Source organism: Tachyglossus aculeatus, chromosome 11, assembly GCF_015852505.1.
Source record: "Tachyglossus aculeatus isolate mTacAcu1 chromosome 11, mTacAcu1.pri, whole genome shotgun sequence".
NCBI lineage: Eukaryota > Metazoa > Chordata > Mammalia > Monotremata > Tachyglossidae > Tachyglossus > Tachyglossus aculeatus.
In genome coordinates, this window is record NC_052076.1 from 74,824,532 (window position 1) to 74,896,620 (window position 72,089).

The window sequence follows — 72,089 nt, forward strand, 5'->3', positions numbered from 1 at the left end:
TGATGTGTATATAGATATAATTCGATTTATTCTAATGGTTTTGACACCTATCTACTTCTTTTTTTGTCATCTGTCTCCCCTCTTCTAGACTGTGAGCCTGTTGTTGGGTAGGGATCGTCACTATATGTTGCCGAATTGTACTTCCCAAGCACTTAGTACAGTGCTCTGCACACATCTTTCTGTGCATGTGTAAGAGGGATGAGGGGCAGTGTAGTGCTCAGAGTCTTGTAGTGGTTGTAAATATTTTAAAGTTTTACTTTCCAATAAAGTGGTAACTGCTTGTGGTCCAGAATCGTATCATTTCATTATAATGCATTTTCATTCATTCATTCAATCGTATTTATTTTGCGCTTACTGTGTGCAGAGCACTGTACTAAGCGCTTGGGAAGTACAAGTTGGCAACATCTAGAGACGGTCCCTACCCAACAGCGGGCTCACTTCTCAATCAATTAACAGTAATAATAACTGTGGTATTCATTCATAGCTTACTATAAACCAAGTACTGTAGCACTCACTGGGATAGATAGAAGATAATCAGGCGGGATACACCCCCAATCCCACATAGAAACTCACAGCCAAAGCGTTAGGGAGAATAGATAATTAATCTTCAATCAATCAGTGTTATTTATTGACCACTTAATTTGGGCAAAGCACTGTCCTAAACATTTGAGAGTACAGTCCAGATGGTAGGCATGGTGCATGATACACAATCCTGCTTTTCAGATGAGGAACTTGAAGAATAAAAAAGTTAAGTGATTTGTCCAAGATCTCTATACAAGGAATGGGCAGAGCCGGGATTAGAATCCAGCTCCCCTGACTGCCAGGCCACACTTCTTTCCAAAGGCCACACTGCTTCTCTATAAGAGATCTGGCAGCAGTCATCAATGAGCTTTACTGTCTGAGAAATGAGGAAGGACGGGAAATCAGAGCCTGGCTGGGCTCAGAAAGAATGTTAGCAGCTCTGGTTGGCCACCCCCTCAGAGTTCTCCCCTTAGCACCAATTTAGGAAGATCCAAATCCCTGGTGCAGTTGGGAGGAGGAACCACAGATGATATGATACATCCTGCCCTGCCTGCTTCCAGACATTTTGCACATGGGTCTGTGGTCCAGGACCCATGACCCAGAGCTCATTTAACAGCCTGGTTTGCTCTGTCAGTGCAGGTGGGTTCCACCTCAGCCCACAGTGGGACTATGCTCTGAGCATCTGCCTAGGATCCTCCTCTTACTGGCACAGGGAGATCTCTCTGCCTGGGGATAGGGGAAGACTCTGTGGGTCAAGAGAGGTTGGAACCTGGTTGGCCAGGGCAAGAGAAGGCTTGGCTGGCCAGACTGAGGGGCAGAACTGACTCAGGGATGAATCCAGTCCTGCAGGCCACAGTTGGGCATCAGGAACCAGCTCTACCTGAGAACAGTTCTGGCTGGGACCTTGGGATGTGTCTTAGAAGCAAATCTGGTCCAGGCCACAGTTTTCCTGACAGTGGACCAGTCTCACCTGTCCCCAGCAGTCATTAAGGAATTGCTAGGTTCATGTTTGTATCCGGGGCAGCTCAGACCTGAGAGGTGCAGTTTGGGAAAGCAGTTTAGGGGAGGGAAGAATATGCTCATTCCCCCACTGGACTCTGTTGTTAGAGAAAATGCAAGAAAAATGGAGCTCTTTTCCCAGGTAGTGACACTAGGGCAATGTCTGTGTTGACACCAGATACACTCAATTTGGAAAGCAGGGTAACCTCAAAGCTTAAGTCAGTATATGGGGAGTGATCTCCTCCCAGAGGACTGTCCTGGCTAGCTACAGTGGCCTCTGCTGTGGGGTCCAGGGAAGTGGAGTCTGCAAGGCTCAGTTTTGCTCCCTAACACTTTATAACCCTATCACCTCTTCCAGCCTCCTGCCTGATGCCACCCTGGTGACCTTGCCTTGACAGCCATAATAGACACCGGTGACGAGGGAGGGGTTCCTCCCACCTCTAACTAGTCCCCTGAGCTTCGAGTAGAACTAACCCAAGTTTTGGTGCTTGCTGAGGAAGGGCCCAGCTCCCCCATCCCCTTCCTGTATCTCCGGGACCTAACTGAGCCACCTGGCCTCATCTGGGGATCGGGAGCTCTGGAAATTGTTTCTAGAGCTCCACACCTGTGACCCTGCAACCTCAACCAAAACAAAAGCTGTAAATAACTTGTCATCTTCCCCTCAGTCTTCTCCTCCGACTCTGGATCCTCAGGAGGCCAGTTGGCTGGGCTGGGAAGGAGCTGTTTTCCTTGTCAAAACTTTCTGTCCCATACGTGACAATGGGTTTGACAGGGCTTGCATCAGGCAGGAGATTGAGAGAGGTGACAAGGTGGAGAAAGTGTTGGTGAGAAATGCTGAGCTGTGAACCTCCCGACTCCCACCCCCAGCCCCACAGCAGAGCACACTGTGGCCAGTCGAGGCAACCCCTGCAACACACAGAGGTTAGGTGGAGAAGGGGAATTCCAGGCCTGGCCTGTGCTTTAAGGTCACCCTGATTCCATCACCCCACCTACCTTCAACACTAACACAGACATCATGCTGTGGTTCTTGCAGTCTAACCCTCTGGATTGTACGTGACTTGTGAGCAGGGAACATGCTGGTGAACTCTGTAGGTTGTACCAATTGCTTAATACAGTGTTCTGCACACAGTAAGCATTTAATAAATGCAATTGAATGATTCACTGATTGATTCAATCATTTATACCTGCTCATGTCTTTCCTATCCTAAACACGCAATCCCTTGACCCCATGATTCCCTCCAGTTACCGCCCTTTCATTTTCTTACCATATCTCTCCAAATTCTTTGAGCAAGTTGTCTGCACCAGCTGTCTCCACTTCCTCTCCTCCAATTCTCTCCTTGACACTTCCAATATGGCTTCTGCCCCATGCGCTTCATGGAAACTGCCCTCAAATGGGTCACCAGTGATCTCTTTCTTGACAAATCAAAGGACCTCTACTCCATCCCAATCCTCTTTGACCTTTCAGCTTCCTTCAGTACTATCAACCACCCCCTTCACTTGGAAGCATTATCCAACCTCGGCTTCATTGACACTGTCCTCTCCTGTTTCCTCTCCTATCTCCCTGGTTGATCCTTCTCAGTCTCTTTCATGGGCTCCTCTTCTGTCTCCTACCCACTACGTTTGGGAGTCCCTCAAGATTCAGTTCTGCATCGCCTTCCATTCTCCACCTACACATACTCTGCTGCAGAACTCATTCACTGCCATGGCTTCAGCTGCCATCATTATGAAGATGATTCCCTAATCTGAATCTCCAGACCCTGTTCTCCGTACTTCTCTGCAAACTCACAGTTTCTTCTCCCTTCAGGACATCTTCACCTTGATGTCCAGCCAACACCTGAAATTTAACAAGTCTGTCCCAAGGTGAACCTGGGGTACCCACCATCTTAGGATCACATGCTATCTCATAACCGCCTAAACCATCAAGGCAGAACTCAGAAGTGTGGGTGGGCTACTGCCCCCACAACTAAAACCGCTAGATTGATAGCCCATGCCGGGAATAGAAAAGGTGTCCATCGCCCCCATGCCATTCAAATTAGGTATTGAGGATGCAGGGAGGGCAGGGATTAGATAAACTGAGGCCAGAAGCTGGAATGGCCTAGGGGAATAGGAGCATAGGATCGAGACTTGCAGCAGCCAGCTGTGCCCATTCTGCCCAGAATGTGGGATGCCCGTTCTGTCTGTACCAAGTGAGGAGCTGTGGGATAGGTGAGTGTCCCGCAGAATGCTCACGGGCCTGAAAGCTAGGGCGCTTGGCCAAGGGTGCCTCCCAAGTGGGAGGCATTCGTAGGTGGGAGTTAGTTGCCTCACCACGTTCGAACAAAGCATAAGTGAATTCCTCCCGGGTGGGACCCAAGTGTTTTGCCATGCACGAGTAACGCACATACATATTCCTCCTGACAGAAAGCTCCAATATCATTAAATATTCATATTCTTCCTCCTAAAAGGGAGGTTCAGTTTGCCATATCCAAAATAGTCAAATAATTCAGCTCACGGTATAACTTTTGTATAAAACTCAGACTTTCTGCCCACGGTCTCTCTCTTTTGCCAAGCTGATTGCTGAATGAATCCATCCCCGGGCAATGTGTGACAGATGCACAGGTCGAGAGGGTGGCATTTGAGAGGAGGTGAGTGACCTCCTCTAGAGATAGTGCTAGGAAAGTGAGAGAGTTGAAGATGGGGCCGGAAGTGGGAGAGACTGAGGAGGGGCAGGGTCCATTTTAGGGCACTCACACCTGATGGAGTTAATTGTTTTAATAAAGTTGGTGGCCAGGTCACTGGGAGCAAGGGATGGAGGATGCAAGGCGACAGGGGGCCTGAGGAGGGAGGTAAATGTCTGGAAAATCCGACGAGGGCGACGGGCATGGGTATCAATAAAGGTGGAGAAACAGTTCTGCCAGGCAGAGGGGCGGGCAGAGTTAAAGCCTGCAAGGTTAAACCTGCAGTGGACAAAGTCACCCTGATGTTTAAATTTCTTCCAGCAGTTCTATGCAGCCCGAGCACAGGAGCAAAGGAGGTGGACTGTGCAGGTGATCCAGGGCTGTGGGTTAGTGGCATGAGATTGACAAAGAGTAAAGAGGTTAGTGTTGAGAGCCTCTATTTGGTCCTTCTGGGAGGGTAGTTTGGATATGGAGGCTAAGTGCTATGAAAAGCAGTACAACTTAATGGAAAGAGCATGGGCTTGGGAGTGAGAGGTCATGGGTTCTAATCCCAGATCTGCCATTTGTCAGCTGTGTGACTTTAGACAAGTCACTTAACTTCTCTGTCCCTCAGTTACTTCATCTGAAAAATGGGGATTAATACTGTGAGCCCCACGTGGGACAACCTGATTAGCTTGTATCTTCCCCAGTGCTTGGCACATAGTAAGCACTTAATAAATACCATCATTATTATTATTATTATTTTGTAGTGGAGTTGAAAAAATTGGATGGGGTCCAGAGATCAGAGGTCTCGGTGATGGAACAGTACAGATTTAAGGGGAAGAATGATGTGGGCGAGGAGGTAAGAGAGGAGGCTGTGGTCAGATAGTGGGGTTTCAGAGTTGGTGAGGGTAGAGATTGTGCAGTGGTTAGAGATAACGAGATCAAGTGTGTGTCTCAGTTGGTGAACTGGGGAGGAGAAGGAGGTCAATGGAGTTGAGGCATGATAGAAGGTGGGTAGCAAAAGGGTCATCAGGATCACCTATGTGGATATTGAAGTCCCCAAAGATCAGTGACACTAATGTTAAGACACTAAACCTAGGAAAGGTCCAGGGAAAACGTGCAAGAGGGTAGATGGATAAAGACCATAACAATGATAGCAGAAAAACCATTAGAAAGGTTGCAGGTTATGGCAGAGGACAGGATGTTCTGGAGGAAGTATATCCATGGAGTCACTGTGAATCGGAAATGACAACAGCACTTAATAATAATAAGAAGAAAGGTCAATGTGGGCATGGAGAAAGAGGGAAGGAATATGAGTGATATTTGCTTGCATAGGTTCCTTCAATCTCTAGACACCAGAGGTTTCCTTTCTTTCCCAAGGAGGCTCTGAAGAAAATTAAGAAATTTAAAAAGATTCCCTGCTATGAATCAGATTATATCAAGAATTTTTGAGAGAAGGGAGACAGATTAGAAATTTCAAACCAAGGGAATAATGCCCAACCTCTGAAGCCACACCAGCAGTTCTAAGCTTCTTTCCATAAAAGACACATGCCCTGAATATGAACCATTCTATACACATGGGTACACAGAAGGTGTACACAATCCACGCACATTCATCCATGGCATGACTATCAGATTACACATCAGAGACTCCTTGCCTGCGACCAAAGCTGACCTCTCATCAGAGGCTACAAGTGCTGAGAAACACGCACTTACTATTTATTGTAATTATTTTATAGTACTTACTTGAAAGAGTGGGAAGTCAAAATATAAACCTGATTACACCTCTTGATTGGAATGTGGATTTTGGATGTTTGTGAATTTTAGATGTACTGATTTTCAATATGCTGGTTCAAAATCTAAACCTATACAAGTAAGAGTATCATAACTGACAGAAAAATCAGTAATGAAAACAAACTTAAACTAAGGTCAAATCAAATTATTGAAAGTTCAGGTAACCAAGAAAAATTGGATTTTGACCTTTTGGGCTAAATGGACAGTTTTGCTTGGTCAGCCAGGCCAATTTATAACCTTATTATTCTCAAAAATCAAATTCAGGTTTGGATAATCAGTTGTTTCTGATAACATATGCTTGGATAATTGGTTTTTTTATTACATTTTGGTCTCCCTTCCCAATACGTTTTGAGAGAGTTGTAGAAAAAAGTTCTGAGCCATCAGACAGTTTATACCTTATGTATAGTTCACAGCAGTGCTACCATCGGTTTGTGTTTCCCCTTTCTTGAGATGACTAGTCTAATCGAAAGTCTACATTTGGATTTATGAACTGGCATAGAAGCAGAGATTTACTTTGAACAGGGGTCAATTAAATATTCTAGTAAAAGGGTAGAGAAAACCTTCCTAGCAAAATATGCTTGTGTTGATCTGGGCAATTTTATACTTCACTTTTTGGGGGAACATATGGTAGTCAGTTTCTCTTACCTCTGTCTGTCTCAACGCAAACACCAAAAAATCAGGTTCAGGGTTTGCTTTTGTTAACACCTGAAAAATGTAATACCCCTTTCTCATTATTACCAATATTCGGATTTTTAAATTAGTTGCTTGATTCAAATCTACTGTATATGCTGTAGAGTTTTCAAGCTTTAGTTATGACTCACGCTTCAGTGGAAATTGAAATAGCATACATGATTCACTGTCCAGTCACCACATGATTAAATTATTCTTTTAGTACACTTTTCAATGGGCTATTGCTTTTTAGTGCTGGTATTTCTTACAGCAAGCTGTCACTGAAATAACTGCTACAGAGTCTTCATCTTTAATGCCTCCCTTCCTCTTCTCCTAACCTTTTGAAGTGTTTTGACTGAATTAAAATGGAGTGATTACAATCCATTTCAAGTAAACAGTAGATAGGGAAGATTTCATGACAGAGCTCTAGCATGGTAACACAAGGTGTCTTTTTGCTGAATAGGAATATCATTCTGAAAAGTAGGTGTAAATGTACATATTAAAAACATAATTGAAAATCTTTTATTACTGGTACATATATACAGTGCTACCTTGTCAGGATGTGCTTCTATCTCTGAGTTTTAATACTTATATCAGTATGGTTTAATTTTTGGCTCTTGGGACCACATTAAAACATTTTTACAAGAAGATTCCCTTTGGAAAACTATATTTATGTAGCAGTCTTTAGCTTAACACTATTTTCATGGAAACGATTTTGAGAGCTAACCAGGTTATAGCAGGACTACTATGATCCAGAAAATCAATCTATTTTTAAAATTGCTCGTTTCATTGGATTGTTAAATTAAACTTCTCACATTTAGACTTGATTTTAAAGGAAGCTGGAAAATTATGCAACAATATGAGTGATTATTTGGAAAATTATAATGAAAACTCATTAATTAATTAATTTATTCAATCGTATTTATTGAGTGCTTACTGTGTGTACAGCACTGTAGTAAATGCTTGGAAAGTACAATGCAACAATAAAGAGAGATAATCCCTACCCACACAAGGTTTACAGTATAGAGGTGGGGAGACAGATATCGAAACAAGTAAATGGGCATTAAAATAAATCAAAAGAATTGTAGATATATACATATATACATAAGTGCTGTGGGATGTAAAGGGGGAAGAGCAGAGGGAGAGAGGTGAGGTGATGGAGGGAGCTGAGGAAAAAGAGGGGGCTTAGTCTGGGAAGGCCTCCTGGAGAAGGTGAGCCTTCAGTAGGGCTTTGAAGGGGGGAAGTGTGATTGTTTGGCAGATTTTAAGAGGGAGGACATTCCAGGCCAGAGGTAGGACGTGGGCCAGAGGTCGATGGCGGTACAGGTGAGAACAAGGCACATTGAGAAGGTTAGCACAAGAGGAGTAGAGTGTATGGGCTGGGGTGTAGAAGGAGCAAAGGGAAGTGAGGTAAGAAGGGGCAAGGTGATGGAGACCTTTAAAGTCAATAGTGAGTAGTTTTTGTTTGATACAGAGGTTGAAAGGCAACCACTGGATATTTTTGAAGGGGCGGTGGGGGTGGGGGTGGCATGCCCAGAATTTTTCTGTAGAAAGATAACCCGGGCAGTAGAGTGACGTATGGACTGAGGTGGAGAGAGGCCGGAAGTTGGGAGGTCAGAAAGGATGCTGATGCAGTAATCCAGTCGGGATGGGATGAGTGACTGTACTAACGTGGCAGCAGTTTGGATGAAGAGGAAAGGGAGGATCTTGTCGATGTTGTGAAGGTAGGACTTGGTGATCGATTGGATATGTGGGATGAATAAGAGAGCAGATTCAAGGATGACACCAGGTTTATGGTTTTATGGGACAGGAAGGATGGTTGTGCAGTCCACAGTGTTGGAAAAGTTTGGGAGAGGACAGGGTCTGGAAGGGAAGTTATGGAGCTTTGACTTGGACATGTTGAGTTTGAGGTGGTAGGATGACATTCAAGTAGAGATATCCTAAAAGCAGGAGGAGATGCTATCCTGGAGGAAGGAAGAGAGAACAAGGGAGGGTTTATAGATTTGGATGTCATTCGTGTAGAGTTTATAGTTGAAGCCGTGGAATTGAGTTCTACTAGAGAGTGAGTGTAGCTGGAGAATACAAGGGGACCAAAACCTGAACCTTGAGGGACCCTTACAGTTAGGAGATGTGAAGGGGAGGAGGAGCCCGCGAAGGGGAATGAGAATTAATGGCCAGAGAGACAAGAGGAGAACCAGGAGCGGATGGAGTCAGTGAAGCCAAGGTTGGATAACGTGTTGAGGACAAGGCAACAGTCCACAGTGTCAAAGACAGCTGAGAGGTCGAGGGGGATTAGGATGGAGTAAGAGCTGTTGGATTTGGCAAGGAGGACATTGGTGACCTTTGAGAGGGCGGTTTCAGTGGAGTGGATCGGGCAGAAGCCAGATTGGAGGGGGTCCAGGAGAGAGTAGGAAGAGATGAATTCTAGGCAGCGAGTGTAGATGACTCGCTCAAGGAGTTTGGAAAAGAAGCGTAGGAGGAAGATGGGGTGATAACTGGAGGGGATTTTGGAGTCAAGGGAGGGTTTTTTTAGGATAGGGGGGACGTGGGCATGTTTGAAGACAGTGGGAAAGAAGCCACTGGACAGTGAGCGGTTGAAGATGGTAGTTAAGGAGGGAATGAGTGCAGGGGCAAGAGTTTTTATAAGGGGCCAAGGAATGGGGTCCGATGCGCATGTGGAGGGTGTGTCACTTGAGAGGAGGCAGGACCTATACTCTACCGATACTGCTGGGAAGGATGGGAAAGTTGAGAACGGGGTCAAGAGGAGGGAGATGGAGGAGGCGGTGGTCTGATTTTAGGGAGCTCAGACCTGATGATGTTAATTTTCTTAATGAAGTAGATGGTCAGATCGTTGAGGATATGTGATGAGGAGGGACACGATGAGCCTGATGTTTAAATTTCCACCAACAGCGTTCAACGGCTTGAGCATAAAAGCAAAGGAGGCAAACTTTGCAGGTGATCCAGGACTGTGGGTTAGTGGTGCTAGTGTGAAGAAAGAATAGAGCGCATGGCTTGCGTTGAGTAGAAAGGGTGGTGCTGAGAGCATCTATTTGATCATCATGAGTGGGTAGAATGGGTATGGAGGCTAGGTGGGTATTATCCACTGTGAGAGATAGCAGGGGATGAGAGAACAGAGGTCTCTGTGGGGAGTAATACAGATTAATGGGAAGGAGGAGTGTGGAAGAAGAGGCAAGTGAGAAGGTTGAGGTCAGAGAGAGGGATTTCAGAGTTAGTGAGGGTAGAGGTTGTGCATCGGTTAGAGATGATGAGTTCGAATGTGTGTCCAAGTTGGTGGAGAAGGAGGTTGGTGGATTTGAGGATTGATAGAAGGCAGACGGCAGAGGAATCACTAGGTACATTTATCTGGATGTTGAAGTCTCCAATGATCAAAGTGGTCATGGAAAAAGAGAGAAGGTGAGAAAGGGGTCAAATTGGAGGTGGGACCTGGGGGGCTGTAGATGATGGCTACAAAAATCTGGAGGCGGTGGTAAAAGCGGATGATATGGGCTTCAAAGGAGGGGAAAGAAAGGGTAGGGGGAGGATGTATAGTGTGAAAGCCTCATTGGGGCGCGAGAAGGAAGCCGATACCTTCTCCTTTCCCAGTGTTGCTGCCTAACTTTCAACCAAACCCATTTCACATCCTCCACATCTGTTCTTGAGGTTTTAGCTTTCCAAGATGCAAAAGATGGTGTAATAATCAGGAAGACTGTCAATTCCACTCTGCAGATTTTGAGTGAAAGTAGAGACTACGTAGATATGCAGTTCTCCACTATTCAACTCAGCAACAGTGCATTTATAGCAGATCTTTTCATAGTTGCACCACAGTCCATGGTTGTGCAAACATCAGATGCTCCCACAATCATGTATACTCCCCACACCTACGCAACCACAGGCAGACACATATCCCTTGCGCTTCACTTTGCTCGGTTCCACAGTCACTCCACACCCACGCATGCAGTCAAGTTATGGGCATCCGTCCCTTTCTCAGCAGCATACCTACACTTTCGCACCTATGACTAAAGCTTTATAAGTCAGAAACACAGCACAAATTCACCCAGCACATTCACACCCACTCCAAACCTAACCAATAAAATTATCTCACATCTCTTGAGACCTAACTACCACATATTCCCTCTCTCATATGTGAACACATGCCATGTATGTTGAAAACCTATACCCTTTGACCCTTTGATTTTCTTTTTTGAATTAAAGAAAAAGATCCAGGTCAAAAACCAAAACAGGAACTGCTCAGCTTTCTGTTCCGTATGTAATTTAAAGCATGAAAAAGGGAAGGTGGCACAGCAGAATGGGAGGTCAGGAAGAGTCAGGTAAATGTAGCATTTAAATGTAGAAAAAAGTGTCTCAATCATTTATTATAATACAGATCCTCAGTAAATTTGGGGCCTGGATTACCTAAATAACAAAAGCTCTCACACCTGGTTTTACAGTGTAAGTGCATCACAATCAAATATCTTTCTAATTTAACTTGGGTGGCTGTGAATTTTCTGCATTAAGGAAATAGATTTTCTTCAACAATTACGTCCCCGTACTCTTTTCCTCTAAGTATTATTATTACCTTTAAGTAATCATCCGTGGTATTTATTGAGTGCTTGTGCAGAGTACAGAGCACTGTACTAAGAACGTGAGAGGGGAGAAGTGGGGGAGAAAGGGCAGAAGGGAGATCCCCAGCCGAGAGGTGCTGATGTGGCGGGGAGGGGGGGGGGAGTTTGACACATGTGGCACTTGGCTCCGCCCAGCGACGTGTTTGCGCTGCAGATGCTGCTGCAGACAACCATTGCGGCCCTTGCCGCCATCGTCGCCTCCACCTTCTCCCCACTCCTCCTACCCAAACGTTAATGAGTGCTTATGGTGTGTGCAGCAGTATATCAATCAATCAATCAATCGTATTTATTGAGCGCTTACTATGTGCAGAGCACTGTACTAAGCACTTGGGAAGTACAAATTGGCAACAATTTACTAAGCGTTTGAGAGAACACTGCACAAAAGTAGGTATAGATGATCCCTGACCACAAGAAGATTGTAAACTGGAGGGGGAGACAGGCAGTAAAATAAATTGCAGATGGATATGTGCCTAGATGGTAAATTGGCCTCTTAGACAAGGGCTGCTACTAGGGGAAGAGGATTGCCTTCACTAGCACTGTCAGCATCTTCACCCTCATTGTGTGGATTGAAGAACCAATGGTGACAATGAAGGCAACAGCATCTGAAAGGGAAGCACTTATACTCTCCTCGCCATCCCTGTTCACTCTCATTCCATTGCTGAAGTCAGTTGTTTCAGACGTATCACTCTCTCCTCAAACTCCCTGTCCTCCCACACCCACTATCTCTTGCCCCTAGCAACCTGGACACTTTTTTCATTGATAAAATGGAAATGATCAGGTGTGATCTCCCTAAAATCTCTCCTGCTGCTCTCCAGTCCCTCTCTCCTCCTGCTCCCTTTTCAACTCTCCCATCGTTCCCAGCCTTATCTCGAGAGATCCCCTGCATCATCTAAATATTTGCCCCTTCCACTTGCACCCCTACCCCAACCCTTCACACCTTATCAAAACACTTGCCCCTCTTCTCCCCTCACTGACCATCATCTCCAACCATTCATTTTCCAATGGCTTCTTCCCCACTCCTTTCAAACATGCTCATGTGTCCCCTAGCCTAAAATAACACTCTCCCTTGACCTCATGGCTACCTTCAGTTACTACCCCATCTCTCTCCTACCTTTAATGAAGCACCTCTTGGCTCTCTGGTTGCTAGTGTAAGTGAATTCTGATTTTAAATTGAGACACCCTAGGCTAGGGGTTCATAGCAACAGCTCTTCTTCAGACTTGCTTTGGACGCTTGGCCTGGCTAGCTCCAACTTGATAATTGGGTCTTAGCCTAGATGACTCTATTTTGCTCAAGGACCTAACCTAAGTAACGCCATTTTGACCAAGGACTGTATCTTATCAGTATTAAGCAAGAAGTTCCGAGTAGACAAGACATCTTATCAGACGTTCCTGCTCTTCAAACCGAGTAAACAGGATGTTGTTAAATTGCTACACTTCCCCTGGAGTCTGATTGGTTGAAGCTGTAATAAAGTCTGAAATTGGAGATGGGATCGGGGCTGTTCATCATTCGTACCCCACTGGGGTGAATGGGTGGACAGCCACTTTCATGCCTTTCTGCTCTGGTGACTTGTCCCTTTCGAGTCCTTCTTCCTTTGACCCTACCAGGGTCTTGGGACACCCGTGCTTACAACTCTGTCCTCTATCTTCTGACTGGTCATTTGTACGCCACTGGGGTGAACGGACTAGTCGTGACCTCACATTTCCAACACTAGTGAAAAAAATACAGCAGACAGCAAGGACTGGGGTAGGGGTTGGGCAGTGCAGCCACTCCCCTCCTGAGCCTTTTGTTAACAGAAGCACTGCCCCTTCATTGCTGACACCCTCACATTGCATCTCCACTATCCGATAATGCCCGTTCTTGGGCTTATGCTTATATGGGATTCAAATTCAACTGATTCCAACTTACTCCCAGCACTGAAAGAGCACGTCACACTGATTTGTGAAGCAAAGGTCATCAGATTCTGTTATGCAACAACCATGATGAAATAAAGAACCTGGAAGTTTTGAAAGGTGAGTTTGGAGAATAAAAGGGAACAATGGAGGGGGGATATAGAGGGGAAATGAGTACAAACTGAAAGAGCAGAGCACAACCATTAGTATTGGTTCCTAGCTTGCTTCCAACTCCAAGGGGCCACTTTAGCTTCGTGGCACCTCTGTGGTCCTTCTCCCCTTGGCCACCTAGCTCACCCTACTCCAATGAGAGGTAGGATTATAACTTTGGCAGTAAAATCCCAGTAGGTGGTAACAAGAAATCAGGAACTGGTTTCTCCTGAGCCTTTATCACTGTAACCTTTCTGCCCAGGAAACATGAATGATACAGAAGTAGAGAGTGTGGGCCCTTTTGGTTGGTTGAGTTTATGGTATGTGTTAAGTGGTTACTATGTACCAGGCACTGTATTAAGCTCTGGGGGTAGATAAAGGCTAATCAAGTTGGACACAGTCCCCATCCAATGTGGGGCTCACAGTCTTAATTCTCAGTTTTCAGATGAGATACCTGAGGCCCAGAGAAGTGAAGTGACTTGCTCTCTAACTCTGTGCGACTCTCTCTAGCCATGCTGGAAGTAGGTCGTAATAAGTTGGAACTCAAATCCAGTAGACAGGTGGCAGAGCTGTGATTAGAACCCAGTTCTTCTGACTCCCAGGCCTGTGCCCTACCCACTAAGCCATGCTGTTTTCCCTTGGAGCACTGGGAGGTGTGTAGGAGGGAATAAGGGACAGGGCAAGTATTTTGATTGGAGAAGCAGCATGACATAGTGGATATAGCGTGGGTCTAGAAGTCAGAAGGTCATGAGTTCTAAACCTGGCTTTGCCACTTGTCTGCTTTGTGACCATTCATTCATTCATTCAATCATATTTATTGATCATTTATTGTGTGCAGAGCACTGTACTAAGCACTTGGGAAGTACAAGTTGTCAACATATGGAGACGGTCCGTACCCAACAGTGGACTCACAGTCTAGAAGGGGGAGACAGACACAAAACAAAATATATTAACAAAATAAAATAAGTAGAATAAATATGTACAAGTAAAATAAATAGAGTAATAAATATGTACAAACATGTATACATATATACAGGTGCTGTGGGGAGGGGAAGGAGGTAAGGCGGGGGGATGGGGAGGGGGACTTGCTGTGGGTAAGTGACTTCACTTCTCTGTGCCTCAGTTACCTCATCTGTAAAATAGGTATTCAAACTGTAAGCCCTAAGAGAGACAGGGATTGTGTACAAACCAATTTGCTTGTTTCCATCTCAGTGCTTAGTACAGTGCCTGGCACATAGTAAGCTCTTAACAAATACCATTATTTTATTATTATTACTAGTATTGATTAGGTGTTTTGAAAGGATGGGATCGGGAACGTGTCTACCAATTATTTCATATTGTACCCTTCCAAGGGCTTAATACACTGCTCTTCAGGCAGAAAATGCTGAATGAATACAATTTATTGTTTGTTTGTTTGATTGAGCTATCTGCCTCCCGTCTGCGATGCTCCCTGTCATGGACCTGAAATTCCACGCACCGATAGCTTCTGAACAGCAGGTGGCAGTGCAGAGTGAAGCTGGCGAAGCTCTCCACCGTCTTGGCAACCCGACTCTTGGCCCGGGGAATGCGGACACAGGGAAAGGGAGGCGTGGAGGGGAAAACAGGAACAAGGCATGCTTCCCTCCCATCCCTCCCTGCGTTTCTCTGACATCCGATTCTCCCACGATCAAAGCCCGGGCATGCCATGAGGGAGGAGGGGTAGAAAGCTGCGGGTGATTGGGTGAGGTTCGTGGCAGAAACGAGTGAGCTTTTTCACAGACGTAAGCAGGCAAACACAGACAAGGCATGCAAATTCCGTCTTCTTACTTGCGTTGCAATTGAAGTCCGATTTTCCCATCTTAGACAGTCCCTACCCAACAGTGGGCTCACAGTCACACAGTCTTCCTTGAGTTCTGTGTGTCCCAATTTGATCTTCTAGACTGTGAGCCCACTGTTGGGTAGGGACCGTCTTTATATGTTGCCAATTTGTACTTCCCAAGCGCTTAGTACAGTGCTCTGCACATAGTAAGCGCTCAATAAATACGATTGATGATGATGATGATGATGATGAGTTCCCACTCCGGGGAGATAGAAATGACAGGATTTAGTAATAATGTTGAATGTGTAGGTTGAATGTGAGAGATCAATCAAGGATAACAACAAGGGTATGGGCTTGTGCGGTAGGAAGGCTGATGGTGCTGTCTACGGTGACAGGACAAATGGGGTAGGACAAGGTTTCATGGGATGATAAGAAGTTCTGTTTTGGACAGGTTAAGGTTAAGGTGAGGGTAGGGCATCCAAGTAGAGATGTCTTGAAAGCAGGAGGAAATATAAAACTACAGAGAAGGAGAGAGTTCAGGGCTGGAGATTTACGTTTGGAAATCATCTGCATAGAGATGGTAATAATAATAATATTTGATAAGTGCTTACCATGTGCCAGCCATTGTACTAAGCGCTGAGGTGGATACAAGCAAATAGGGTTGGACAAAGTCCCTGTTGCCAAAGAAGCTCACAATCTCAATTCATAGTTTACAAATGAGATAACTAAGGCACGGAGAAGGGAAGTGACTTGCCCAATGTCACATAACAGACAGGAGGTGGAGCTGAAATTAGAAGCCTTCCCCTTCTGAATTCCAGGCCCCTGCTCTATCTACTACATAATGCTTGTGAACATGCTATGCCATGCTGCTGGGGTAGATGAAGCCATGCAAAAGAATGAATTCTCCAAGGAAGTGGGTGTAGATGGGGAATAGAAGGGGACCCCGAACTGAACCCTGGAGGACCCCCACTGTTAGAGGGGAAGGAGGCAGAGGAGGAGTCAGCGAAAGAGCCCGAGAATGAGTAGCCAGAGAGATAAGGAGGAGAACCAGAAGAGGACAGTGTCAGTGAAGCCAGAGTTGAATAATCCTTCCAGGAGAAGGGGATGGTCGACAGTATCGAAGGAAGGTGAGAGGTGGAGTAGAGGCCATTGGATTTGGCAAGAAAGAGAATATTGGTGACCTATGAGAGGGTGGTTCCTGTGGAGTAGAGGGGACAGAAGCCAGATTGGAGGGGGTCAAGAAGACAGTTGGAGGATAGGAACTTGAGACAAAGGGTGTAGACAATACACTCATGAATTTTGGAGAGGAATGGTAAGAGGGAGCTGAGGCGATAACTGTGAGGAGTTGAAGGCAAACTACATTCCCTTTTCCAGGCTTAATCTTTGTCTTGGTCAAGGGAGAGTGCTTTTTAGGTTAAGGGAGACACTGACATCTTTGAAAGCAGGGTGGAAGAAACTATTGGAGAGAGAACAGTTGGAGATGGCAGTCAGAGAGGGAAGAAGGGAGAGGGAAAGTGTTTTGAGAAGGTGTGAAGGAATGTGGTCAGATGCGCAGTTGGAGGGGGTGGATTTTGAGAGAAGGCAGGAGATCTCCTCTAGAGATCGCCATCTCTCTCCTCGCTCTCTCTTTAAGAGATTCCTCTCACACTTTGGACTTTATCCTCCAGTTCTGTCCTACCCTCGTTTGTCACTGTATTGCATCCTGAAATGGAGACCCTCTCAGAAGAGTGTAGGGAGTTTCTGAAGGAAAATGGGTGGACTGTTATTCGCTGGGGTAGTGAATGGATTCAGGGGATATGGGGAGATCAGAAAACCATAGATGCCGAGCAGAAGGGGACCAAGATTCAGCTTGGGAAAGAGAACGGATTTCGCCATCAGCCTCCTTTTTTGCCTTACCAATGGGAATCATGGAAACCCTATGGTGGTCCATGGTCAGAGCCAAGACTGAGGTTCATCCGGAAGACTGGGGTCCCCCATATATAAATTCTGGTCTTCCTTGGAGGACTTAATAGTAACTCGGGATCCCCTAAGGGAAATAGTGACTGACACCACCCACAGTGTGTCTGTGGGGCGGCTCACGATGGCCCCCAGTTCCTTCTGATGGTTTTAGATAGTACCCCAGGAACAAACGTGACAGAACCAACCACCCAGATCTTATTGGAATGGTCGAGGAAACGCTGGAGTATTCAGATGGGAGATCGTCAGGTGCTTTCCAAGGTGAGAGCAATGTTGACAGAAAAGAATAATGATAATAATAGTAATAATGATAATTATGGTATTTGTTAGGCGGTTACTATGTGCCAAGTGCTGTTCTAAGCGCTGGGGTATATACAAGGTAATCATGTTGTCCCATGTGGGGATCACAGTCTTAGTTCCCATTTTACAGATGAGGTAACTGAGGCACAGAGAAGTTAAGAGATTTGCCCAAGATCACACAGCAAGTCACTACAAATCCTATACCCTACACTGAATGTCCCTGACAGGATTTCCCTCTCCTTTTGCCCTGCCATTGCAATACAATCGGGGTTGAGAAAAATTTTGGATGATGACAACAACAGCCTTGAACTAATAATGTACCGAAGATCATTTCCTCTTCAAGCACTCCTGGGTGTTTCTGTCAGGCTGCAACAGGATCACGTAGCACTTGGGGATGAAAATGCAGCCAAGATGCCCGGTACCAGATGCCAAGCCCCAAGTGAGACAGGCACTCTTCCCAAACTGATTATTATCTTTGTACCCTACCACCTAGTACAATGCATGGCTTACATTAAGTGCTTAACAAAAACCACACACACAAAAGATCATGTCCCCCAAGGGTCATTCATTCATTCAATCATATTTATTGAACACTTACTGTGTGCAGGGCACTATATGAAGCACTTGGGAGAGTACAATTTAACAATAAACAGACACATTCTGTGCCCACAAATAGCTTCAAGTCTAGAAGAGGAGAAAGATATTAACATAAATACATAAATTACAGATATACATTTAAGTGCTTTGCGGCTGGGAGGGGGAAAGAACAAAGGGAGGAAGTTGGGGTAAAGCAGGAGGGACTGGGAGAAGAGGAAAGGGAGGCTTAGTCAGGGAAGGCCTCTTGGAGATGTGTCCTCAATAAGGCTTTGAAGGGGAGGAGAGTAATTGCCCCTCGGGTTTGAGGGGGGAAGGTGCTCCAGGCCAGAGGCAGGATGTGGGTGAGGGGTTGGTGTTGAGATAGGTGAGATCGAGACACAGTGAGAAGGTTAATATTAAAGGAGTTAAGAGTGTGGGCTAGATTGTAGAAAGAGAATAGTGAGGTGAGGTATGAGGGGGCCAAGTGGTGGAATGCTTTAAAGACAATAGTGGGGAGCTTTTGTTTGATGCGGCGGTGGTTGGACAACCACTGGATGTTTTTTAGGAGTGGGGTGACACGGCCAGAACATTTTTCTAGAAATATGATCTGGCCAGCAGTGTGGGGTATGGACTGGAGAGGCACCTGGGAGGTCAGCAGGGAAGCTGATGTGGTAATCCAGGCAGGGCAGGATGAGTGATTGAATTGCTGTGGTAACAATTTGGATAGGGAAGAAAGGATGGATTTTAGCAATGTGGTGAAGGTGGGAACAATGGGATTTAGTGATGGATTGAATCTCTGGGCTGAAGAAAAAGAGGAGTCAAGGATAACGCCAAGGTAATGGACTTGTGAGACAGGAAGGATGGTGGTGCCATCTACAGTGATGAGAAAGTCAGCGGAAGGACAGTATTTGGGTGGGAAGATAAAGAGTTCTATTTTGGGCATGATAAGCTCGAGATGATGGGAGGACATCCAGGTACAGATGTCTTGAAGTCAAAAGGAAATATGAGACTGCAGAGAAGGAGAGAGATCACGGCTGGAGATGTAGACTTGGGTACCATCATCATAGAGGTGGTAGTTGACGCCATGGGAATGAGTGAGTTCTCCAAGGGAGTGAGTGTAGATGGAGAATAGAAGGGGATCCAGAACTGAACCTTGGGCGACCCCCACACTTATAGGGTGGGATGCAGACGAGGAATCCATCAAGGAGGCTGAGAATGAACAGCTAGAGAGATGAGGAGAACCAGGAAAGGACAGAATATGGGAAGCCAAGGTTGGATAACGTTTCCAGGAGAAGGGAGCTAGGGAGTGCCTTTCCCCCCGGCCCCCACCCCCACCCCCCGGCTCCAAACATTTGGCATCCCAGGAGCTTCTGTAAATTTTTCCACCATACCCACCAGAACCTGACCTGCAAGGACAGTTGTCCAAGACCCTTGCAATTGTGTGTCCAGAGCAGCCATTCCACTGCACTTGGGATCATTTGGTCCCAATCTGGAGGGGTCTCCAGGACAACCAGGAAAGTGAAGTCAGCCTTCTATGTAAGAATCCAGCCTCGGGGATGGAAGAGCCCAGAAGGCCAGAGGACAAACACTCCAGTGATCCACGGAGCGTCCAATCCTGACCTCTGATTCAGGTTGGCCACCAAATCCCTACTGGATGTCCCTGACAGGATTTCCCTCTCCTTTTGTCATGCCATTGCAATAAAATCAGGATTTGGAAAAATGTTGGGAGATACCAACAACAGCCTTGAACTAATGTACTGGAGATAATTTCCTCTTCAAACACTTCCGAGTGTTCCTGTCAGGCCGCAGCAGGATCACGTAGCACTTGGGGACGAAGATGCAGCCGAGAAGCCCGGCACCAGAGGCCAAGATGGAGAAGATCTCCGCGGCTACCGTGGCCTTCCCCTTGGTGCTGTGGTATGCGGGGAGGAAGGAGGCTCAGACGCTGAAGAACACCAGCATGCTGAACGTGATGAACCTGGCCTCATTGAAGCTGTCGGGCAGCCTCCTGGCCAGGAAAGCCACAATGAGGCTAACCAGAGCCAGAACGCCCAGGTAGCCCAGAAGACAGTAGAAGGCAGCACGGAGCCCTTATTGCACTCAAAAATGATGAGTCTCGTCTCAGAGTGCGTGTCCACCTCCAGGAAGGGGGGAACAGTGCCCAACCAGATCATGCAGATGGTCACCTGGACCAGGGAACCAGGACAGGACTGTTGAGATAGAGGCTCTGGGCCCCACCCACCTCCTGACCCTGCTTCCCAAGCTCGTGGCCCTGAAGGCCAGAACCACGGTGAAGGTTTTGGCCAAGACGGAGGAGTTGGCCATGGTGAACATACTGCATCAGCCTTCTCTCTGATCTCCCTTCCTCGTGTCTCTCCCCACTTTAATCCATACTTCATGCTGCTGCCCGGATTGTCTTTGTCCAGAAACGCTCTGGGCATGTTACTCCCCTCCTCAAAAATCTCCAGTGGCTACTAATCAATCTGCGCATCAGGCAGAAACTCCTCACCCTGGGCTTCAAGGCTCTCCATCACCTCGCCCCCTCCTACCTCAGCTCCCTATCCTCCTTCTACAGCCCACCCCGCACCCTCCACTCCTCTGCCGCTAATCTCCTCACCGTACCTCGTTCTCACCAGTCCCGCCATCGACCCCCGGCCCACGTCATCCCGCGGACCTGGAATGCCCTCCCTCTGCCCATCCGCCAAGCTAGCTCTCTTCCTCCCTTCAAGGCCCTACTGAGAGCTCACCTCCTCCAGGAGGCCTTCCCAGACTGAGCCCCTTCCTTCCTCTCCCCCTCGTCCCCCTCTCCATCCCCCCCATCTTACCTCCTTCCCTTCCCCACACCACCTGTATATATGTATATATGTTTGTACATATTTATTACTCTATTTATTTATTTATTTATCTTACTTGTACATATCTATTCTGTTTATTTTATTTTGTTAGTATGTTTGGTTTTGTTCTCTGTCTCCCCCTTCTAGACTGTGAGCTCGCTGTTGGGTAGGGACTGTCTCTATGTGTTGCCGACTTGTACTTCCCAAGCGCTTAGTACAGTGTTCTGCACACAGTAAGTGCTCAATAAATACAATTGATTGATTGATTGATTGAACACAACCCCAAAGGCCATTTGTCGAAGGAGGCAGGAAGCTGGCATAGGTTGGCCGTTGAAGGTCAGAGCACAGAGAAAGCAGAGCAAGAGGGAGAGGAGAAGGGTGTAGCTGAAATTGCAGTTATGGGCTCGGACTATGGGGGTGTCTCGGTGCTTAATGAAGATTCTGAAAACCAGGGCTGTGAGGAAAGAGAAGGAGAGAGACATGCAGACCAGAATCAGTCCCAGAGGTTCCTTGTGGGACAGGAAAGTCACCACTTTGTGGAGAAAGCCATCTCTCTCCATATTTGAATACTGATCGTCAGGACACTTCACACACTGCTCCACGTCTGAAAGGAAAGAATCATTCAGTCACTCAATCAATCCATAGTATTCACGGAGTGCTCAATGTGTACAGAATGCTGTACTAAATGCTTGGAGGAGTACAATGAAACAGCATGGGTAGACACGTTACTTGCCCAGAAGAAGTTCCCAGTATAAAAGGGAACACAGACTGTAATTTATATATATATATAAATTATAATTTATACTGTAATTTATATATATTATATAATATGTATAATATGTATAATATAATATGTAATTTATGTATATATATAAATTATAGTTTTTATATATATATATAAATTAACAATGGATAAGCACATAAGTGCTCTGGAGGTGAGGGTGGGGTGAATATCAAGTGCTTAAAGCAGGAGGAAAAGAAGAAGGAACAGAGTCTTACTGCCCCCTATACCACATATTTCCCTCCTCCTAGGACAGGTTCATAGCCCAGGTTGGAATTTTTGCCTCTACATCAAACCCGACCTGCCTGGTCTTGAACACTCTCTCCTACCCCTATCCCCCCAACCCCTCTGTCCAGTGCCTAGTTTGTGTTTTCCATCCCTTGTTCTTGCTCTGCAGTCACACAAGTCCATGGGCAGAGAACCGCTGAGGAAAGACTCCTGGACATCTGTGTCTGTCATAAGGCATGGCAATCTCTTGTCTCTTGTCTCTTGTCTGCTTTACCGCTGCCTGTTTCTGTCTCCCCACATCCTAGGTCTCTCACCATCTGGCTCTTGTCCAAAGGCTGTCGGGCAGTGAGATTCGTTTGGAGGTAGACTGTGGTCATGCAAGGAGCACATACCTACCTGTCTGGTTGGAAATCTCCCCCTCTGGGCACCGGACACAAAAATAGCAGCAAACGGCCAGCCCTTGCTGGGCATGTTTTCTGAATCCGGGTCCACAGCTCCTGCTGCACCGTGAGCTTGGAGCATGAATTCTCATGACAGAGGACAGTGAAAGTGGAGCTTCACAGCCCCGAACCCACTTGGGTGATCCTGGGACCCCCCACCAAGAGGCATCCTCACAACCTCCCAGCAGGTTTGAACTCCAACACGGACTGGGCTACAGCTGCCTTTCTTCTCCACCTCCCTACTTTTCCTCCTCCCTGCTCAGAGTCTGGGGCTGCAGGGGACCAGGGGGACCAAGTCCCATTTACAATCTATTGACAAGGTCAACCTGAGCCTACTCCAGGGTCAACAATAATTTCCAGACATTCCTTGATCCTCTCACCCTTGCTCACTGCAGGAAAGTTTCTTTCCTGACCTCCACCCCCTGGCAGCATAAACCTTAAATTCTTAACTGTATTCAGGAAGTTGTGTCTGAAAAACCGTGCCAGGAAGGTGCAAGGTTCCGAATAGATGAATACTAAAATATTTTCATTTATCTTTGACCGTCTTGGGGCTGCCTTTCCACACCTGGAGTTCTCACCAGGGAAATTGCTCTGAGATTCCCAGTTCACCAAGTGTGGTTGCTGTGATCACCAATATGTGCTCTCACCGAGACTATGTGGGGATCACATTCCTCAGGTGATCCTTTGGCAGGGTGACACACCCATAACCACCTCCTGACCTTGGAGATGATCAGAGGGAAGCCATGCCAGTTCAGGCCTCTCTCCACATGAACCCCCACCCCTGAAAGAGCCAATCCCTACCTAGCCCAGCCCAGGAGATGGCCAAGCAAAGCCACCCGCAATTACCAGCTCCCCTCCAGGACACCTGGGACCCAGCTCCTATGGTGATCTATTCATGTCAGGCTTTAGGGATTTAAGCCTCAGTTGAGGCTCCTCAGCTTCAGTGGACTGCTATGTTGCATCCCCAGAACCCCATGCCACTGGAGAAGCAGCATGGTGTAGTGAATAAAGTATGGGCCTGGGAGTCAGAAGGCAGTCTGTCACTTGTCTGCTATGTGATCTTAGGCAAGTCACTTAACTTCTCTGTGCCTCAGTTACCTCATTTGTGAAATGGGGATTGAGACTGTGAGACCCACATGGGATAGGGACTTCGTCCAACCCCATTTACTTGTAGCCACCCTACTGCGTAGTAAAGTTCCTGGAACAAAGTAAGCACTTAAGAAATACCATTATTATTATTATTATTATTATTATTATTATTATTAGCAGGGAGCAGTCTGGAGGGAGGGCACTAGGCTGGCATCAGATGACATCATATCACAGGGGAGGGATGACAGGTGACATCTTGAGTTGTAGCTTCTCCCCTTCATCTCGGGATTGACAGAATTAATAAGACCCCCAGGCACACCCATTTAGGCCTAGTTTGAGTGTTTAATTGCCCCTGATGTGTCTGACTACAGTCCCCTCTTCCCCTTTTAATCTCAGATCATTCTCCCCTTGAGGATCCAGGTCAATGTTTCTTTGCCACCCGTTGCTCCCCGTGGTTTCGGGGGCAACTCTCGGGTTCTTACCCTCTCCGGGTCTTTGGATGTCTCCGGACGCGGCCCGCGCGTTCATACCAGGAAGAGTCAGCCAGAGGTTCAAAGCTTGGTTGCCGTTTATTTGCTATCAGCGGTTACATGGTTGAAAGAGAGAGAGAGAGCAAGATAGAGGGAGAGAGCGTGCGCATGCCCCCCCCTTTGTCTTGTTCGTCTCTTATACCCCCCGTTGCCCGGGGGCAGGGTTTTCTCGGGGGATGGCGTATCGAGGCTTTGACCGCCCTCCAGCCACTAGCCTAACAATAGCTCTGTCCAGTCATGAAGCGTTTGCTCTGGCTCGCCCCCAGCCACCCGTTGCCAACCGTCGCTGGCTGCGGATATGGCCTTGAGGTTGCCTCCGAGCCTTGCAGGTGCAAGCTTGCTTTTCTTGCCCTGGTCTCTTTATCTCCTGTTGTTGAGTCTGTTTGGCCTTGAGCCGTTGGGTACGGTTTGTGTGCACATACTGCCTGTCTCATCGCCTTCCCCCGCTCCCTACGGCCACCTAAGTATTCTTTCCCAGCTCTAGTTACAGTGCTGTGCACATAATACGCACTCCCACAATACAATCACTACTAGAATCCTGGGACTACTGCCCCAGAACAGCTGGGACTTCCCATTGGCTGCTTACCTGAGAGGATCCCCCAGGCCACATGACTATTGCTTCATTGATGAAAACACCTTGGTCATGGGGTGCCTGGGGGTCCACCTCCCCGACTTTCACCAACTCACAAGTTCCATTGGGAGAGATCACAAAGTTCAGAATCTCAAATTTTCCAGTAGATTTGTGGTTCTGATCCAGAATCACTGGTTCCCCCACAGGGTTGTCAAACTGGACTTGGCTCAGAAACTCATGGAGCTGAAATGGATAAAAGGAAACTCTGGAGACTTCCTGACTCCAGGGGAGGTGAGATTAGCTGCAATGGAGTTTGATGTGCTCAGTTTGTTTGTTTGATAGTACAGTGCTTAGTACAGTGCTCTGCACACAGTAAGCACTCAATAAATACGATTGAATGAATGAATGAATGATAGAACGTGTTAAGCGCTTCCTATTTGTAAAACATTTTTCCAAGTGCTGGGGTACGTACTAGTCATTTAGGTCAGACACAGTCCCTGTCTGGCATGGGGTTCACAGTACTAAGTGGGAAGCAGAACAGGTATTGAATCCCCATTTTATAGTTGAGGAAACTGAGCACAGAGAAGTACGTGACTTGTCCAAGATCACACAGCTTAGAGAAGCAGTGTTGCTCAATGGAAAGAGCACGGGCTTTGGAGAAAGAGGTCATGGGTTCGAATCCCCGCTCTGCCAATTGTGAGCTATGTGACTTTGGGCAAGTCACTTAACTTATCTGTGCCTCAGTTACCTCATCTGGAAAATAGGGATGAAGACTGTGAGCCCCACGTGGGGAAACCTCATCACCTTGTATCCCCCCAGCGCTTAGAACAGTGCTTTGCAAATAGTAAGCACTTACTAAATGCCATCATTATTATTATTATTAATTGGAACAGCAATTGGCAGAGCTGGGATTAGGACCTAGGTCCTTGGACTCTCAAGCCCCATGCTTTTTCCACCTGGCCACGCCGACAGTTGGGTCAGTGATTCAGAGGTTGGGGTTGAATGGCCAAATTTCCCCTATGTGACAACTGAAGGTCAGCATGACTTAGTAGAAAGCACTCGGGCCTGGGAGTTGTAGGGCCGGGGTTCTAATCCTGGCTCTGCCACTTGCCTGCTCTGTGACCTAGGGCAAATCACTTAACTTCCTATACCTCAATGGTCTCATCTGTAAAATGAGGATTCAATACCTCTTCTCCCTACCACTTGAACTGTGGGCCCCATGTTGAACAGGACTGTTTCTGCCTTCATTATCTTGTATCAACATCTGTTTTTAATAAAGTGCTTGGCACTGAGTAAGAATTTAGCAAATATCATTATCATCATGACTTCCTAAGGAAACTGAAACTGGTTGGCAAAAAAGGAGACCTGGAACCTGGGAGCAGTCAACCCACAGGGAGGTGATTTCTGCTCTCCCACATTTGGCCCTACTGATGCCCATGCTTCTCCAGATCTCTCTTCCTCCCTCCCACCTCAGCCACCCAGCCCAGGAGTCAGGAAAGTCTCTCCCTCTCCCTCTCCCTCTCCCTCGACAGGAAAGGGAGAACAAAGAAGGTAACACAGGGACAACTGATCTCCTCGTGAGAATATTCTCCATCTCATACACACATAGACAAGGAGGAGGAAAGGGAAGGGCATGGTTGTCTAAAAATAAGAGTCAGCCCCACCCCGGTACCAATTGCCCTGCTGACCCCTTGCACTCTGTAGTTAGTTTGTGGAGATGGGGAGCAGAAAGCTGTGCACAGGAGGAAGAAGGGCAGGGGCAATGACTGAGATGATGAGGATGGAGAAATGTGAAGCTCTGCTCTGTGACCACCCCCCAATACCCACCATCTCCAATGGTATAGCATTGGTTATTCTAATTGATACAAATCTGAAGAAAGCAGTACTCGTGGTGGGACAAGGCTCTCCCTTGTCATGTTCTTAAGTTTTAACGTTTGCAGTTCCTAGAACTGTGTTCTCTTTTCCCTGAAATGGATAACCTACATCCTAAATAAGAATAAGAATAATAATGATGGCATTTGTTAAGCGCTTACTATGTGCAAAGCACTGTTCTAAGCGCTGGGGGGATACAAGGTGATCAGGTTGTCTCCATGGGGCTCACAGTCTTCATCTCCATTTTACAGATGAGGTAACAGGCTCAGAGAAGTTAAGTGACTTGCCCAAGGGCACACAGCAGACATGTGGTGGAGCCAGGATTCGAACCCATGACCTCTGACTCCAAAGCCCGGGCTCTTTCCACTGAGCCACGATTAATAATACTTGTGAATTTCAAATTCTTTATTCAATCAATTGTATTTATTGAACACTTACTGTATGCAGAACACTGTACTAAGCGCTTGGAAAGTATAATTCAGCCACAAATAGAGGCAACCCCTAACCAACAACGAGCTCACAGTCTATAAGAGGGAGACAGACAACAAAACAAACTGAAACAAGTATACTGGTATCAACAACTACCCTCTGTGATGTCATCACCTACTTAAATCATTGCTACTGTGTTATTCCTATTGCATTTCACTTGCTAACCTCCAGCTGCGCTGTCATTTACCTTGCTGACCTCACCGTGAACTATCAATTCCCCTGCTCCCAACTGCCATTTCCATTCCTCACCTTCCCCTTCCCCTCTCGCACCCAGCTCTTTCCCTCCCTCTCCCCCACCACAACCCCTCCCCCTCACCCCCTACCCAGGATCCCTCTGTACCAGCACCAACCCTCAACTCCTCCCTCCCAGCCCTCTCCCTCCCCTCCTCCACACCCCAACCCCATCTCAATTCTCCTTTCTCATCGCCACGCCTCTTCCCACTCTCCCCGCCGAGGCCCCCACCATCTCATCCCAATCGAAACCCTGCCCACCCCTTGCACCCTTCCCCCTCCATCCCCTCCCTCCACAGCTGCTGCCAAGTGTGGCTTTAGGAACGCCCGCTCCATTGTAGGTAAGCTCCCTTTCATCCTGGACCTATTCCTTTCCAGCTCTCTACTCCTCCACGCCCTAACTGAAATATGGCTGTCTCCGGTCAACACGGTCTCTTCTGCTGCTCTCTCTAGTGAAGGCCTCTTCTTCTCCCACTCCCCCAGACTCACCGGAAAAGGAGGAGGTGTCAGTTTCCTTCTCGTCCCCCAGTGTTGGTTTCGCACTATCCCTCCTCCCACTTCCCTTTCTTTCCCTTCCTTTGAAGCGCACATTATTCGCCTGTACCACCCCCTCCTGATTCTTTTAGCCGTCATCTATTGCTTCCCCCACCCCGGCCCCACCTCCAACTTCTTTAACGATTTTGACCCCTTTCTCACCTTCCTTCTTTCCTTTACCATACCCATTCTGATCCTCGGAGACTTCAACATCCACATGGATATCCCTGGTGACTCCTCCGCCGCCTGCCTTCTATCTCTCCTTGACGCTGCCAACCCCCTGCTCCACCCCACCTCGCCCACTCACCAACTTGGTCACACCCTCGACCTCATCATGTTCTACCGCTGCACTATCTCTACCCTCACCAACTCTGAAATCGCTCTCTCTGATCATAACCTTCTCACCTGCCTCCTCACTCACACTCCTCTCCCCTGTATATCTATATTACTACCCCACAGAGACCTCCGCACTCTCGACCCCATCCATCTTTCTCAGCGCATCACACCCAATCTCACCTCCGTCTCCTCTGTACCTATCCTGATGAACAGATTACTGCTCTCAACTCTATCCTTTCTACTCAGCTCGACTCAGCTCGCTCCCACACCCTCCGCTCCTCTGCCGCTAATCTCCTCACCATACCTCGCTCTCGCCTGTCCCGCCATCGACCCCCGACCCACGTCATCCCCCGGGCCTGGAATGCCCTCCCTCCCAACATCCGCCAAGCTAGCTCTTCCTCCCTTCAAGGCCCTACTGAGAGCTCACCTCCTCCAGGAGGCCTTCCCAGACTGAGCCCCTTCCTTCCTCTCCCCCTCGCCCCCCTCTCCATCGCTGCTCTCGTACCACTAACCCACAGCCCTGGATAACTGTCACTGTCCGCCTCCTTAGCTCTTATGCTCGAGCTGCTGAACGCTGCCTGCAAAGGTCTAAACACCAGGCCAACCATGTTCACTTCAAGTTTATCCTTTCCTGCCTTAACTCTGCCTTCTCCTCTGCCAGACAAAACTATTTCTACTCCCATATTGACACCTATGCCCATCATCCCCATCAGCTCTTTCCTACATTTAACTCCCTTCTCATGCCCCCGGTCCTCCCCCTCCTCCTTCCCTCACCCCCAACGATCTGGCCTCCTACTACATTAGTAAAATTAACTCCATCAGGTCTAAGCTCCCCAAAGTCACTCCTCCCCCTTCTCCAACACCCCTGCTCACAACCTCTCCGCTACTCTCCCATCCTTCCCAGCAGTATCCTCAGATGAGATCTCCTCCCTATTCTCAAGTCCTACTCTGGCCACCTGAGCTTCTGATCCCATTACCTCTTATTTTAGGAAATCTCTCCCCCCTTCCCTCATTCCCTCCTTAACTTCCATCGTCAACGGCTCATCATCATCATCATCAATCCTATTTATTGAGCGCTTACTGTGTGCAGAGCACTGTACTAAGCGCTTGGGAAGTACAAGATGGTAACATATAGAGACAGTCTCTACCCAACAGTGGGCTCACAGTCTAAAAGGGGGAGACAGAGAACAAAACCAAACATATTAACAAAATAAAATAAATAGAATAGATATGTACAAGTAAAATGAATAAATAAATAGAGTAATAAATATGTACAAAAAATATACATATATACAGCTGTTGTGGGGAAGGGAAGGAGGTAGGATGGGGGGATGCAGAGGGGGGCGAGGGGAAGAGGAAGGAAGGGGCTCAGTCTGGGAAGGCCTCCTGGAGAAGGTGAGCTCTCCGTAGGGCCTTGAAGGGAGGAAGAGCTAGCTTGGCGGATGTTGGGAGGGAGGGCATTCCAGGCCCGGGGGATGATGTGGGCCGGGGGTCGATGGCGGGACAGGCGAGAACGAGGTACGGTGAGGAGATTAGCGGCAGAGGAGCCGAGGGTGCGGGGTGGGCTGTAGAAGGAGAGAAGGTAGGTGAGGTAAGAGGGGGCGAGGTGATGGAGAGCCTTGAAGCCCAGGGTGAGGAGATTCTGCCTGATGCGCAGATTGATTGGTAGCCACTGGAGATTTTTGAGAAGTGGAGTAATATGCCCAGAGCGTTTCTGAACAAAGATAATCTGGGCAGCAGCATGAAGTATGGATTGAAGTGGGGAGAGACACGAGGATGGGAGATCAGAGAGAAGGCTGATGCAGTAGTCCAGACGGGATAGGATGAGAGCTTGAATGAGCAGGGTAGCGGTATGGATGGAGAGGAAAGGGCGGATCTTGGCAATGTTGCGGAGCTGAAACCGGCAGGTTTTGGTGACGGCTTGGATGTGAGGGGTGAATGAGAGAGCGGAGTCGAGGATGACACCAAGGTTGCGGGCTTGTGAGACGAGAAGGATAGTAGTGCCGTCAACAGAGATGGGAAAGTCAGGGAGAGGGCAGGGTTTGGGAGGGAAGACAAGGAGTTCAGTCTTGGACATGTTGAGTTTTAGGTGGCGGGCAGACATCCAGATGGAGATGTCCTGAAGGCAGGAGGAGATGCGAGCCTGGAGAGAGGGGGAGAGAGCAGGGGCAGAGATGTAGATCTGGATGTCATCAGCGTAGAGATGATAGTTGAAGCCGTGGGAGCGAATGAGGTCACCAAGGGAGTGCGTGTAGGTCGAGAACAGAAGGGGACCAAGCACTGAACCTTGGGGAACCCCCACAGTAAGAGGATGGGAGGGTGAGGAGGAGCCTGCAAAAGAGACTGAGAATGAACGACCGGAGAGATAAGAGGAGAACCAGGAGAGGACGGAGTCTGTGAAGCCAAGGTCAGATAGCGTGGCTCACTCTCCACTGGGTCCTTCCCCTCTTCCTTCAAACATGCCCACGTCTTCTCAATTCTAAAAACACCCTCTCTTGACCCCACCTCCCCTTCTAGTTATCACCCTATCTCCCTCGTACCAGTCTTTTCCAAACTCCTTGAACGAGTTGTCTACATCCGCTGCCTCGAATTCCTCAACGCCAACTCTCTCCTCGCCCCCCTCCAATCTGGTTTCCATCCCCTACATTCCACCGAAACTGCCCTCTCAAAGTTCACCAATGACCTCTGCTTGCCAGATCCAACGGCTCCTACTCTATCTCAATCCTCCTCAACCTTTCAGCTGATACTGTGGACCACCCCCATTCTCCTTTACACGCTATCCAACCTTGGCTTCACAGACTCTGTCCTCTCCTGGTTCTCCTCTTATCTCTCCGGTTATTCATTCTCAGTCTCCTTTGCGGGATCCTCCTTCCCCTCCCATCCCCTTACTGTAGGGGTTCCTCAAGGGTAGTCCTTGGTCCCCTTCTGTTCTCTATCTACACTCACTCCCTTGGTGACCTCATTCGCTCCCACGGCTCCAACTATCATCTCTATGCTGATGACACCCACATCAACATCTCTGCCCCTGCTCTCTCTTCCTCCCTTCAGGCTCGTGTCTCCTCCTGCCTTCCCCCATCTGCATCCGGATGTCTGCTCACCACCTAAAACTCAATATGTCCAAGACTGAACTCCTTATCTTCCCTCCCAAACCCTGCCCTCTCCCTGACTTTCCCATCTCTGTTGACGGCACTACCATCCTTCCCGTCTCACAAGCCCGCAACCTTGGTGTCATCCTCGACTCTGCTATCTCGTTCATCCCTCACAACCAATCTGTCACCAAAACCTGCCGGTCTCATCTCCGCAACATCGCCAAGATCACCCTTTCCTCTCCATCCAAACTACTACCCTGCTCGTACAATCTCTCATCCTATCCCGACTGGATTACTACATCAGCCTCCTCTCTGATCTCCCATCCTCCTGCCTCTCCCCACTTCAGTCTATACTTCACACCGCTGCCCGGATCATCTTTGTACTGAAATGCTCTGGGCATGTTACTCTCCTCCTCAAGAATCTCCAGTGGCTACTAGTCAACCTATGCATCAGGCAAAAACTCCTCACTCTCGGTTTCAAGGCTCCGTATCACCTCGCCCCCTCCTACCTCACCTCCCTTCTATCCTTCTACAGCCCAGCCCGCACCCTCCGCTCCTCTGCCGCTAACCTCCTCACTGTGCCTCGCTCTCGCCTGTCCCGCCATCGACCCCTGGCCCATGTCCTCCCCCTGGCCTGGAATGCCCTCCCTGCACCCATCTGCCAACTAGTGCTCTTCCTCCCTTCAAAGCCCTACTGAGAGCTCACCTCCTCCTGGAGGCCTTCCCAGACTGAGCCCCCTCCTTCCTCTTCCCCTCCCCATCCCCCCCCGCCCTAACTCCTTCCCCTCCCCACAGCACCTGTATATATGTTTGTACAGATTTATTACTCTATTTAATTTACTTGTACATATTTGCTATTCTATTTATTTTATTTTGTTAATATACTTTGTTTTGTTGTCTATCTCCCCCTTCTAGACTAAGCGATAAGCGCTTAGTACAGTGCTCTGCACACAGTAAGCGCTCAATATATATGATTGAATGAATGAATGAATGACTGTGAGTCCGTTGTTTGGTAGGGACTGTCTCTATATGTTGCCAACCTGTACTTCCCAAGCGCTTAGTACAGTGCTCTGCACACAGTAAGCTTTCAATAAATACGATTGAATGAATGAATGAATGAATACTGTACATGCCCAAGCACTTAATATAGTGCTCGGCACACAGAAAGCAGTCATTAAGTACCATTGTTTAATTGATTGATTGATTTAGACCTTCCTTATTTGCAAGGATATGTCTGGCTGGACCAGCTGAAATATCACTGATTATAATTAAAACAAACCAATACTTTTGTCCAAACCTTAGCTACAGTTTAACCAGATGCCCAAGAGGGATTTCTTGCATTAGGGCAGTGTTTCTCTATTCTCCTACCTGCAGTTTTATTTCAGTGCATAGATTTCTAGGACTTGGTCCTTGAACCCAGTCCTGTATATATCAGAGTTTAAAGGATGAGGTTTCTCTGAAGGAGTAAGTTTCGACAAGGCCCTCTACTTCTTAACTTTAGAAAGGCCTTCCTCTTGTGACCTCTAGGCTGAAAGCTCCTTTTGCATAGGGAATGTTTCGACCAACTCTGCTGTTATGTACTCTCCTAAGTGCTCAGGACTATACTATGAACACAGTAAGCTCTTAACAAACACCATTGGTCAACTGATAGATTACGCTGCTCGCTATACCAGCGGGGGAATATTACCTGCCATGGACGAGGCACCAGGTTGTCCTCATTTTCCAATGATTCCGGGTCTGAGCCGGTTAGAAGCAAGTCCTGGAGCCCCTGGGCCACAGCATACATGGCGTTCTACACACTGTAACTCAGAGTAGACATCGTCAGAGAAAAAACGTGTGCAAGCAGCATCTCCAAGGAAGCATTTTCTGAGCATTTTCTTCCACTCAGTTCAGGCAGTGAAAAGGAACAGTCAAAGGCAGACTCTCAGAATTCTTTCAAGATAGTGGCTTCTGGATATTTTGCTAGTTTGTCTGTAAAAAATCTCTGAAACCAGGAACCTCTTTAGCAACGTTCACCAGAGTCAAAGTCCCATGAAAATCATAACTACTTGTTTCATACTTCTTGCTCAAACTAACGTCCCAGTAAAAGGTGATGACCCAAACCATCTTGGACAGTCCAGAAATCTCTATTACAAATCTCAGAAAGTTCAGGGTCTGTGCATCACCATAGGCAGCCATTACTGAAGCTGATGTAAACATGACACTGGATTAGATTCTCCAGCCTGAATAAAAGTTGAACTTTCCACTAGGGATCATCTTGGTAAAAGCTGCACAAACACTATTCTTGACCATCTCCCTGGTCACATTCGAGAGAAATCTCTCTCCTCTCATATCACCTGACACCGCGACCCCCACCCAGGTCCAGCTGAAATGCACCATTAACCGGACCATCCTCTGAGGCAGAGAGGAGATTCTGGGGGACACCTGATAGAGAGATGGAAACTGTACCTTGTCACTCAGGATCGGGTCAAATGGGCCATAGGTGATCTGGATAGAGACCAACAGAACTAAGTGGGAGGTGTGATAATGTAATAAATCCATCAGAAGTATTTACTTAGTTCCTGCTTTGGAAAGCACACTGTTCATACCACTAGGGAAAAGATAAAATAAAAGCAAAAAGCAGCAATCCCTACCCTCAAAGAGGTTTTAGTTCATTAGTCCAATTTATTGAGCATTTACTGTGGGGAGATAACTGGGAGAGAAAAATATAACAGGGCTGGTAAGCATGTCTCCCGCCCACAATGAGCTAACATAGAAGGAGACAGACACTGAAATAAATTATGGCTATTTATATAAGTGCTGTTGGACGGAGGGGATGAATAAATGGTACAGAGCTAATCAGAAGGGAGTTGCAAAAGTCAGAGGGTGTAGGGGACATGAAGGCTTATTCAGGAAAGGCTCCTTGGAAGAGATGTGGTTTTAGAAAGGCTTTGAAGGTGGAGACAGTGATCATCAGACAAATACGAAGGGGTACAGAGTTCTGGGCCAGAGGCAGGATGTGGGTGAGGGATCAGGAGCGAGGTAGACAAGATCAAAGTACATTGAGTAGGTTGATAGTAGTGAGGGGAGGGTGTGAGCTGGGTTGTAGTAGAAAAGCACCTCTATGCTGATGATACCCAAAGCTACAACTCCAGCCCTGATCACCCTCCCACTCTGCAATCTTGTATTTCCTCCTGTCTTCAAGATATTTCTACTAGGATGCCCTCCTGTCACCTCAAACTTAATATGGCTAAAAAGTAACTTTTTATCTTCCCACCCAAACTCTGTCCACCCACTCACTTTCCCATCTGTTGATGGCACCACCATCTGTACTGTCTCAAAAGCCTGTAACCGTAACCTCTCTCCTAGACCCCCTTCAGTCTGACTTCCATTCCCAACCCTTCACCGAAGCTACCCTCTCAAAGGTCACTAATGACATCCTTCTTGCCAAATACAATGGCTCCTACTCTATCCTAATTCTCCTCGACCTCTCAGCTGCCTTTGACATTGTGGATCATCCCCTTCTCCTCAACACGTTATCCAACCTTGGCTTTACTGACTTCTTCCTCTCATGGTTCTCCTCTTATCTCTTTGGCCGTTCATTCTCAGTCTCCCTCAGGGGCTCCTCTTCCCCCTCCAATCCCCTTACATAGGGGTTCCAGAAGGGTCAGATCTTGGCCCCCTTCTGTTCTCCATATATACTCACTCCCTGGTGAGCTCATTTGCTCCCATGGCTTCAACTATTATCTTTACGCTAATGTCACCCCAATCTACAAGTCCTCCCCTGTTCTCTCTTCCTCCCTCCAGGCTCATGTCTCTTGCCTTCAGGACATCTCCACCTGGATGTCTGCCTGCCACTTAAAACTCAACATATCAATACTGAGCTCCTTATCTTCCCTCTCAAACCCTGCCCTCTCCCTGACTTTCCCATCACTGTGGACAACACTACCATCCTTCCTGTCTCACAAGCTCACGAACTTGGTGTCATCATTGACTCTGGTCTCTCATTCACCCCACACATACAATCTGCCACCAAACCCTGCCGGTTTCACCTCCACAACGTCGCTAAGATCTGCCCTTTCCTCTCCATCCAAACTGCTACCTTGCTGGTTCAAGCTCTCACCCTATCCCGACTGGATTACTACATTAGCCTCATTTCTGATCTCCCATCCTCCTGTCTCTGCCCACTTCAGTCTATACATCACTCTGATGTCCAGATTATCTTTCTTTAGAAACGCTCTGGGCATGTCACTCCCCTCCTCAAAAATCGCCAGTGGTTGCCTATCAACCAACGCATGAAGCAAAAACTCCTCATAATTGGCCTCAAAGCTCTCCATCACCTTGTTCCCCCCTGCCTCACCTCCCTTCTCGCCTTCTCATCCTCACTGTGCTTTGTTCTTGTCTGTTCCGCCGTCGATCCCTTGCCCACATTCTACCTCTGGCCTGGAATGCCCTCCATCCACACATCAGCCAAATTAGCTCTCTTCCTCTCTTCAAAGCCCTACTGAGAGCTCACTTCCTTCAGGATGCCTTCCCAGACTGAGTCCTTCCTTATTTTCTCCTCCTCCTCCCCTCCCTATCGCTCCCAATCCCTCCCTCTGCCCTAACCCTTCCCCCTCCCCACAGCACTTGTGTATATTGGTACATATTTATCACTCTATTTTATTAATTATGTGTATATATCTATAATTCTATTTATTTTGATGGTATTTACACCTGTCTACTTGTTTTGCTTTGCTGTCCGTCTCCCTCTTTAAGACTGTGAGCCCATTGTTGAAGCAGCGTGGCTCAGTGGAGAAGAGCCCGGGCTTTGGAGTCAGAGGTCATGGGTTCAAACCCCGGCTCCACCAATTGTCAACTGTGTGACTTTGGGCGAGTCACTTAACTTCTCTGTGCCTCAGTTCCCTCATCTGTAAAATGGGGATTGAAACTGTGAGCCCCACGTGGGACAACCTGATCACCTTGTAACCTCCCCAGCGCTTAGAACAGTGCTTTGCACATAGTAAGCGCTCAATAAATGCCATTATTATTATTATTATTATTATTGAGTAGGGACTGTCTCTATATGTTACCTAATTGTACTTTACAAGCGCTTAGTACATTGCTCTTAATACAGTAAACGCTCAATAAATTCGATTGAATGAACGAATGAATGAAACTTGACATTATCCCTGAAACCTCTCTTTCATTCAACCCACATATTCAAGCCCTCACTAAATCCTGTCAGTTCTACCTTCACGACATTGCTAAAATCCACCCCTCCCTCTCCATCCAAACTGCTACAGCATTAATGCAAGAACTTATTCTATCCTGCCTTGATTAATGTTATCAGCCTCCTTGCTGATCTTCCTGCCTCCTGCCTCTCCCCATACCACTCCATACTTGACTCTGTTGCTCGGAACATTTTCCTTCAAAAATGTTCTGACCATGTTTCCCCACTCTTCAAGAAACTCAAGTGGCTGCCCATCCACCACTGCATCGAACAAAATCTCTTCATCATTGACTTTAAAGAACTAAATTTCTTTTCCCCCTCCTACCTCGCCTCCCTACTCTCTTACTACAACCCATCTCGCACACTCTGATCGTCTAGTGCTAACCTTCTCGTTGTACCTTGATCACATCTTTCTCGCCACTGACCTCTTGCTCAGTTCCTACCTCAGGCCTGGAACATCCTTCCTCCTCATATCAAACAGAAAAATACACTCCCCCACTTCGAAGCCTTATTGAAGGCTCATCTCCTCCCAAGAAGCCTTCCCTGACTAAGCCCTCCTCTCCTCTTCTCCTTCCTGTGTCTGCCTGGCATGCTCTCTTCATTTATCCTCCCTCCTATCACCACTTTACATATACGTATAGATCTGTAATTGATTTATTCATTTATTTCTTTCATTAATGTTTGTCTCCCCCTCTAGGCTGTGAGCTCATTATGAGCAGGGGGTGTATGCGTTTCCTGTATTGTACTCTCCTAAGTTCTTAGTACCGTGCTTTGTATAAGGTAAGAGCTCCATAAACACAATCGAATAAATGAATGAAAAGGAAGGTAAGATAGGAAGGGGCAGGTGATTGAGTATAATGAAGTCTATAGTAAAAAGATCCTTTTTGATGAGGAGCTTGATGGGCAATCACTAGAGGTTCATTGAGGAGTGGCAAAACATGGACTGAATGTGTTTTACAAATATGATAGCGGCAGCAGAGGGAAATATGAACTGGAATGGGCAGATTTACAGGCTTGTGAGACAGAAACAGAGAGGAAGATAATGCTATCTACATGATGGAAAAGTCATGGGAAGGATAGGGCTTGAGTGGGAATATGAGTTCTGTTTTGGACACGCTAGTTGTGAGTTGTAAGCAGGACATCCAGGTAGTGATGTTATGAAGGTAGGGGGAATATGAAACTGCAGAGAATGAAGATCAAGGCTGGAGAGGTAAATTTGGGAATCATCAGCATAGAGATGGTAGTTGAATCCATGAGAGTGAATGATTCCCCAAGGGAGTGAGTGTAGGTAGCGAAGAGAAGGGAACCCAGAATTGAGCCTTGAAAGACTCCCACATTGAGGAATTGGGCGGCAGATGAGGTTCCTGTGAAAGAGACTGAGAAGCAGCAGCCAAAGAGACAGGAGGGAACCAAGAGAGGACAGTGTCAGTGAAGCCAAGGTTAGATCATGTTTCCAGGAGAAGGCACTGGTCCACAATGTTGAAGGGGGCTGAGAGGTCCAGAAAGAAGAGGATGGAATAGAAACTGTTGGATTTGGTAAGAAGGAGATCACTGGCGACCTTTTAGAGGGCAGTTTCCATGGAGTGAAGTTGGCATAAGCAGCAAGGCTTAGTGGATAGAACACAGGCCTGGGAGTCAAAAGGACGTGGGTTCTAATTCTGACTCTGCCAGATGTCTGGTGTCTTACCTTGAGCAAATCACTTAACTTCTCTGTACCTCACTTACCTTGTCTGTAAAATGGGGATTAAGACAGTGAACTCCATGTGGGACATTGATTGGGTCCTAACCCGACTAACTTTACCTACTCCAGAGCATACTGCCTGGAACATAAGAACCATGTAGCAAAAACTACTAAAAAAGCCAGATTGGTGGGGTGTCAAGGAGGGAAATGGAGGAGAGGAAGTGGAGACAGTGAGTGTAGACAACTTACTCAAAGAATTTGGAAAGGAATGGAGGAGGGAGGTGGAACAAGAACCAGAGAGAGATGAGGGGTCAAGAGAGGGTTATTTTTAGGATAGAAGATACACAAGAATATTTGAAAGTTGTGGGAAAGAAGCCATTGGGGAGTGAACAGTTGAAGATAGCAGTAGGGAAGGGAAGAAAAGAGGAGATGAGTATTTTGATAAGGTATAAACAGATGGGGTCAGAGGAGCAGGTAGAAGGGGTAGATTGGGAGGGAAATCAATAAATCAGTTGTATTTCTTAAGCATTTACTGTGTGCAGAGCACTGTACTAAGTGCTTGGGAGAGTACAATATAACAACGTAACTGGTATTCCCTACCCACAATGAGCTTACAATCTAGAGCTCTCAACACTCTCTGCTACTCTCCCATCCTTCCCAGCAGTATCCTCAGAGGAACTCTCCTCCCTCCTCTCAAGTGCTACTCCGGCCACCTGTGCTTCTGACCCCATTCCCTCTCATCTCATGAAATCTCTCGCTCTGTCCCTTCTCCCCTCCGTAACTTCCATCTTCAACCGCTCACTCTCCACTGGTTCCTTCCCCTCTGCCTTCAAACATACCCATGTCTCTCCCATCCTAAAAATCCCCTCTCTTGACCTCACCACACCTTCTAGTTATCGCCCCATCACCCTCCTACCATTTCTTTCCAAACTCCTTGAACGAGTGGTCTACACGCGCTGCCTCGAATTCATCAACACCAACTCTCTCCTCGACCCCCTCCAGTCTGGCTTCCGTCCCCTACATTCCACGGAAACTGACCTCTCAAAGGTCACCAATGACCTCCTGCTTGCCAAATCCAACGGCTCATACTCTATCCTAATCCTCCTCGACCTCTCATCTGCCTTCAACACTGTGGACCACCCTCTTCTCCTCAACACATTATCCAACCTTGGCTTCACAGACTCTGTCCTCTCCTGGTTCTCCTCTTATCTCTCCAGTCGTTCATTCTCAGTCTCTTTTGCAGGCTCCTGCTCCTCCTCCCATCCCCTTACTCTGGGGGTTCCCCAAGGTTCAGTTCTCGGTTCCCTTCTGTTCTCTATCTACACTCACTCCCTGGGTGACCACATTCGCTCCCACGACTTCAACTATCATCTCTACGCTGATGACACCCAAATCTACATCTCTGCCCCTGCTCTCTCCCCCTCCCTCCAGGCTCACATCTCCTCCTGCCTTCAGGACATCTCCATCTGGATGTCTATCTGCGACTTAAAACTCAACATGTCCAAGACTGACCTCCTTGTCTTCCCTCCCAAACCCTGCCCTCTCCCTGACTTTCCCATCACTGTTGATGGCACTACCATCCTTCCCTTCTCACAAGCCCGCAACCTTGGTGTCGTCCTCGACTCTGCTCTCTCATTCACCGCTCACATCCAAACCATCACTAAAACCTGCCGGTCTAAGCTCTGCAACATTGCCAAGATTCTCCCTTTCCTCGCCATCCAAACTGCTACCCTGCTCGTTCAAGCTCTCATCCTATCCCGTCTGGACTACTGCATCAGCCTCCTCTCTGATCTCCCATCCTCGTGTCTCTCTCCACTTCAATCCATACTTCACGCCGCTGCCTGGATTGTCTGTGTCCAGAAACTCCCTGGGCATGTTACTCCCCTCCTCAAAAATCTCCAGTGGCTACCAATCAATCTGTGCATCAGGCAAAAACTCCTCACCCTCGGCTTCAAGGCTCTCCACCTTGCCTCCTCCTACCTTACCTCCTTTCTCTCCTTCTACAGCCCAGCCCGCACCCTCCGCTCCTCTGCCGCTAATCTCCTCACCGTGCCTCGTTCTTGCCTGTCCCACCATCGACCCCCGGCCCACGTCATTCCCCTGGCCTGGAATGCCCTCCCTCCCAACATCCGCCAAGCTAGCTCTCTTCCTCCCTTCAAGGCCCTACTGAGAGCTCATCTCCTCCAGGAGGCCTTCCCAGACTGAGCCCCTTCCTTCCTCTCCCCTTCGTCTCCCTCTCAATCCCCCCCGTTTTACCTCCTTCCCTTCCCCACAGCACCTGTATATATGTTTGTACATATTTATTACTCTATTTATTTATTTATTTTACTTGTACATATCTATTCTATTTATTTTATTTTGTTAATATGTTTGGTTTTGTTCTCTGTCTCCTGCTTCTAGACTGTGAGCCCACCGTTGGGTAGGGACTGTCTCTATATGTTACCAACTTGTACTTCCCAAGCGCTTAGTACAGTGCTCTGTACACAGTAAGCACTCAATCAATACGATTGATTGATTGATAGACGGGGACTTACGGTCTAGAGGAGGAATAGGAGATCTATTCTTGAGACACTTCATGGAAACGTGGGAGAGTCAAAGAAGGAGAAGGAAGAGAGAAGAACCAGATAGGAGCAGAGGAGATTCTCCTGATACTACCAGTTTTATCCAAACTGGGATTGAGGAAGGAAACAACTGGCAAAGGCAATCAGAATGGTAGTCAATAAGGATGCAGCAATATTGTTGCCGGGTTGGGAGGAGGGCAGGTTGAAGCAGCTGAAAGGCTTCTGACATGGACTAGGTTGGCCTGATATCTGGATTTCTGCCAGCACAACTCTATGGCATGTCCACAGGAGAAAAAGAGGAGTGTTCTAGAGGTGATCCTGTACTGAGGGTTAGTGATACAAGATTAGTAAATGGAGAGGGGATTGAGCAAGTTAAGTCCATTAGAGAGTGTGGTGTTGAGGGTGTCACTTTGCACATCAAGGATAGGTAGTTTAAGTATGGAGACTCTGCACACAGTAAGTGCTCAATAAATACAATTGAATGAATGAATAAATGGGGCTTAATGAGGAGGTTGTGGTTGGATAAAATGTGGTCTAGTGGAAAGAGAATACATGATTTTAATCCCAGCTCGAAGTTACTTGGACAAGTCACTTAATTTCTCTATGTTTGAGCTCCCAATGAGAATTCAAAATCACCTGTTCTCCCCACAACATAGACTGTGAGCCCCATGTGGGACCCGACCATCGTGCATTACTATCCCCTGCTCCTATCTTGTCCTTTTCTCCTCTGCCCCTTCTTTGACTCTCCCATCTTTCTCTGAAGTGTCTCAAGAGATCTCCTGTTCCTCCTTAGACTGTAAGCACCCCTCTAGATTGTAAGTTCGTTGTGGGCAGGGAAAATCTGTTATGTTACTATATTGTACTCTCCCAGGCATTTAGTACAGTGCTCTGTGCCAAGTAAGGAGAAGGCACGTTAAAGTAGGTGAGATGCATCTGACATGGACTAGGTTGCTTGCTATCTGGATTTCTGCAAGCACAACTCCACTGCATGTCCATGGGAGAAAAAGAAGAGTGCTCTGGGGGTGATCCTGTACTGAGGGTTAGTGGTACGAGATTGGTAAAGGGAGAGTGTAGTGAGCAAGTAGAGTCCAGTAGAGAGGGTTGTGTTGAGGGTGTCAATTGTTGCATCAAGGATAGTTTGAGAATGGAGACTAAATGGGGCATAATGTCTTGAGAATATTGGTGCAGATTTAAAAAATGAAGTTCTCTATGGAGAACAGAACAGAGTTCCATGTGGGGGCAGGAAAGGGACAGATATCAGGTGAGGAGCCTGTGTTTGGATAGAGTGTGGTTTTGTGGAAAGAGAACACCTGGGTTCTAATCCCAGTTCCAAATCACTCAGGCAAGTCACTTAACTTCTGTAGGCCTTGGTTCCCAAAGGATGATTCAAAAAAGCTGTTCTCCCCACGACTTAGGTTGTGAGTCCCATGTGGGACCTGATCATCTTGTATTACCCCAGCGCTTAGGGCAGCATTTGGCCTATAATAGCACTTAACAAATTCCAAAATTATTAGTAATTATTACTACAGGGATATTTCATAGTTGAGGAGGGTAGAGTTGGGGAGAGTGAGGATAGTACTGTCACTAGGGAGGATGAGATCAAGTGCATGTCCAAGTTGACTAATGGGTCAGTGGAGTTGAGGATAAGAGGAAGCAAGAAGTGGAAATTGAAGTCCCCAAGGATCAATGTAGGGATGGAGAAAGAGAGAAATAATTTGAGAAACAGATCCAAATGGCTCAGAAACCTGGAGGTGGGACCTGGGATTAGTAACTGGATTGGGTGGTAGAGATTAGTGGGGAGCCAAAGGGAAAATTGAAGGAGAGGAAGTGGAGTTTGGAAGGCAATGTTAGGAGGGAGATGAAGCGATAACCAGAAGGATCTGGGGCCAGGGTTTGAGGGGTGGTTTATTTTTAGGCTAGGGTATACATGTGCACATATGAAAGCAATGGAGAAGAAGCCACTGAAGAGTGAACAGGTGAAGGTGGAGGTCAGGGTGGAAAAAAGGTTAGGGCAAGTGTTTTGATCAGGTGCAAAGGGAAAGGAATGAATAGAAGGAGTAGATTTTGAAAGGAAGCAGGAGATCCCCTCTTAGAACATTAAAGAGAAAGATGGGAGAGTCAAAAAAGGGACAGAGGGAGGGAGGGACTGTACAGGAGCAGGGGAGATTTTAGAGAGATCATTCCTGATGGCTTCAATTTTATTCATAAAATATGTGGCCAAGTTAGGGACTAAGGTTAGGTGGGGTGGGGTGACAGAGGGTTTGAGGAGGGAATTAAGTGTATGAAACACCTGGCGAATGCAATGAGCATGGGAGTCAATAAGGATGGAACAATATTGTTACCAGGCAGGGGAGAGGCCACGTTAGAGCGGCAAGGATGCATTTGACATGGATTAAATTGGCATGATCTCTGGATTTCTGCCAGCATCACTCCATGGCACGTCCATGGGAGCAAAGGAAGAGTGCTCTGGAGGTGATCCAGTGCCGTGGGTTAGTGGCATGAGACTGGAGAAGGGATAGGGGAAAGAGCGAGTTGATTTCAATAGAGAGGGTAGTGTTGAGGGTGTCATGTTGTGCCATAAGGGTAAGTAGGTTGGGTATAGAGACCAAATGGGGCATGGTGACTTGAGAGAATTGGTGCAGATTTAAGGATTCCCTGCCCAGAACTAACTCACAGTCTACGAAAATCAGTAAGGAGGCCAATACAGGATCCTAGCTAGGAAACTATGGGTGGTCAGACCAGGCTGATGGCCATTTGGATGGGACAGGAGTAGCAGGTCTGGGGAAATGCTGTGGAGGAAAAATCAGCAGCATTAACCAACAGACTGGATGTGAGAGATGAAAGAGCAAAGAATCAAAGTTCATGCCACTACTGAGGGTCTTGATGACAGAGAGGATGGCGATGCTATCAACCTCTACTGGAAACTTAAAAGGAGAAATTAGGAGGGAAAATGAAGACTTCAATTTTATTCTTATTGAAATTGATGCCCAATGGAGCCAGCCTTGCAGAGTGAAGTGGGAATGTGAGACGCCATAGGAAGTGGGGATTTGGTGCTTTTGAGACAGAATTTAGAGTTACCGCATGGACTAGGTGAATGAAGGTAAATGAAGCCATGGTAGTGGATGAGTTCTCCAAAGGAGCGAGTGCAAAGTGAGATGACAGGGGTGCAAGAATGGAGTGTTGAGTGACACCCAAGGTTGTGGGGTGAGAAACAGAAGAGCCAGAGGAAGGGAATGAGAAGGAGCAGCCAGAGAGGCAAGAATAATACCAAAAGAGACTGTGAAAGAGAAAACAGCTTCAGGTAGTATTTCTGAAAGAGGTTGTGGTCCATGGAATCCAAAGTGATTGAGCAGTAGAGGAATATTAGGGTAAAATAGGTTCCTTATAGATTGCTTCCTCAGTGGAGGAAAGGGGGCAGAAAGCAGATTGGAGTAGGTCAGGAGGGGGGTTGGAGAAGAGATAATGGAGGCAGAAGGGCAAAATATCTGATCGAGGAGACATGGCAAGAAAGGGAGCAGGGACAAGATGGAGATGTGTTGTGCATATTGGATCCAGGGAAAGTGTTTTGAGACTCACGGGGATTTGCATATGTTAGAAGGTAGAGAAAAAAGAACCCTCAGAGAGGGAACAGTTGAAGCTGGCATTTAGGGAAGATAGATGGTGGATCATAGCAGTGGTTCTTAAAGGAGTCAAATGAGGAGGGAAATGGGGGCTTCAGGAGTTTGAAATCCCCCTGGAATCTTGGTGAGAAGCACCACTGTAACCCTACTAAGAGGTAGAAACCCCAGAACTATAGTGAGTGAAAGTGACCTTGTATTTCCTGTCCCTAGCTCCTTTACACACCCCTGACTCTGTGCCCCATATTTATAACTTTCCTTTTACCATTTCTTTTTGCCCCTCTAAAGGGAAAGTTGCAGAATGGACAGGGAGTGCTCTTGGAGCCAGCAAAAAGTAACAAAGAAACTGACTTTGATAGAAATTCACTTGGACAGTTTCATCCTCCCGATTAGTGAACCCACAGGACCTGGCTTGTCCTTAAAGTAGAAACAGCGCTAGGTTTTGCCTGAAAATTTGCTCTTACCCATGAACATTCCTTATCAATGTGCAGTGTGGGTTTGAAAGAATTAAACAGAAACTGCTTTCCCTGAGACAACTCTCCAATCTAGTCATTCCTTCATTACGCAGGGAAGGAACCGTACTGTTTGAATGGTTTCCTACCTGAGGGAACTTGTAGAGTACCAGGATGTTCGCCATGGGCGGACGTGGCTCCTCCAATGACAGCCACAGTCTTTTCCTGCTTCCCACAGCTGTAGTTAGGGATGATCTGTCCTTCTCCTGACATCCCCGTCAAGGCACCCTCCATGGCTCTTTCGGCATTGTGGTAGATTTCATGGAAATGGAAGTCCAGTGATATATTGAGTAAAAGGCTGGGATCCTTGTTGATCTCATCCATGGCATATAGCAGGGCCAGGAAGTGCTGGAAGTCTTTGTGAGCCCAACTGAAATGAGAAAGACAGTGTAAGCCCCCAGAATCTACCCTGCGCCCCACTGCACATTCCAGGGGACCTGTCCTACCAAGAGAACAGATCAGGTACAAAGTCCAGTGGCAGCATCACCCAGCCCAGGGCCCTGAATCACATTACCTTCTGCACTGGCCACCCTGCTTCCTCTCCTGCACCACCCTGCCCCAAGTCCTCCCTGCCTCTGAGTCACAGCTCCAATGGCTATGAGGACAGGGAGGGAGTAGAAGGAAATATTTTCCCTTCAAACCCAGAAGGACGATCTTGGAAGGACAGAATCTGAAGGGAAAGAAGTAGGGACAGAGAATCCAGACTGGGAAGTGATATTGGGGGCTTAGAGTACAGGCTGGACCTGTCTCAGGAAAGGTGTCAGAAACTCCGTGTTGAATACAGTCCCTGCCAAATCATCAAGTGCCATCAAAACAGAGAAAACCAAAGAAGTAGTGAGGCCCAAGCTTGGGAATCATGGGACCTGTGTTCTAAACTCAGTTCTACCACATTTCTGCTGCGTGACATTGAGCCAGTCACTTACCTTTTCTGTCTCTCAGTTACCTCATCTGTAAAATGCGGATTAAAGCCTAGTCAGAGTGTGAGCCCCATATTAGACAGGAACTGTATCCAACCAGTGTTTAGGACAGTGCTTTGCATAGCAACTGCTTAGCAAGTACGATAATTTAATTAAACATATTCAGTATAGCCACTAATACAAAAAACTTACTTGGCAATATAGTTCTTCCTGTAAATACTATCAATGAAATGTAAATTTTCGCTCTGGAAAACAGTCATGGTCTGCAGAGATAACATCCCTGCGATCACCAGGTCCCCATCCTTGTAGCAGGTGGCTGGATACTGTCTGTCCAGACAGCAGGGCGTCTTGTCTCTGCCCCCCCACCAAGTGGAATTGGGAAGCTGGAGAAACAGCCACAAGGTAAGCAGAGAGAGCATCAGGTTAGGCGAGTCTAGGATAAACATTGAGGAACCATCCGAATCAGGAGGTTGATTCTTCTCCACGGGCAAAGGGACTGGGACTCCAGTATCCACTCCTCTCAGAGGGAAGCTGTCAATAAGATGTGGGGAAGCCCACATCCAGGACAAACTGAGATCTAGGGAAAATTGGGAAGGGAGGGTTATGAGAGTTTTCCTGGACTTGTAGTCAGAATGATGGCTCTGTTCTCATGCCATAGTTTGCCTGTAGTTGGGAATGGGCGGAACACTGCGTTGAATCTCCTGTGCCCAGTCTGGGATAAGAGAAATCAGCCATGCAGGAGGCCTGGGGATTATCCTTGCCTGGAGCTCTGCACCTGCAACCCTGAAACTTTCTCACAAACACCAGAGGAAAAAACAGTTAGGAATTGCCCTCCCTCATGGGTCCCTGGGAGGTTTGAAAGCTAGAGAGGTTTGGGATAATCACAGATAATTCCAGAATTGGGGAGCCTCCCAGAGCTCTGTCCTCCCCGCCCTGAGCCCCACAATATGACCAGTCTTCACAGCAACTCCAGAGTTGTCAGCCCTTGAATCAGGCAGGAGGCTGGGAGTGGTGACAAGGACAGAGATTAATCTTGAGAAAGTAGGTCATAGGCCTCACACACACCTACCCCCACTACCCAGAGCAAAGGACCCTGGGCATGGTCAGTGTCAGACCATCCCCACAGTCCAGGATACATCCAATGATCAGAAGCTCCATCTTCTGACAAGAGTGGACAGCACGGAGATAGTAAATACACTCAAATCCTCGTGTGTGATTCCTTCTTCCTCCTCCTGCCACACCTTCAGTATAATTCTGGCTCTGAGGCCACATGCCCACGACCCATTCCCACCCTAGGTATTCTTCCCTGAATCCTAAATGCTTCTGGAGCTTAGGGTGTGGAGGATGGTAGTTTCTGTTGGACACTGGCCTCACCTTGAAACTCCAGACACAATAATATCCTATTGAGAATTCATTCATTCAATCTCCAGAATGTCAACTGCTCTGAATAGTCTATACAATCAACCAATCATATTTTTTGACCACTTATTATGTGCGGAGCACTGCACTAAGCATTTGGGAGAGGGCACTCTGAGTTGCTAGACATAATCCCTGCCCACAACTATCTCACAGTCTAAAGGAGGATTTAATTCTCTAGAATCTCATATCTAGATGACTTTCTGAGGATCTGTAGAACCTCACGGCCTGGGAAGCAGCGGGCAAGCTCAGCTGATGGTTCCAGAGCAGCAACCTGAGGTCCGATATGGTCTAGAGGGAGTGGTTCTCTATCAGGCCAGACCTGGGTTCATCTGGTAGTCATCCAAAAGTCAGAATCCCACAGTTCCACAGCACGAGTCTGCAAATGCAGCACCAATTGTTTGGTCTCAATCCTACTGGCCGTGGACTGGAAGAGTCATCTCTGGTGTTGGCAGTAAATACTGCTGATTTTAGCCTGCTGGGCTGGTGGGAGAATCTGCAGAAAATCTTATTCAGCTGAGCAAATGCCCAGAAAAGTGACAGGTATGGATTACTGTCAGTGAGAGCAACACAATATATTTTGGGAAACATGAACCAACCTCCATTGCCCATGGTTTGGGGAGATTCACTGCTATGGGAAATGATGCCCCCACTTGCCTGTGGTTTAGAGGAGGGGATCCATTTTCCTCTGGTGTGTGAGAAATTTTCAGGGACTAAGGTTCCCACACTAAGCCCCTCTTTTTCCTCTGATCCCCCTCCCCTCCCCATCTCCTCCTCCCCATCCTCCCACCCTACCTCCTTCCCCTTCCCACAGCACTTGTATATATTTATAGATTTATTACCCCATTTATTTTACTTGTACATATTTACTATTCTATTTCTTTTGTTAATGATGTGCATATAGCTATAATTCTATTTGTTCGGACGATTTTAACACCTGTTTACATGTTTTGTTTTGTTGTCTGTCTCCCCCTTCTAGACTGTGAGCCCGTTGTTAGGTAGGGACCATCTCTATATGTTGCCGACTTGTACTTCCCAAGCGCTTAATGCAGTGCTTTGCACACAATAAGCACTGAATAAATACGACTGAATTAATGAATGAATGAAGATTCAGGTAGATCTTTGCCAGCCCCAGTTGTTGAGGGAAGAATGTAAGGCCATTTGCTGGTCAGGCAACAGGGACCCTGGTTCAATTTTCTTCTCTCCAAGAGAGTAACTGCCTGGGTAGGGGACCAGTTTGGGGAGTTTTCCTTGATGAATCTGGGACACAATTCCAGCCTGCTAGGACGATCCTGCCTTGGGCCAAGTTAACTCTGACCAACAGTCAATTTATCCCCCAAAAAATCGGTAATCTCCATTCCTGGGCTTAGTGTACTGCTGTCATTCATGTTCATTTGTTGAATTCCTCAGCTGTTTCTGTGGGTGGCATAAGAGGTAGAAACCCGAGAACTATAGTGAGTGAAAGTGACCTTGTCTTTCCTGTCCCTAGCTTTGTCACACACCCCTGCTGCTGTTAATGAGGTCTTTTTCTGTTCTTGATTTTCTCAACCCCTAAACTAGCCCTACTTGGCGATCTTCGACTGGGACAGAGAACTGGACAAGCTCATCCTGGAGACTATGAGCATACAAGAAGCTGTCTTCCTGTCTCATACCCCAGACATTTTGCAAAATATCGAAAGTTTCTGGGAGGACATTGCAGATGTAGATCGGATCTCAGGAGGTAGTAGCTGGAGGGCACTGCTGAGGGAGATCACCTTGGGCTCAGTCCTTTGAGAAATCCCCATTTTTATCCATCGTTTACTCTTTGATTTGGTTCCCATTTCCGAATGTATTTTTTCCTACCTTTCTCCTGGTGAGAATGGGGTGCAGTTTAATTAGTTTTTTGAAAATGTTGTTGAGGAGAGGACTGGAATCACTAATTTTAAAATGTGGAGATTTTGATCATGAATCTATGTTGAGGATGTAGTTTCCAAGTGACTTGATTTATTTTCTTTCCTCCCATTTTTTTCTATTAACTGCTTTCATCTTACTTTACTTTTGTATGGCCCTACTCCCATTTTTATGGTATTTGTTAAGCATTTACTATGTGCCAGGAACTATACTAAGCTCTGGGGTAGACAGAAGACAATCAGGTAATACATAGTTTATGTCCCATATGAGGCTCATGGTCTTAACCACCATTTTACAACTGAGGTAAACAGAGAAGTTAAGTCACTTACCCATGGTCACATAGCAGACAAGTTGTGGAAGCTGGAAGACTCAGGTCTTCTGATTCCCAGGCACAGGCTCTTTCCACTAGTCTGTACTGCTTCTCCTTTTAATCCTCTACACATGGACAATGTTACATGATGCTTTACCCTCTAGGTTCTCTTCAGTTTTGCAATCATTCTTCTATAACTTTAGAATTTTCTAGCACTGGTCTTGAGCTAAAGAGAACCCTCTCTTTTCGTGAGACTCGCTATGCTTTGTGTTCTTTCAATGATTTGGATTCTTGACACTTTCTCTTGCATTACTGAATATTCCATACATAAAGGCAGACACTGAAACTACTCCTAGGGCTGAGATCAGTCTGATGTTTCTCCTTCTACAGATAACTCTGTTTCAAGAAACTTGGATTTCCCTCCAGTTGGTCTCATAGACCAAGGCCAACTTCAGTCCTCCTCCACCACAGACACACTTGGAAACGAAAGGGAAAGAAAAAAGGAGAGTGGAGTCGTTGATCATCTCCAAGAGAAAGAGAAAAGCCTGATCAGCAACCCATTGCTGGAAACTCTGTGGACCCATTTTAAAGCCAATAAAACCTTGAGTACAAGTGAAGCGCCTGAGCTAGCTTTCCAGTTCAATTTTACTCCAAATCGGGTAAGTCACCACATTTCTGTTTTGGAACTTTCCCTCCTGAATGTTCCTTACTGACTCAAATACAACCCTCATAGAGCAAAGAATATTTATTGACAGCGACAGAAGGAAAGTCCACCCTTTCATCTTTGCCCCACCCATTCAGTTTTGACCTGCTATTCAAATACTTTTTTTCCAGTATCCACACATTATCTTATAGTTCCTACTTTATTCTCAGTAGAGTTGATTGCTTTTCCTTTCTAATTTAAAGCCAACTGGGGTAATTTAAAATTTTTAGAAACTTGTTGAATGGCCTTCTTAAAACCTCTCTCTATTTCTCTCTTTTTAGCAGTTTCTCACAAACTCTGTTCTTTTATTCATCCTCGTCTCAAGTCTTCTTTCCTCATTTCTCTGTGAGTAGATGCAAAAGGAAATAATAGTTGGATTGTAACATACTACATTTCAAATAAAGATCAAAGAAAGTTTATGGTATTTGAAAATGTGAGCTATGAAAGTATACACCTGGAATACTAACATTATTAAATTAACTTGGTTGTTTTGTTTAAAATGTTATCACTTGGTTCCAAAGCAAGAGGTTGAAACACGGGAAATATTTTGAGAATCATTTCATATAACATCAACATTCTGATAGGAATTATCACTTGAACAGCCTGAAATTAAGGCATTCATGCTTGGCATATGTAGTCAGCAAGGTGTACAGGGTACAGCAAGGACCCGGGAGTTAGAAGGTCATGGGTTCTAATCCTAACACGGTCACTTTTCTGCTGTGTGACCTTGGGAAAGTCACTTTACTTCTCTGGGCTTCAGTTCCATCACATAAAATGGGGATTGTGACTGTGAGCCCCACGTGGGACAGGGACTTTGTCCAACCCGATTTGCTTGTATCTACCCCAGAACTTAGTATAGTGCCAGGCACATAGTAAGGGCTTAACACATACCATAATTATTATTATTACTTAATGGTTTTTGTAAATGTATGAATACAAGCTTTTCTAATCAAAGAAGCGGTGTCTAAAGGTAAATCAATCAGTCGTATTTATTGAGCACTTACTGTGTGCAGAGTACTGTACTAAGCGCTTGGGAAGTACAAGTTGGCAACATATAGAGATGGTCCCTACCCAACAGTTGGCTCACAGTCTAGAAATATGCTTTCTGGGACAATAATTCTCCCCGTTGTCCCTGAGAGATATTGATGATATCTTCTATTTCTGGAGACAAGTAACCATGGGAAATGCTGACTCAGTGGAGCTGCACCATTTCCATGTGGACCTTTCTTCCGAATGGGAAGAATGTGGGACTAGGCTGGGTTAAAGTCCATTCTTTTCAGAGTCTACACTGGACTGAGATGAGATTAGACTCTGAAAGCCATTTGGAGCAGATATGATTTCAAAAGTGCTTTGAAGATGGTGAGAGGCATAGTCTGCCTGATTTAAAAGAGGAGAGAGATTCAAGGAACAGAAAGGGCATGAGAAAGAATTTGGCAGCCGAAAAGATAAGAATCTGTCACAGTGAGTAAGCTTGAGAAAAATGGAGTGGGCTTAGTAGTGAGATAAAATAATGGATAAACAGGAGGGATAGAATCAATCAATCAATCGTATTTATTGAGCTCTTACTGTGTGCAGAGCACTGTACTTAGCGCTTGGGAAGTACAAGTTGGCAACATATAGAGACAGTCCCTACCCAACAGTGGGCTCACAGTCTAAAAGGGGGAGATAGAGAACAAAACCAAACATACTAACACAATAAAATAAATAGAATAGATATATACAAGTAAAATAAATAAATAAAGAGAGTAATAAATATGTACAAACATATATACATATATACAGGTGCTGTGGGGAAGGGAAGGAGGTAAGATGAGGGAGATGGAGAGGGGGGCGAGGGGGAGAGGAAGGAAGGGGCTCCGTCTGGGAAGGCCTCCTGGAGGAGATGAGCTCTCTGTAGGGCCTTGAAGGGAGGAAGAGAGCTAGCTTGGCGGATGGGCAGAGGGAGGGCATTCCAGGCCCAGGGGATGACGTGAGCCGGGGGTCGATGGCGGGACAGGTGAGAACGAGGCACGGTGAAGAGATTAGCGGCAGAGGAGCGGAGGGTGCGGGCTGGGCTGTAGAAGGAGAGAAGGGAGGTGAGGTAGGAGGGGGCGAGGTGATGGAGAGCCTTGAAGCCGAGGGTGAGGAGTTTCTGCCTGATGCGTAGATTGATTGATAGCCACTGGAGATTTTTGAGGTGGGGGGTAACATGCCCAGAGCGTTTCTGGACAAAGACAATCCGGGCAGCAGCATGAAGTATGGACTGAAGTGGGGAGAGACATGAGGATGGTAGATCAGAGAGAAGGCTGATACAGTAGTCCAGACGGGGTAGCATGAGAGCTCAAAAGAGCAGGGTAGTGGTTTGGATGGAGAGGAAAGGGCGGATCTTGGCAATGTTGCAGAGCTGAGACCGGCAGATTTCGGTGATGGCTTAGATGTGAGGGGTGAATGAGAGAGCCGAGTCCAGGATGACACCAAGGTTACAGGCTTGTGAGACGGGAGGGATGGTAGTGCCGTCAACAGAGATGGGAAAATCAGGGAGAGGGCAGGGTTTGGGAGGGAAGACAAGGAATTCAGTCTTGGACATGTTGAGTTTTAGGTGGCGGGCAGACATCCAGATGGAGATGTCCTGAAGGCAGGAGGAGATGCGAGCCTGGAGAGAGGGGGAGAGAGCAGGGGCAGAGATGTAGATCTGGGTGTCATCAGTGTAAATATGATAGTTGAAGCCGTGGGAGCAAATGAGGTCACCAAGGGAGTGAGTGTAGATCGAGAACAGAAGGGGACCAAGCACTGAACCTTGGGGAACCCCCACAGTAAGGGGATGGGAGGGGGAGGAGGAGCTTGCAAAAGAGACTGGGAATGAACGACCGGAGAGATAAGAGGAGAACCAGGAGAGGACGGAGTCTGTGAAGACAAGGTTGGATAGCGTGTTGAGGAGAAGGGGGTGGTCCACACTGTCGGAGGCAGCTGAGAGGTCGAGGAGGATTAGGATAGAGTATGAGCCGTTGGAGTTGGCAAGCAGGAGGTCATAGGTGACCTTTGAGAGGTCAGTTTCTGTGGAATGTAGGGGATGGAAGCCAGACTGGAGGGGGTCGAGGAGAGAGTAGGTGTTGAGGAATTCGAGGCAGCGTGTGTAGACAACTCGTTCAAGGAGTTTGGAAAGGAATGGTAGGAGGGAGATGGGGCGATAACTAGAAGGTGGGGTGGGGTCAAGAGAGGTTTTTTGAGGATGGAAGAGACATGGGCATGTTTGAGGGCAGAGGGGAAGGAACCAGTGGAGAGTGAGCGGTTGAAGATGGATGTTAAGGAGGGGAGAAGGGATGGAGCGAGAGATTTCATGAGATGAGAGGGAATGGGGTCAGAAGCACAGGTGGCCGGAGTAGCACTTGAGAGGACTGACTGAGTGCCTTAAAACAGATGACTAGGAGTTTCTGCTTGATGAAGAGAAGAATAGGAAGCCAGTGGCAAGGTTTTAAGAATGGGGAGACGTATGAATCAATCAATCAATCAATCAATCAATCAGTCAATCGCATTTATTGAGCGCTTACCATGTGCAGAGCACTGTACTAAGCGCGTGGGAAGTACAAGTCGGCAACACATAGAGACAGTCCCTACCCACCAGCAGGTTCACAGTCTAGAAGGGGGAGACAGAGAGCAAAACCAAACACACTAACAAAATAAAATAAATAAAATAGATATGTACAAGTAAGATAAATAAATAGAGTAATAAATATGTACAAACATATATACATATATACAGGTGCTGTGGGTAAGGGAAGGAGGAAAGATGGGGGAGGTAGAGAGGGGGACAAGGGGGAGAAGAAGGAAGGGGATCAGTCTGGAAATGCCTCCTGGAGGAGTTGAGCTCTCAGTAGGGCCTTGAAGGGAGGAAGAGAGCTAGCTTGGTATATGGGCAGAGGGAGGGCATTCCAGGCCCGGGGGATGACGTGCGCCAGGGGTCGATGGCGGGACAGTCGAGAACGAGGCACGGTGAGGAGCTTAGCGGCGGAGGAGCGGAGGGTGCGGGGTGGGCTGTAGAAGGAGAGAAGGGAGGTGAGGTAGGAGGGGGCGAGGTGATGGAGAGCCTTGAAGCCGAGTGAACTTTCTGCCTGATGCGCAGATTGATTGGTAGCCACTGGAGATTTTTGAGAAGATTTTTGAAAGATTCCTTTTGAAAAATGATCCGGGAATCAGAGTTAGGAATGTACTCCAGAGAGGAGAGAATGGAGACAGAGAGCTTGGAGATTAAGCGGATGCAGTAGTTGTGGCAGAATATGTTAAATGCTTGTACCAGCAAGGTTGCAGTTTGAATGAACTGTTTGACTGTGTTTAACCTGATTATTTTTTATCTATCCCAGCGCTTAGTACAGTTAATGGCATATAAATGCTTACCAAATACCGCTAAAAAATGAACAGAAAGTGGCATGTTCTGGAAATGTGAGGAAAAAATGGTCTGGATTTGGTTGTGGACTGAATAGTCAGTTTGAAGGAGAGAGAGAAGTCAAGGGTAAGGCCAAGATCTTGAGAGAAATAGATCCTGGTGGTTAAGGGAAAATCAAGGGGAGAAGAGGATTTGGGAGACAGGATTAATTCAGTTTTGAAGATTCTGAGCTTGAGGGTTTAGGGGTGCATAAATGTAGAGATGTCCTGGAGGAAGGAGAAGATGTTTAATTGCATGAAATAGAAGTTATGGCTGTCAAAATAGATTTCAGAATCTTCCTTGTAGAGGTGGTTGTTGAAGTCTAGGGAACGGACGAATTCACAAAGGGAATGCGTGTAGATTGATAATAGAAAGGGACCCAGAACTGAGTCTTTGAAGGAAACAAATATTGTTAGTGGGAGTCAGAGGAAGAACTGTCCTCAGGCTAAGACAAAGCTCCAGAGTGGTAGAAGGAGAACCACAAGAGACCCCATGGAAAGATGAACCTCTTGGAAATGAAAGATTATGTTCGTGCAGAGTCTTTGAGATTAGATGTGATAGTGCAGAGACAACAGAAGGTTTGTGACCTCCGAGGTGCTCTAGAACAGATGGAGAGACTAATCCTCTTTGACATCTAAGCTGCCTTTGATACTGTGGACCACTCCCTTCTCCTGGGAACATTAACCAACCTTGGCTTCATTGATTATGTCCTCTCCAGGTTCTCCTCTTATCTTTCTGGACATTCATTCACAGTCTCCTTCGCAGAATACTGCTCTGAACTCCCACCTCCTAACTGTGAGGGGCCCTCAATATTTAATTCTCTGTACGCTTCTATTCTCCATCTACACTCATTCTCTTGAAGAACTCATTAACTCCCACGGCTTCAATTACCATATCTATGCAGATGATACCCAGATGCACATCTCCTCTTCTGATCTCTCTGCCTCTCTCCAGGCTCACATATTCTCCTGCCTACAAGACGACTCTACCTGGATGTACTCCCGTGACTTCAAACTTAACGTGCCCAAAGCAGTGCTCCTTATCTTCCCAACAAAACTCTGTCCTCTCTCTGACTTTCCCATCACTGAAGACGACACCACCATTCTTCCTGTCTCACAAGCCCATGACCTTGGCATTATCCTTGACTCCCCTCTCTCATTCGACCCACATAATCAATCCCTCACCAAATCCTGTGGATCACACCTTTAACAGTATTGCTAAAATCCTCCCTTTCCTTTCCATCCAAACTGCTACCACGTTAATACAAAACTCATCCTATCCCACCTATCCCATTGTTGACTTTCCAACCTCCTGCCTTTCCTCACTTCAGTCCATACTTCAGTCCGCTGCTTGGATTATCTTTCTACAGAAACGTATAGGGCATGTCCCCTCCTTAAAAATCTCCAGTGGTTGCCTAGAAACCTTCGTATCAAACAAAAACCTCTCACTATTGGCTTCAAAGCTCTCCATCACCTGGCCCCTTCTTATCTCACCTCCCTATCCCAGACCACACACTCCACTAACCCTCTCTGGTGCTAACCTTCTCACTGTGCCTCAATCTTGCCTGTCTTGCCGCCGATCCCTGTCCCACCTCCTATCTCTGAGTGAAACGCCCTCCCTCCTCAAATCCAGCAGACAATTGCTCTCGCCTCCTTCAAAGCCTTATTGAATGCATATTTTCTACAAGAGGATTAAAGCCCACTTTTCTTCATCTCCCATTCCCTTCCACGTCACCATGACCACTCTCTTTGCTGTTCCCCCCTCTCCACCCCGCAGCATTTATGTTTATATTTGCAATTTTATTCTCATGTATATTGATGTCTGTTTATTTGTATTAATGTCTGTCTCTCCACCCCTCGCTCCCCCTGATGGTTAATTCGTTGTGGTCAGGGATTGCCTCTCTTTATTGTTGCATTGTACTTTCCCAAGTGCTTAGTACAGTGTTCTGCACACAGGAAACACTTCATAAATATGACTGAATGAATGAATGCATAAATGAATTGTTTGGGAGCCATTGACCCCCCAACTGAGTAGGTGTCAGGAGGGTGAGATTGTCCCTCAGGCCACATTCACATTCTCATCAGTGTTACTGGTTCAGATGATCAACTTCTACATCAGTGTCTAACACGGTATCGGCTCTGAATCTGGCCTAACCAGATATAGCTTGGAGCACCTGCTACTCCCACCATTCACATTGCTCGTTATTGGAAGGAACTTTTCTGCTAATTTTGTTGTATTGTACTCTCCCAAGTGCTTAGCACAGTGCTCTGTACATAATAAGTGCTCAGTAAATACGATTGACTCATTCATTAATTGGTGTCCACATTAGTCTATAGGGGCTCTGATCCATCTTGCTTGTAGGTAGAGCCTAGTTTACTTGAACCTTAAGGCTAAAATAGCCATTGACAATCCCTACTCCCAGTCTCAATCCTTCAATCCATAGGCAGGGTGGGGATAGGCCACAGCCAGACAGACCAGGCTAAAACTGGAGGCAGTAGCTAATATGATGAAAAGAGGAGATGGAGATGGTTTGGTTAGACTGCTGTTCTTAGGGGACCAGCCCCGTCTCTTAGTCTCCATCCTGATGGGCACCTAAGGGGTGGAGAATAAGAAGCCAATGTGATATTCAGGGAACTCTCAGCCCTAGGTCCAGGCCAAAATTCCTCCCGGTGTCACATAGGAGAAGCATGACCTCTAGAAATGTTCCCTGGATCTTCTCTTCCAGGGATGAACTGTAGGTCCATGCTTAGCAAATCCCACTCCTCAACCACTTCAGTTACGACCATTACTCCTGCCTCTAAAACAGATCCTGCTACAAAGGCAAAGGGATCTCTCAAGACCTAGCCATCTATCCCATGTCCTAGGGTTGGAGTCAGGAAGTCCAGGAGAGAAATTTGTCACTCCCCCTCCCTTACTTTTCCAGACACCGGAAATTCCTGGCACTGCAGGCAACCGTAGTTGCTATCCTTGTGTCAGCCAGAGTCCTACGCAATTTCTCCCCATTCTTTATTTGCAAGTGATGCCTGTGGCCAGGAGCAGATATACTGATTAATTCACGAGAGACATTCGTTGTTACCAGAACTGAGTTTATTGCCACCCGGGTTCCTTGGCAGAAAGTGCACAGGGGCCCTTCTGTATGGGTCACTTCACGGAACTCTCTCTGCAAACCACTGTCTACTACAGACTCCTTTCTCCTGATCCCTGTAAACAGGCTCTCAATCTTACTGCTCATGGTTCCCTTGAGCACCTCCGGGGCACAGAGAGACAGTCACTTGCCCACTTAGTTTACTATGCATATTCGTGTGCTCCTGCCTTTAAACTCTTGGCATGACTGCTCCAATTAGTCTTTGGCTATGTAAAAATCGCCATCTTTGCTACTGTTCATGTTCGGTCTTCCATCAATCAATGGTATTTATTTAGCGCTTACTGTGTGCAGAGCACTGTACTAAGGGTTTGGGAGAGTAAAAAACAAAGTTAGTAAACACATTAGCTGCCCACAACGAGATTACAGTCAAGTGAGGGAGACAGGCATTAATATATATAAATGATTAATCACGATGGGGCCACAGGTCAGCTTTTAAGGTAGTGAGTTTTACCTATATTACAATAGGGGTTTCTCATCAATTTCCAGCTGACTCCACCTCGCTGCTTTCTGCATTGTCATCAGGTATACTTATCAATCAATCAGTAAGTCAATCAATTGCATTTATTGAACACTTGCAGTATTTAGAACACTGAACTAATTGGGAGAGTACAATACAACACAATTAGTGAATATGTTCCCTGCCCACAAGGAGCTAAAGATCTAGTAATAATAATAATAATAATGATGGCATTTATTAAGTGCTTACCATGTGCAAAGCACTGTTCTAAGCGCTAGGGGGATACAAGATGATCAGGTTGTCCCACGTGGGGCTCACAGTATTAATCCCCATTTTACAGATGAGGTAACTGAGGTCCAGAGAAGTAACTGACTTGGCCAAGGTCACACAGCTGACAAGTGGTGGAGCCGAGATTTGAACCCATGGCCTCTGACTCCAAAACCCGTGCTCTTTCCACTGAGCCATGCTGCTTCTCTACTAGTACTTAGTAGATTTAACCCAATCAGTGTATACCGTTTCATCTCCCAACAATTTTAATATATTCCTTTCATGTATTATTCACTCATTTTAAAAGCAGCAAACAGAACTGATTTCTCATCCTAACAACCTCCCATTTCTCTATCAATTTCCCCCAATGACCAGGGCAGCAACATAAAAGCAAGCAAAGACTGCAGCCTCTCACTTTGGGTGAACTTCAAAGGGAGTCTAGTCTCCAAGCCAACCAGTAAAAGTTGTAATAGCTAATTTGACATGTACAAATATATGTGAATTTTCATTTGTATAGTAAATTACTTATTCTGCCATTCCATAGTGATAATTGAATTTTTTTCCTCATAACATTTTTCTTCCTTTTGTTAATACTAATTTGTAAATAATTGTTTTTTGGTTTCTTCCAGTATATTTTGAGTTCCTTGAGGACAGGGAACTTGTCTCTCAACTGCTGTACTCTTTCAAACATTTGGAACAGCACTTCACCCAAATTGGAGGTTCAGTAAGTAACCCTAATTGAATGGTTGTTTAGATAGATAATATCCAACTGTCCCAAGTAAAATAGCTGGTTAACATCATCTTCAACAACAGCAGCAGCAGCAGCAGCATTATTGTAATCACTGAGCAGCTACTGAGTGTGAAGGACTGTTAAGGACTTGTCATATTTCAACAGAAGCAGGCCACATGATCACTGCCCTCCAGGAACTTACATTATAATGTTAAAATTGGTAACAAATATTCATTTATTCATTCCATCAATCAATCATATTTATTGAGCATTTACTGTGTGCAGAGCACTATACTAAGTGCTTGGGAGAGTAAAATGTGACAATAAACAGTCAATACCTTCCCACAATGAGCTTACAGTTGAGGGGAAGACAGACATCAATATTAACACATAAATTACAGTTATAGTCATAAATGCTTTGGGGCTGGGAGGGGGATGAATAAAGGGAGCAAATCAGGGTAATGCAGAAGGGAATGGGAGAGGTGGAAAAGAGGGCTTAGTTGTGGAAGGCCTCTTGAAGGACATATACCTTCAATAAGGCTTTGAAGGTGGGAAAGGGTAAATGTTTATACAATTTGAGGAGGGAGGGCATTCCAGGCCAGAGGCAGGACATGGACTAATGGTTAGTGGCGAGACAGGATCGAGGTGCAATGAAAAGGGTGACATTAGAGGAGTGCTGTTTGTGGGCTGAGTTGTAGTAGAAGAGTAGTAAGTTGAATTAGTAGGGGGCAAGGAGATTGAGTGCTTTAAATTCAATGATGAGGAGCTTCTGTTTGATGTGGAGGTGAATGGGCAATGACCGGAGTTTCCTGAGAAGTGGGGAAACATGTCTTCAAAGTTTTTGAAGAAAAATGATCCTGGCAACAGAGTTAAGTATGGACTGGAGAGAGGAAACAGGAGGCTGGAAGGTCAGCAAGGATGCTGATATGGTGTATGTCCACCGAATACTGCTATACCCAGAATCCCTCGCTTTGTTGTGATATCCAGGATCCCTCGCTTAGTTATGATACCTAGAATTCCTTACTGTGTTTTCTTCTCATGAGCCGTATATTTCTAACTGTGCCACACTTATGTAGGCCTTAGATAAGCCTTTGGCAAGTGGCCACCTCTGTCCGGTTCTGTGTAAGAGCCCGCCCCACACCTGTTGTGGTGCGGATGCTCCACGGATGTCCCGTGGAAACGGGCTGTCCTTCCACCAGGACCTCGACCGGCCGCCGCGAGATTAAAGGTGATATGAACCTCATTGCAAAGGCTCCTCTCTCTTTCTTCGGTCTCACCAAATCCAGAATGAATCTGCTTGAAGCTAAGCTCCTGCCGACTCTGCCAAGTGTAATGCAAGAGCTTAGCTCCAAGCAGATTCATTCTGGAGGGTAGGGTAAGAGAGTCCAGGAATAATCTTACCAATTTTGAAAAGATTGTGGCTGGACTACTGGGGGAAAGGTTTTTTATGGTGTTTGTTAAGTGTTTACTTTGTGCCAATCATTGCATTAAATGCTTGGGTAGATAAAAGATTCTCAGATTGGACATATTCCCTGTTCCAGTTGGGGCTTACTATCTGAGAAGCAGCGTGGCTCAGTGGAAAGAGCACAGGCTTTGGAGTCAGAGGTCATGGGTTCAAATCCTGGCTCTGCCACTTATCAACTGTGGGACTTTGGGCAAGTCACTCAACTTCTCTGTGCCTCAGTTCCCTCATCTGTACAATGGGGATTAAGACTGTGAGCCTCATGTGGGACAACCTGAACACCTTGTATCTTCCCCAGCGCTTAAAACAGTGCTTTGTACATAGTAAGCACTTAATAAATGCTATTATTATTATTAAGAGGGAGCAAGTAGGATTTGACCCCCCCTTTTATATATGAGGAAACTGAGTCACAGAGAAGTTAAGTGAACTACCCAAGGCCACATACCAAGCAAAGGTGGAGCTGGGATTAGAAACCAGCTCATCTGACTCTCAGGCCCAGTCTATTTACAGTAGGCTAGATGCTTCTCTGAATTGCCTATATGAATAATGAATGAGGAACTAGAAGTTCATCTCTTTTAGTCATGTAGCCCAGTAATCGGGGAAGTCTCTGTCTCTCTCCCTCTCTCTTTCTGCCAAATCTGGATCTTTGAAAGGGATATCCCATAGTGGTGGAAAGGGGCAGTCAAAATGGGGTAGGGGGAGAGGGAGCTGAGGAGACAGGAGTGTTCCCAACCCCATAAGATATGGTCAGCCAGGATTTCGGCCAGTCAGGGAGCCCCTGGACCATATTGTGGAGAAAGAAGTTGACCTTTTCCTGCCCACAAGGTGGTGGTGCATGTGGGAACCTTGGAAAGTTCCTGCCTGATGTCTTTTCATTTTCAATCTGTTTGTTACCAGTGACCCAGAGCCGGATGTTCAGACGCAATCTGATGCCACCCACAGAAACTTTCAAGGATTTTTTAAATGGTATTTATAAAGTGCTTTCTATGTACCAGGCACTTTTCTAAGCACTGGCTTAGATGCAGGCTAATCAGGATGGACACAGTCCCTGTCTTAAATAGGGTTCACAATATTATTCTCTATTTTCTAGATTAAGACGTTTGAAACCCAGAGAAGTGAAGTGACTTGCCCAAAGTCACACAGAAGACAGGCTGCAGAGCTGGAATTAGAATCCAGGTCCTTCTGAATCCCAGGCCTTTGCTCTACCCACTACTCCATACTGCTTCTCTAATTCAACAAATGAACTTGAATGACAGTGTACACTAAGCTCATGCATAGAGGTCCCCAATTTTGTGGGAAAGTGATGTCTCTTGATCTGCCAGAGGATAAGATGACTCATGGCTGGAGTTAACTTGGTCCCCATCAGTGTCAACCTAGCAGACCAAGATTGTGTCCCAGATCCATCACCTGTCCACTTGTTCTGTTTTGCTGCCTGACTCCCCCTTCTAGACTGTTAGCCCATTGTTGGGTAGGGGCTGTCTCTATATGTTGCCGAATTGTACTTTCCAAGCGCTTTGTACAGTGTTCTGCACACAGTAAGCACTCAATAAATACGATTGAATGAATGAATGAGAGAATGAACCAAAGAAAACTCTCCAAACCCAGAGAGAGGGCTCCTGAAGGGCTAAACCTCGCTGTCATCTACACGGGCAGATGCTCTCTTGGAGAGAAATTTGTTTTTTATTTATGGTATCTGTTTTGATCTTACTATGTGCCAGGCACTGTACTAAGCTCTGGGGTAGATACAATCTAAACAGTTTGGACACAGTCCATATCTCACATAGGGCTCACGATCTTAATCATCATTTTACAGAAGAGGTGATTGAGGCACAGAGAAATGAAGTTACTTGCCTAAGTTCACACAACAGACATGTTGAACCCAGGTCCTTCTGACTTCCACCCCCGTGCTTTGTTCAATTGGCCATGCTGCTTCTGAAAACAATTGTCACAGTATTCCTATGGTTGGACCAGATAATGGCCTTACGTTCTTTCCTCACCACCTGGGGATGGCAAACATTCCCCTGTATATTGCCTCCCCTCTTCTAAACCATGAACAAGTTGGGGTGTTGTTCCCTATAGTAGTGAATCTCCCCTAAGCATGGGCAATTGGTGATTGTTTCATGTTCCCCAAAATGCATTGCATTGCCCTCGCCGAAACTGATGCTCACCGTCACTTTTCTGGCCATCCACTCAAGCTGAACAAGCTTTACCTGTAGGTTCTCCCATCGACCTTGCAGGCCAAAACTAGCAGCGTTTACTGTCAACACCAGAAGGGTCTCGCCCATGCTATGACCAGTAGGATTGAGAATGAACAGTTTGTGCTGTCTTTGCCAACATGCACTGTGTGACTGTGGGTTTCTGCCTTTCTGAAGACCTCCTGTTGGCCCATGGCCAGTCTTGATAAAGAACTGCTGCCTCCCAATTCAGATCTGACTCGAAGCTCCTACCTCAGAATCCATTGTCTGAGCTTGTCTGCTGCTCCTCAGGACTTGAGGCCCCACAGCCCCCTTCTAGACTGTGAGCTCGTTGTGGGCAGGGTTCAATAAATACGATTGAATGAATGAATGAATGAACAGTGGCACATAGTAAGCGCTTAACAAATATCATTATTATTATAAATGCAACCAACCAGCTGACTGGTAACATTTCAAAGAAAAAAAATGAAGGCTTCGAATCCCTCCCTGCTCCCCCATCCGGGTTTCTCTTCTCCCCGCTGAGAGGATGGGGGGGGTCCTCAGTCCTCCCCTCACCCTTCCATCCCACTGGCTCGCGATCCACCCACCCAACCAGGCGCAGGGGCGCTTACCTGTCCGCGTCATTGGGCACGTGCCCATGCACAGCCATCACCAGTCCCGGGACCAGCTCCTCGGCGAGAGTGCCAACGTATGGGATCACCTGCATCCGGGGGAAGGTGGGGGAGGGGTCAGCGACCGGTTGGGTCCTCTCGGCCGCTCCGACGGTCGGCCACTACGTCAGGACAGGGACCCTGGCCTCCCGACTCCGAGCCCGTTGTGGGCGGGGATGGTCGCTCTTTTTATTGTTGCATTGTACTTTCCCAAGCGCTTAGTACAGCGCTCTGCACACAGCAAGCGCTCAATCAATCTGCCTGAAGGCTAACTCTAGGACACTCCCTGAGACGCTCAGTACAGTGCTCCACCTGCAGTAGAGTGTAACCTTCTTGAGGGCAGGGGCCTTCTCTGCTAACTTGAATAGACTCCTCCGGGTGCTCAGTACATTGCTCAGCTTGTTGTAGACCAGAAGGTCCATCAGGGTCACTCCTGTGGGCGGCCCTCAGGGAAGACCAGGAGGGCGTCTGATCTCAGCCATTCCCCCGCTCTACCTAGGCGCTTAGAACAGTGCTTAGCATATAGTAAGAGCTTCACAAATACCATCATTACGACGAAGCAGCGTGGCTCAGTGACAAGAGGCTGGGCTTGGGAGTCAGAGGTCATAGGTTCTAATCCCGGCTCCAACACTTATCAGCTGTGTGACTATGGGCAAGTCACTTCACTTCTCTGGGCCTCAGTTGCCTTATCTGGAAAATGGGGATGAAGCCTGTGAGCCCCCCCCGTGGGACAACCTGATCACCTTGTACCCCACCCGGAGCTCAGAACAGTGCTCTGTTTTATTTTATTTTATTTTGTTAATATGTTTTGTTGTCTGTCTCCCCCTTCTAGACTGTGAGCCCGCTGTTGCGTAGGGACCATCTCTATATGTTGCCAACTTGTACTTCCCAAGCGCTTAGGACAGTGCTCTGCACACAGTAAGCGCTCAATAAATATGATTGAATGAATAAATGAATACATAGAATTGATTGTTTGAATGGACTTTCCAGAGCAGCTGACATTCTGCGGACTAGTGGGCCTGTTAGAAGGGGGTCTGACTCCAGAGGCCCTGATTGCTCCCAAGAACCCCTTCTATGGTAGAGTTTCAACAGGCTTTTGTTGTCCCTGGAGTTTCAAGGAGAGGCCAAGCTCCAGCAGAAACTTCCATCCTCCACATGCCCTGAGCCCAGGGAGAATAATAATTATGGTATTTGTTAAGCATTTATTATGTGCCAAACACTGTTCTAATTACAAGGGTGGATACAAGGTAATCAGATTGTCCCACGTTGGGCCCATAGTCTTAATTCCCATTTTACAGATGAGGTAACTGAGGCATAGAAAAATTAAGTGGCTTGCCCAAGGTCACACAGAAGATAAGTGACAGAGCCGGGCTTAGAACTCACGTCCTCTGACTCCCAAGCCTGTCCTCTTGTCACTAAGCCACTCAGATTCAAGATAGCTGGGGTGGAAATGGTTCCTGGACCTGAGGCCTCAGAGCCATAAACCTCCCATTTTGCTGAAGGTGCTGAAGGAGATGACAAAGTGCAAAGGGTTTGCACAATGAATTTGAGTGTATTTACATCAGCCACGGTGATGGCTTCCTATTGTGATGCAGCTTCTTAGATTTGTGATAGAGAGTTTTGGACTGTCCGAGATGGTTTTGGTCCCACCTTTCACTAGGACTTTACTTGAGCATGGTGTATATAACAAATAACTACGATTTTGATGGTACTTGGACTATGGAAAACCTTGCTAAAGAGGTTCCTGGTTTCAAGGATTTTTTATCGACAATTAAACCAATAAAATACCCAGAAGCCATTGTCTTGAAGGAATTCTGGTAGTCTGCCTTGGACACTTCATTTCCTGAATTTTCTGCAAGGAAATGCTCAGAAAATGCTTCCTTGAAAATGCTGCCTGTTCACCATTTTTCCCTGACGATGTCTGCCCTGAGTTACAGTGTAGAGTGGGTATTCCACGGCCCAGGGGCTCCAGTAATTGCTCCTGTCCAGCTCATGTCTGGAATCTCGGTGAACTGAGGACTGTCTGGTGCCTCGTCCGTGACAGATTACATTCCCCGGATGGCCCAGGGAGCAGCACAATCAATGTTCTTTAATGAGAGTTTACTGTTCGCAGAGTATAGTCCTGATCACTTAGGAGAGTACCTTACAGCAGACATTCCTTGTCTGCAAGGAGCTTTCAGACCAGAGGACCTGACAAGAGGGAGGGCTTTGCTGAAGTTCAGAAGTTCAAGGCCTCATCATATCCTGTACCTCTAGAGGAGGAACACTGCCCTAACGTGAGTCCTTTTTGGGAATCTGGTTAAACTGTAATCAATCAATCAATCAGTTACATATTAACTGTAACTAAGATATGGCCAATAAAATCAGTTTGTTTTAATCAGAGTCAGCTGTGTATCAGCTGGCCCAGCCACTCCATTCCTTTGTACCTTATCTTAGTACAATCACTCATGATATCCCGACTGGATTACTGCATCAGCATCCCTTCTACTATCCCAACCTCTAGTCTCTCCCCACTTCAGTCTATACTTCACTCTGTTGCCCAGATTCTCTTCCTACAGAAACGCTCTGGGCCTGTCACCCCCCTCCTCAAAAATCTCCAGTGGTTGATGATCAACCTTAGTATCAAACAAAAACTCCTCACTATTGACTTCAAAGCTCTCCAACACCTTGCCCCCTCTTAACTTACCTCCCTTCTCTCCTTCTACAGCCCAGCCTGCACACTCCTCTCCTCTGCTGCTAACTTCCTTGCTGTGCCTCTTTCTCTCCTATCCCACCGTCGACCCACTTCTGGCCTGGAATGCCCTCCCTCCTCACATGTGCCAAGCTAGCACATTCCCCCGCTTCAAAGCCCTACTTAAATTTCACCTCCTACAGGAGGCCTTCACAGACTGAGCCTCCCTTTCTCCTCTGCTCCTCCTCTCCTACCCATCGCCCCGATTCCCTCCCTCTGCTCTATCCCCCTCCTTGCCTCACAGCAATTGTTTATATATGTACGTATTTATTTTTCTATTTACTTTATTAATGATGTGTTCATATCTATAATTATATTTATTTATATTGATGCTATTAATGCCTGTCTACTTGTTTTGTTTTGTTTTGTTGTCTGTCTCCCCGCTTCTAGACTGTGAGCCCATTGTTGGGTAGGGATTGTCTCTGTTGTAGAATTGTACTTTCCAAGCATTTAGTACAGTGTTCTTCACACAGTAAACGCTCAGTAAATATGATTTAATGAACCCCCTCCCTTCTTCCCTTCATAACAGCCATGAAAAATTGTTTGCTCTCCGTTGGCTTCTTTCCCACTACTTTCCCACATGCCCATGTCTCCCCTATCTTAAAAAAAAACATTCTCCTAACCTCACAGCTCCCTCCTGTCATTGCCCCATCTCATTTCTACCATTCTTCTTCAAACTCCTTGTCTATATCAAGTTGTCTATTTCATCTGTCTCAAATTCCTCTCCTCCAATACTTGCTTTGGCCTCCTCCAATCTGGTTTCCATTCCCTTCACTCCACAGGAACTGCCTCTCAAAGGTAAAAAATGATATTTTTCTTGCCAAATCCAATGGCCTCTATTCCATCGTAATCCTCCTCCACCTCTCAGCTGCCTTTGACACTGTCGACCACCCCCTAAACCTTGAAATTTTATCCAAACTTAGCTTCACTGGTGCTATCCTTTCCTGATTCTCTTCTTATCCCTCTGCCCATTCATTCTCTGTCTCCTTTGTGGGATCCTTCTATGCCTCCCACCCCTTGTGGGTGTCCCTCAAGGTTCAGGTCTGGGTCCCCTTCTATTCTCCATCTAGACCCACTCCCTTGTAGAACTTGGAACTCTGCCACATCGATGTGTTGCCTCAAGGTGAACTGGGATGTCCACCATCAAAAGGTCAAATGTTATCTCGTGACTGCCTGAACCAGCAAAACGGAACTCAGAAGCGCAAGTGTGACACTGCCCCTGCAACCCAAACCACTAGATTGACAACCCAGGCCGGAAATACAGAAGGTGTTCCTTTCCCCTGTACCAATCAAATTAGAAATGGAGAAGTGGGGAGGGGGGAGATTGGACAAGCTTAGCCTGGAAGCCGAAATGGCCTGGGGGCACAGGTAATTGATACCTGTGGCCTCCGACCTTCTGGGTGTAGATCGAGAGTTGCAGCTGCCTGTCTTCTCTGCCCAGAGCATGGAATGCCCCTTCTGTCTGCACCAAGTGACGAGCCATGGGAAGGGTGAGTGTTCTTCTGAATGCTGAAATTAGCCCGTTTCACCATGTGCGTGTTATGGATAAATGTATTCCTCCTAAATGGGGAAGTGTTCATGGGTGGTAGCTAGCTGCCTTGTCACATGTGAATAAGGCATAAGTGTTTTCCTCCTAAGTGGGAAGCATTCATGGGCGGGACCTAGGTGTTTCACCACAAGCAAGTAACGCATAAGTATATTCCTCCCAATAGGGAAGCTGTAATATCATTAAATAATCATATTCCTCCCAAAAGGGGCCTCCCAGAGGGAAATTCAATGTGCCACTTCCAAATAATTAATCATATTGCTCCCTAAAGGGAAATTCAGTTAGTTGGGTCCAAGATAGTTAAATAATTATAACCTTCCTGAAAGGGAAGTTCAATTTGCATCACGGAATAAATTTTGTATAAAATCAACCTTTCTGACCCTAGTGCCTCACTCTCACTTGGTCGATCCTTGAATCCATCCCGGGGTGAGGGGTAACATGTGGCTTGTCACCTCTACCCAGAATCAGGGATTCCCATTTTGTCGGCCCCCTGCATGGTACTGAGTGACTGATCAGACCGCCTCGCTGGAGCAAGGAATAATGGGTATCCCCTCTGGGAAGGATCTCAATTGTGGAGTGATTTGAAAGGTAGCCCCTGGAGATAACTGGTATCTCCTCCCATTTCCACCAGTTGTTAGAATTTGGGGACCATTCTGACCAGTACCTGTTGCTTATTAGCCTAGGAGTAGCTTTGCTCTTGAAAATTACCTCACAAAATTACTTGTGTTAAAATAGCAATAAACTTGCTTCCCCTAACCATAACTTCGAGTCTGCAATTCTATTTACAACCCTTCAATCCACAAACTCATGAGCTATCCAGCAGCTCGTTCCTCCCAGTGACACGTCTACTGCATTGTACTTTCCCAAGCACTTGGTACAGTGCTCTGCTCAGTCAATCAATCTATGGTATTTATGGAGCACTGATTTTGTGCAGAGCACTGTACAAAGCAACTGGATGTGTACAATACAGCAGAGTTGATTGACACATTCCCTGCCACAGTGAGTTTACAATCTAGAGGGAGTTTACAATCTACAGGGGATCAATACAGTTGATTGCTTGATTTCCATTTGTGGATCACTTTCATCCTGCTGCCATCTGGGAGAGTAATAACACAAGCTGCTGCCCTTGAGAAGGACTGGCAGAGTAGGCTTCAATGGGTCTCATGCCCTGAAGTGTGGGTTCAAAGTACCCACTGGCTACTTAGCCACCTTTTCTAGATGGAGAAGGCTAAACCTGATCTCCCACCTTCCTTATGGCAGGGAGAGATGTGCCAAAATCCTCAGCCTAGGCTACCCAATGTCCCAATTCCAAGCAAAGAGAAATTGTAGAGGCCCACAAAAATCAAGCTGACCCTTGTCACCTCTGGAGCTCAAGGGAATACAGGGGATGAGGATAATGGAAAAAGCTCCCCAGTGCTTACAAGTTCTAGAGTTACATATTTTTAAAAAAGATTCCTTTATTTCTGAGAGTAGGAAAGCAGGGTGATCCATGAGAAAATAAAACTAAACATTGTTGCTCTAGAGAGGGAGGTTGCAGTGGTGACTCAGTCTATGATGTGTCCATCTTTATATGGAGGTCTGATAAGAGCACCACCTTGACTTTCCCAAGCATAAACCATCTTGGGAGAGTTAGAGGTAACGAGTCTGTTTCTGCTGAGTGCCACCCCGAGGTGATTACTTTCCTTCCCACCTGAAACTGGCCTGAGGCAGAGGACTGCTCACTAACTGCATCATGTGGAATCGATGAGCCAGGTGGGGAGGGAGTGGATCTCCCTGAAAGCTTCTTGTGGGACCCAGTAACACCACAGCCTTCGATCTAACTAGTGATTATTAATGTTTTACACAGAAATTTCTTTCTGCAAATGTGACACCCAAAAACATCCATGGGAGGAGGTAAAAATGCCCACAGCTCCTTCCTTCCAAAAGCCTGAACTGCCACAGTGGCTTCCAGGGCACAGGCACACCATCATATGAGACAAGTGGGATAAACTATCCAGAGAAATAGGAACAGGCACACACCTAGAAACTGTGAGGAGAAAACTCTGATCCTAATGGTAAAATACAGACACACACACACACACACACACACACACACACACACACACACACACACGCACAAACTTTCATCAGTGTGGTCAGGAGGGATCCCTGCATGCAGTTGTTTGAGTGACAGTCCTGGGTCCCTAACACCAAGCTGATTCAGGGACATGAAGACCAAGGGGGCTGGGAGGGGAAAACATGTGAAATAGCACGCGTTTGACACTGTGACTCCAGAAGATGGGCATGGAGGAAACCAGGCAGCAGATCCAAACTCCTGTAATGAACTCTGCCTTTTTTCATTACCATATCATGCCAGGACATCTTAGGCTGGGGCTGAGGCTGAGGCAGGGGTGTATCACAGAAGGGTGTGGAAATGCGGGATTGGCCAACAAACAAGTCAGTCCTGCCTAACGTGGTCAAGTAGGTGGCAAACACTGCCAGGGATGGGGATACCCCAAACCCACATACAAGGAGAATGAGTTGTTGAGTGTGAATTTCCCTGGCTCAAACCCCAGCTTGTTCACCTGATTGAGCTGTGCACGGTGGACATGACTACCTTAAATTTGGAATGGTGCTTCCTGCTCTGGAAGCAGGAGATAAGGCTGAATTCCAACTTCGACCTTCAAGGGACTGAAAATCACTATTTCATGCCACCTTCCTTCAAATTTGTGTTCATCTGTTTGCTTCTATGTACGTTTTTCCACACAATCTGACCTCCCAGTTTCTCAACCTTCCCTTTTGACCTTTCAGATCATAGTCTTTCTTCTGCAGCAAGATCCTCTGTATCTTTCAAAGATGTTCCATCAGTAGCCAAGGCTTTTGAGGTGGTGATCTGCTGAGTGAAGAGTCAGTGATTTCGTCTTCATGGAGTCCAGGGATAATTTTCTAGAATCTCATTACCAGCCAAGGTGTTCATCAATTCTGAACACAGGAGTAAAATTCTCGAGGTTTCAGGACTGTCACACACAACCTCTCTTTTTCCCTTGCCCCCCCACCCCTCTCTCTCTCTCTCTCTCTCTCTCTCTCTCTCTCTCTCTCCCTCCCTCTCTCTCCACCTTTGTGGTGTTAGCTAAGCTTCCACACCCAAGATTCTGATCTTTGCTCCAGTCCACCATGAGCAGCTTCTTCTCCCTATGCCTCTCCCGTCCCGGCAGGACTCTGCACACAGGAATTATTGGATACATTGTAGAGACTGACCTCTCCATAGTCACCCACGCTTGTGAGTGAGCAGGTCGCCTTGTGGTCCTGACAAAAGCAGCAGTTTGTGATGTCACAGGGAATGTAATGGTGAGGAAGAGGAAGTAGTAGAAGGAAGAGCAGGAGAAGGAGGAGGAAGAGGAGGAGAGGAAGGAGAAGGGAAAGGAGGAGGATCCATGAGAAAATAAAACTAAATATTGTTCCTCTAGAGAGGGCAACAATCTCTAGAGGAAGAAGAGGAGTGGAAAGAAAGTTGTCCTTCAGGAGATGTTGCTGCTGACAGTGATATTTTATCCATGAGTCTAAGTGTCTTTGAGAGAGAGAATCTGCACTTGAGCCTGGGAGGCGAGGTAGGAAGGAGTGACATGGTTGGCTCAGAGGAAAGAGCACCGGCTTTGGAGTTAGAGGTCATGGGTTCAAATTCTGGCTCTGCCAATTGTCAGCTGTGTGACTTTGGGCAAGTCACATCACTTCTCTGTGCCTCAGTTACCTCATCTGTAAAACGGGGATTAAGACTTTGAACACCCGGTGGGACAACCTGATCACCTTGTAACCACCCCAGCGCTTAGAACAGTGCTTTGCACATAGTAAGCTCTTAATAAATGCCATTATTATTACTATTTTGGTTTTTGGGAGTAAATATCCCCAAATGGAGTGTTGTCAACTTTGCTGAGGAAAGTTTCAACAAATGTCCCCGTAGTTGGGTAGGTGGACTCATCAGCTCCAACAGCATCGGTGGGTGCTTGAGAAAGAGCAAGAGAGGAGGAGAGAGAGAGGGGGAGAGGGAGAAGAAAAGGATAGTCATTTCCCTCAATGTATTTTTATTGTATTTATTAAGCACTTACTCTTAAAGTGTCAAGCACTGCTCTAAGCCCTGGGATAGATACAAGTTAATCATGTTGGACCCAGTCCCACATAGGTCTCACATGTTAAGTAGGAGGGAGAAACGGAATTGAATCCCCATTTTATAGTTGAGGAAACTGAGCCACAGAGAAGTTAAAGTGACTTGCTCAAGACCGCAGAGCTGACAACTCGCAGAGCAGAATTAGAAACATATTATATTATGGCTTCTAAGTCCATTCTTTCCACTAGCCCACTCAGCTTCCCTCATGTAGTTTATGATATAATGAAAGCATGTCTCAGGCACAAATAGTGTACAGTAAGTACAGGTAAGTACAGTAAGACAAGTGCAAAGGCATATACATAAGTGGAAACAACAAATGTATACAAACCATGAATATTTGGAATAAATAAACCTCAAAACACCAGGAGTGGCTAAAGATGGCTAATGGGATGATTTGATGGGGAGGTGGGATTAGCTGTTGAAGTGTTCCTTAAGCTTGTGACTATCATCTGCTCTGTCTGGTAAAAAGACAGGTTTGAGAAAAATAAAAGAGGAAGAATGCTAATAGGGAAGGAGATGAGGGAGGAGGTATCTGACAAGTAGTGGTTCTTAAAATTAAACCCTTAAACTTCCAGGTTCTGCCTGATGAATCCAAGTCATTGAATCCTCATGTGGGTGGGTTATGTTCA

The 72,089-nt window shown here is 46.6% G+C and overlaps 1 pseudogene; it reads right to left on the reverse strand.

Annotated features, from left to right (window-relative positions):
* Nucleotides 1–13,067: 13,067 nt before the first annotated feature.
* Nucleotides 13,068–47,274, reverse strand: LOC119934812 (annotated as a pseudogene).
* Nucleotides 47,275–72,089: the final 24,815 nt, after the last annotated feature.